The sequence below is a fragment of the Vicugna pacos genome, unplaced genomic scaffold (assembly GCF_048564905.1).
Source record: "Vicugna pacos unplaced genomic scaffold, VicPac4 scaffold_20, whole genome shotgun sequence".
NCBI lineage: Eukaryota > Metazoa > Chordata > Mammalia > Artiodactyla > Camelidae > Vicugna > Vicugna pacos.
In genome coordinates, this window is record NW_027328741.1 from 30,418,582 (window position 1) to 30,479,529 (window position 60,948).

The 60,948-nt window shown below is 39.8% G+C and overlaps 1 long non-coding RNA gene and 1 pseudogene across 1 annotated transcript; one reads left to right on the forward strand and one right to left on the reverse strand.

Moving 5' to 3' along the window:
- Positions 1-10,246: 10,246 nt before the first annotated feature.
- On the forward strand, positions 10,247-11,407 carry LOC140694085 (AN1-type zinc finger protein 5 pseudogene; annotated as a pseudogene).
- Positions 11,408-33,154: 21,747 nt separating this feature from the next.
- LOC140694199 (uncharacterized) lies at positions 33,155-60,724 on the reverse strand. The gene is made up of 5 exons (XR_012069950.1): positions 60,651-60,724; positions 55,347-55,405; positions 35,335-35,556; positions 34,437-34,610; positions 33,155-33,653 (listed from the first exon to the last, which is right to left on the reverse strand). It is a non-coding gene; the product is annotated as an uncharacterized lncRNA (long non-coding RNA).
- Positions 60,725-60,948: the final 224 nt, after the last annotated feature.

Below are 60,948 nucleotides of genomic sequence, written 5' to 3' on the forward strand. Positions count from 1 at the left end.
AATAATAGGGTGAGAGGGAAGTTTGGAGGTGATGTCTGTTTCCTGGGTGTCTATGTACCTCCAAAATCATCAAGTTGTATACATTAATTATGTACAGCTTTTTGTATGTCAAAAATAAAAATCAAACTGGCCCATCTTTCCCAAAATGGAATTCTTCACTTCTTTTTCAATTCTAGTAATAAGGAGAGTTATGGTTGCTCCAAAGATGCTGATCAGTGTGCACTTCCAGCAGCAGAAATTAGAGGGATGGGATGTGTTTCTCTAAACAGATACATGTGTGTCTCTTGCCTTGTGTTCTACTTACATGGGCCATGCATGCATTACTCTGTGGTCATCGTCTGTTAAATAATGTGCTATTAATATTTTGCTTCCAAGATTTTGGTAACTTCATAACATACCCTATTATTTCTTAAAATCTTTTAAAAATTGAAGTATAGTTGATTTATAATGTTGTGTTAGTTTCTGGTGTACAGCCTAGTGAGTCAGTTATACATGCATGTACACACATTCTTTGTCATATTCTTTTTCATTATTGGTTATTATGAGGTATTTAATACAGTTCCCTGTGGCAAATGAACTTAATTACAAAAGAGAAACAGACTCACAGACATTGAAAACAAACTTATGGTTACCAAAAGGGAAAGGGGATGGAAGAGGGATAAATTAGAAGTTTGGGATTAGCAGATATACACTGCTATATATAAGACAGATAAACAACAAGATCCTACTATATAGCATAGGGAACTATATGCAATACCCTATTATTTTTAATTATGAATTTTTAGACATGTCTTTAGACATAAAATCTTTAGAGATAAGAGTACAGAGAATAGTGTAATGAACTGCCATCTACCTATCACTGAGATTTAATACATATTTGCTTCATTTCTCAAAGTATTTGAAAGTCAATCACAGACCTATACCATTCCACTCCTAATATTTTCTTGTATGTGCATCTCTAATAGAATTTTTCTATAAAAACACTAGTGTCACCACACCTATAAAAATTAATAATTTTTATTAGTAAACATAAGTAGTAAAGTTTTTTTAACTTTATGTAACAGAGAATGTATTTTACGTGCTAAGTTTTTAAGTTTATACTCAGAATCTTCTTGAAATTTATATCATTATCAACAGACAATAGTTTTGTTTTTTATATTTGGAAGAACCTTGACAGAACATAATGGAATGAAATATTTCTGGTGTTCCATCCTAGAGGTTTTATTGAAAAGCTCGCAGAATAAATCTACATCATTTTTCTCTCACATTCTTTAACATAATGTTTTCTTTTTCAAAATATATGTGCTCTTATCATGAATAATCATTTATTCCTTTATGATTTTTTTTGGTAGGAATTGATGGCTTACTCTGAGAAGAGCTGAATCTCCCTCTCAAGCCCTACTTCTGGTGTACATGAGAACAGATGACATATTAAACTGTTTCCATTCTATGGGGTTTAAGTCACTGATATGTTGGATGGTCAGGTGTAAGAATTACCACATTAGACCAACAAAGTTCTCTCTAAGGACCTTATTAGAAACCGTGTATTTTCACAATGTCCATGGATGCTTTATAAGAACAGCTACTAAAAGGTGACCAATACAAAAGCTCATCCTGAACACTAGGAAAGAGCTCTAGAATCCCAATAAAAGTCATGTGTTGAGTTCCAGCTTGCATCTTACCTGCTGCATGAACTTGGATCAGCCAACTGACTTCTCTGAGCCTCAGTTACCTAATTTGTTAAATGGAACAAATCACAAAGTTATGGGGATTAAATGATATATTTTAAAAAAACCAATACTCCATTGATGTAAAATGATAGGGGCTGAGCTATGGACAGACTTCCAACTTCCAGAACCATGAGAACATAGGCCTCTGTTAAGACATAAAACCTGTGGTCTCTTGCCATGGTCACCCAAACTGCCTGATATAGGGTGAAAGGAAAGAATATGTCCTGTGGGTGGTGATCTCCTATTTTAGCTAAAAGATCAGGAAAGTGGGTGTACTTAGTAGTAGCAGGAAAGTAGGTGAAACATCATGTAGAGGAGGAACTCTGGCCTAGAATGACAGCTGGAACTTCTAATCTTGCCTTGGGCCTTGCCTGTCTGAGTGATCCTGGGCAAGTAATAAAAGATGAGAGCTTTTGGGATCTTAGGTTCCTAATTTCCAAAATGAAGACATTTTAACAACATATCTTTCAAGGTCTTTCTCCCTCTTAGAAGTTGGTTCAAGTTCCATGATCTTTTCTGCCTTCACCTGATGAAACAGTGAGACACTTGAGAGCTGTCTGGGAGAATTATGGAGGCATGCACCGTATAAGTGAGACTGAACCTCACCTGTCTTGAATAATACCTGCTGTTTACCTGTGAGTAAACATGCTAGTTTCTCTCTGGCATTCTCTCTGGTCACCAAGTTTTCTGGTACCTGGTCTTTGCTTTAAATAGTCTGTAGATAGAAATCATAGATTTTTTTTTAAATTGAAGTATATTTGATTTACAACATTGTGTTAGTTTCTGGTGTACAGCATAGTGGTTCAGTTATGCATATATATATACACGTTCTTTTTCATTATGGGTTATTACAAAGTACTGTATATAGTTCCCTGTGCTATGTAGTAGGACGTTGTTGTTTGTCTTTTATATATATAGTAGTTTTTATCTGCTAATCCCAAACTCCTACTTTATTCTCCCTTCCCCTTTGGTAACCATAAATTTGTTTTCTATGTCTATGAATCTGTTTCTGTTTTGTAAATAAGTTAATTTGTTTCAATTTTTAGATTTCACATATAAGTGATATCATATGACACTTGCCCTTCTCTGTCACATTTACTTCACTTTGGATGACAATCTCCAGGTCTATCCATGTTGCTGTAAATGACATTATTTCATTCTTTTTTGTGACTGAGTAGTATTCTACCATGTATATATACCACAACTTCTTTATCCAGTCATCTGTTGATGGACATTTAAGTTGCATCCATGTCTTGGCTATTGTAAATAGTGCTGCTATGAACATTGTGGTGCATGTATCTTTTTGAACTAGAGTTCCCTCCAGATATATGCCCAGGAGTTGGATGGCTTGAACATATGGTAAGTCTGTTTTTAGTTTTTAAGGTGTCTCCTTACTGTTTTCCATAATGACTGCACTAAATTTCATTCCTACCAACAGTGTAGGAGGGTCCCCTTCTCTCCACAGCCTCTCCAGCATTTCTCCTTTGTGGGCTTTCAAATGATAGTCATTCTGACCAGTGTGAGATGAAACCTCATTGTAGTTTTCATTTGCAAGAAATGATACAATTTTTAATTCAATAGACAGAAGCTGTGGTAGGGTTACTAATCCAGGTAAATGTATGTTAAACCTTACTTTATACCTTGAGAAAGTGTTTCACTTGTTTTGAGCCTGGCCTTGTCACAGCGATTTTAAATACACACACACACAGACATTAAATGGTGGCCCCTCTAAAGCTCTATCACCTCGAACCTGTGAATATGACCTTACTTAGTAAGGACCATGGTATTTGCTGTAATTCATGAAGGATCTTGCAATAACCCTGAATTTCCCAGGTGGGCCTTGAATCCAATGACAAGTGTCTTATAACAGGCAGAAGAGGAGAAGCCACAGAAGAGCAGAAGGCTGGTGGAGACAGAGGCAGAGATTTCAGTGGTGCAGCCACAAGCCAAGGAAAGGATGCCTGGACCCACCAGAAGCTGGAAGATGTGAGAAGGATTCTCCCCTGATGCCTTCAGAGGGAGCAGGGCCCTGATAACACCAATTTCAGACTTCTGGCCTCCAGAACTGTGAGAGAATAAATTTCTGTTGTTTTAAGCCTCCTAGCTAATTCATGGTGAGTTGTTGTGGCAACTCTAGGAAACTAATATACATACCTTTTTCTTGTCTACACTTTCATTTTATACCACTTCCCAATAGATCCACTAACTAGATTGAAACAATTTTGCATCTTACGGAAGACAGGCATGTTTCTGGAGTTAAGCTGTGGATGATTATGGCGCTGAAGGGTGAGTCATTATCAGCACACCAATATGCTTCTGGTTGAATATTGAGGGGGATCTTCCTGGTGATTACTGTCGGCTCAGTTCTGAAAGGCAGAAGGACAGTGGTAATGTTGAGTAAGATGAGGTTTTTAGCATGAACAGAATTTTTCAGCCTCAGTCCCAGTGATGTTTGGGGCCTGGTAATTCTTTATTGTCGGGGGCTGTTCCATGCATTGTAGGGGGTTTAACAGCATCTCTGGACTCCATGCACTAGATGCCAGTAGTCCTCCCTGCCAAGTCCCCAGCTGTGACAACTGAAATTTTCTCCACACGTTGTCAAATGTTCCCTGGGGGCAGAATCTTCACACCTCCCCCATTAAGAACTGCTGTTTTAAAAGATGACAGATGTATAGGCTCTGGGATAAGGACAACAGTACAGCAAAAATGGCAGAGGATTTTCAAAGCAGAACCGTTTTCTTAACAATCATAAATGACCCTGTAACTTAAAAGTGGATGTACATGAGAAAATATCTGCCATTGCTATGATTATCACCCTGACAGTTTTTAATGTGAAAGAGGATCATCCTGTGACAGAAGAGAGATCTTTTCTCAGAGTGGAAAGTTATATATATATGTCTTTTTATATACATATATATTATACACGTACACACGTATACATATATACACATATTTCTGTACACATACGTATGAATGTATGTATGTGTTTTATACACATATGTAGATATGTGTGTGCACACATGAGTACATGTGTATGGCATGTATATGTGCGTGCATATGTGCAAATGCTTTGTTAATGAAGAGGCCTGCAGGGGTTTCATGGTCTTCATTGTCCTGCTCAGGAATTCTGAAGATATGGAGCATAATGAGTCATTTCTAATGATGACGGAGTAAATGAAAAGCCTTTGAGAAAACTCTTCTTTCAGAGCAGGTACAGGGCACATTAGTATAAGCAGGTTGAACTGGAACAATAGTGGTGCTAGTGTTTTCCAAAAGCCCTCATGTCTCTCATGGATCTAAGACTCGTCCAACTAATATGAAAGCAGAATTTTGTTCTTTCATTGTGTTCCCTGCAAAGTGCTTGTTCCCTATTTGGAGTGTTGTAGTCCTCCCCATGCAGTGCTGTGAGCCACCCAGCTGGGAACCGCTCTGCCTGCTCACACACACAGTTGCCCAATGTGTCTCATAAGCCACATATAATTACAGTGAATACATCCTTCTAAGGATACTCTTGTGGTGAGCCCGGGTCCTTCTGGAAGAATGTTCACTTGCGGAGAAAAATGCTCCTTTGACAGTATCTAAAATCTTCTTTTAGTAGAGAAGTGTCTATTTATCTTTACCTTTAAAATACATTTCACAGGGTGCAGGTAGAGGCTGAAATGTGCTAAGGGCTGTTTCCTGGCTTGGCAGTTGGACCGAACTGGCTGATGTAATGGTTCTCTGAGATCTTGTTAGAATGACACCCCTTTCCAGAGACAACAAGAACCATGAGATAAGCTCTGGAAACAAATCAAGGATTTTGTGAGAAAACTCCTGGGGTCCCAGGGAGCAAGGAAAACTGTAGGGAGTGTCTTCTTAAAATTGACTTTTGAAATTGAGTTTCATGAGTCACAAGTGTTCCTCAGATTGTCTACAGATATTTCAGATACTCCAGATGGTAACTGAGACACAGGTAAATTAGCTTAGAAATGAAGGAGAACATCAGGCCGGCAGACAGCTATGGGGTTTTCTTGCACAGGGTTATTGGGGGCAGTTTGAGAATTCTTTTCCTGCTTGCAGCTCATTCTCATGTTTGGAATGACTAGCAGTCTACTGGTGGTGGGAGCAGTGCAGTGCCCTGAGGCTGTAGCCCAGTTTGGAGCCATGTTCCAGGTGCATGTCATCTGGGAAATAGCTTTGTGCCTGAAATAATTAGTAAGATGCCCAGTTCTGGTTATAGAACACACTAGCAGGTTTTTTTTTTCAATTGAAGTATAGTTGATTTACAATGTTGTGTTAATTTCTGGTGCACAGCATAGTGATTCAGTTATACATATGTATATGTTCTTTTTCATTATAGGTTATTACAAGCTATTGAATATAGTTCCCTATACTATATGGTAAGACCTTGTTGTTTATCTATTTTATATACAGTAGTTTCTGTCTGCTGATCCCAAACACCTAATGTATCCCTCTCCCCTCTTGCCCCTTTGGTAACCATCAGTTGGTTTTCCGTGCCTGTGTGTCTTAGAGATGATCACGCTAGCAGACTTTTGAAGAGAACGGCACCTGCTCTCAGTCTGCGGTCCCAGGCCACAGGGTGCGGCCGTTTCAGTGCCAGTGTGTCAACCGCTGTGTGGATGTCGCTGGCGTAGGCTGGGTTTTTCCACCGTTAACTGGACAAGAACTTGTTCCTTACACTTTTGTTTGTAGAAGTGCTGGCTTCTGCCCACACAAGCAACTCCAAACTCCAAACTGTAAGTCTCATTTGTGGTTACTGGTATGGGACCTGATGGAAAATTTGACCATAAAGACAAAAAAAGTCATGTGAAAAAAAAAGTCCTCTCGTACAGAAATCAGGAAAGGATTCAAATAATATATTTGTGTAACCAGCACTTGCTTCCCTAACATTCACAGCAGCCTTCCGGCTACATGAGCCGGGTGGTGACAACACTGCCACCACCAACACTTTATGATCTGAATCCCCACAGCAGGGTCACCGGTCTCTCAAAACTAGCCTTTCCCTGCCAGAGTCTGAGGGTCTCCGCCTCTCTCTTTCCCACCTTGGATGCTCTCCTGGCGCTGCTCTGCCTCAGAAGTGGGTCTCTGCAGCCTCACCTCAGCTCCAGAAGTGGAGCGCCCCTCGCACCACAGTGTTATAAGTTCTTCTGTCTCTAAAGCAGGAATGACTCGCTCCTGCCTGGTGGATGCATCGTGTTAGGCCCCGCAAAACTCTCCTGCTGCCTCCAAGATATACAGTAATAGCAGTAGCCGTCATATTTATATCTGATATAGGAAATGACTGTTTCTCTTATAGATAAGTTATAATATGACCTTACAATAAGATACTGTATCTTAATATTAAAAAAAACTGTGCATGGACTCATCTTTAGAGAACTTCACTCTTTTTATCAAACAAACAAAGTCTAAAGTAAAAACATATTTTTATTTTTTTTTAATTGAAGTATAGTCCGTTTACAATGTCATGTTAATTTCTGGTGTACAGCATAGTGATTCAGTTATACATGTATATATATATATTTCTTTTTATATTCTTTTTCATTATAGGCTATTGCAAAGTATTGAATATAGTTGCCTGTGCTATACACTAGGATCTTGTTGTTTATCTATTTTATATATTATAGTTAGTATCTGCAAATTCTGACCTCCAAGTTTATCCTTCCAGATCCCCTTCCTCCTTTGGTAACCATAAATTTGTTTTCTGTGTCTGTGAATCTATTTCTGTTTTGTAAATAAGTTTATTTGTCTCATTTTTTCAGATTCCATGTGTAAGCAATATCATATGGTATTTTTCTTTCTCTTTCTGGCTTGCTTCACTTAGTATGATAGTCTCTACATCCATCCATGTTGATGCAAATAACAGTATTCCATTCTTTTTTATGGCTGAGTCATATTCCATTGTGTATATATACCATATCTTCTTTCCAGTCATCTGTTGATGAACACTTAGGTTGTTTCCATGTCTTGGCTATTGTGAATAGTGCTGCTGTGAACGCTGAGGTGCATGTATTTTTTCAAATTAGAATTCTTTCCAGATATAGAAAGTATGTCTTTAGAATACAAACTCCACATGCCTCAACCCCCCAACCAGGAGGCTTTTCTGGAAAATCCACAACATTTTCTTTCAGGGGGCTAGGTTTGTGTTTGTGTTTTCAGCGTCCTGGAAGCCATTCTTTAAGGAACCTTGTGACTGCTTTCCTAGGACCTGGGTCATTGGACAATTAGGGTGTCCCCACCACCTCTACTCTCAATTGATCCTGGGTCTGTCACGCCAAAATTTGCTTCAAAAGTCACTCTCCATCTATGCTGCATATGCCACTGCTCTCCATTTTGAGAATAAAAGCTAGCAAAGTGTTGCTTCTCTTCTTTTTTTCTTCTTTTCTTTCATACTCTGAAATGGAAATCTCATCCATGGGAGACACAGTGGAGGCACTAAGAGGCTGTAGGGTGAAGCCACGTGGATCTTGAGTGCTGGGGGCTGACTTACTGCTTTGCAAATCTCCATGTTGCACTATAACCACCTTCCACCTGACTTTCCACTGGATCTCTGAGTCTCAGAGTGGGGAGGAATGTGTCACCTTGTGGTTATGTGGCTAAATCGTTTATTCTCATAAAACATTGAGCGCAGTCAATGTTTGACAGACAGCCCGCCATTGCACCTCACCATCATCATCTCCATGAGAGAGCTGAATTGGCTTTTTGTGCCAAGATGGATAAAGGGCTTTTTAAGTGGCTGGGGTGGGAAGAGGGGGACCAAGTCAGGAAGCTGCCTCTCTCCCATCCCAGCACATCTTCCCTCTGCTTCTCGGTCTTCCTTGAACTGGAAGGTCTTCCTGAAGTTGTCTGTCAGGGGCTAAAGTAATGGCTGTAGAGCAGAGTCAATCAGAGGAGAGCAGTTTGCTATTTATGTTTGGAACTAACAGATCCCATAAGATCCCAGAACTGCGCATTGGAGCTGCTTTCATTTTTTTTTTTCTTATTTCTAGGGATACGTGACTTTCAAAATGGAAACTTGAGGAGTTAAAAAAAAAGTCATCAAATCACTTTATAAAGACTTCTTTTTTCCTTCTAATTTCTTTTATCTCATACAAGTCTTCATGGAAATTCACAAAGCTTTAAAATATGCCTAAAAATCCCAACAAGAATTGTGTCTATTTGTCTTCTGTCTTACCCACTGCAGAATGGCTCTCTAGGGTTGGCAGTTCTCACAGTAAATTCTTCAGTTTGGGGTCTCCACAGCTATTTTTGAGTACAATTTTAATTTTTTCTCTGAATGTGATTATAATCGAGGTAGAACTATTCAAAAGACTTAGAGTCTTAACTAATTGATTTTCTTAAAACATCAGGTGAATTTTTGAGCAATAATTATAAAAATTAGTGGAAATTTGAGTGGTGGTCAGCTAACGTGCATGCCCCCAGCATGGCACCTCACCTCAACCTGGTCTCACTGGGGAATGACCCTCACGGCACTTTTAAAATTAACATTCTCATTCCTTCCATTGGATAAATGGTTAACTTCAGGAGAAAAGGAATCAGATAGCATTTACTACTAGGTACTTTATATATTCTGCCAGGGAACTTTACGTTTTAAATATTTGAACTTGGTAGACTAAAGAAGAGGAGAATGGGACAGAAAATGTCAAATATGCACCTTGTACTTTGTGCATGTGAGAAGTCACCTTGCTGTACTAGGAACCCCGCACCCCTCTCTCTCCCCCTCAAAAACCCAGTGGCTGGAATGAATCAGGGGTCATTTTTATCTCATGCAAAGGCAGGATGGAGATAGGTAGTTTGGGACCGGCATGGTGACTTCATGATTCATCAAGGATTTGGGCTTTGCCTTTGCCATCCTTGAGGAATGTGTCTCTTGTCCTCACGCTCCCAAGATGACATCTGAGCCCAAGCCAACTTGTACACATATCAGGGAGAAGAAGGGAAAGGGGAAAGGACAAAAAAAAAGTCCCACCGGCATCAGTAGCCTTTAAAGAGTTTTCAAAACCCTGTCCGGTCTCTCTGCTTATACGTCACTGTCTATAGCTTGTGACCACCCCTCGCTATAAAGGAGGCTGGAAAACACAGTCATTTATTTGGTTCTTTGTAACTGAACACTTGCAACCCTGGAAAAAATTGGGTTCTGCTGGACAAGGAGAGAATGAGTTGACTCTTGAAGAGGCGTCAGCAGCTCTGCACTCTTCTTATCATACAGCGTATAAACATCCCAGTTAGAGAAACACTTTATCGACTAGAGTCAACCCCTGAATCTTGACCAGGACTTTTTAGTTTGTCTTCTGTCTCTCCCCACTGAGGAACATGGCTCTATGGGGTTAGGAGCTCTCACAGAGAACTCTTCAGCTGTGTACATCCACAACCTGTTCTGAAGCATTTTCCACTGTTAGAGCCATTTATATTTAAACCCATTTCTACTGGTAGAACAACCCATCTAGCAACCCTGAGCATTAAACACCTTAAAACTACTCATAATTCACTGACCGAGCGGCGGGCGGAGAGAGCGCGTCAGTCCGCCGGAGCGGGGAGCTGTGTGCAACTCCGCTTGGGACTCGTCGCTCCCGGGAGCCGCGCAGCTCCCTTCGCGGTAGCAGAAGCGACAGAGAGCGCCATCCGCGGACCCTCGCGGCGCCCAGGCCTCGTTGCGCGCGCCCCGCTCGCTCTCGGAGTCGGCCCAGCCCGCCGCCGGTGGAGGCTGAGGCGACGACGGGCGACCGCCGCGAGCCGCCTTAGCCGCTGCGGCCTTCGATCCTCCCTCCGCCTCCTTCTTTGCCCCCCCCGCTTCCCTCCTCCCACTTCCCGAGCTCCAGCGTGTCCCGGCCACGCTCGGTGTCGCTGCGGGAACAAAGGAGGAACCCGCGGCGGCGACACCACCTCCGCCTGCGGCTACGACCTGCTGCCGGCCGGCCGCGGCGGCTCCAGGGCGGCCGGCTTACCTATCCCGGAGGCCTCGGCCCGGCTCTACTGCGCCGGCGTCGCGCGCGAGCCCGGCTCCTGCCCCCGCAGGGAGAACAATGGCTCAGGAGACTAACCAGACCCCAGGGCCCATGCTGTGTAGTACAGGATGTGGCTTTTATGGGAATCCTAGGACAAATGGAATGTGTTCTGTTTGCTTCAAAGAACATCTTCAGAGACAGCAGAAGAGTGGCAGAATGAGCCCAATGGGAACAGCTAGTGGTTCCAACAGTCCTACCTCAGATTCTGCATCTGTACAAAGGGCAGATACTAGTTTAAACAACTGTGAAGGTGCTGCTGTCAGCACAACTGAAAAATCAAGAAATGTGCCTGTGGCTGCCTTGCCTGTAACGCAGCAAATGACAGAAATGAGCATTTCAAGAGAAGACAAAATAACTACCCCGAAAACAGAGGTGTCAGAGCCAGTTGTCACTCAGCCCAGTCCATCAGTTTCTCAGCCCAGTACTTCTCAAAGTGAAGAAAAATCTCCTGAGTTGCCCAAACCAAAGAAGAACAGATGTTTCATGTGCAGAAAGAAAGTTGGCCTTACAGGGTTTGACTGCCAATGTGGAAATTTGTTTTGTGGACTTCACCGTTACTCTGACAAGCACAACTGTCCTTATGATTACAAAGCAGAAGCTGCAGCAAAAATCAGAAAAGAGAATCCAGTTGTTGTGGCTGAAAAAATCCAGAGAATATAAATTACTACTTGTGAAGAGACTGAAACATTGTTTTTATTTTAATGTATCGTAGGAAAACATTAAAGAGCAGATGCATGGCCATTTTTGTTTGATGTTCTCCAGAGTTTTACTTCACACTTGTCTGTCTTATAGTTGATATTTTAGGTTGTTTGGGTGTTTGTTACAGGCAGAATTGGATAGATACAGCCCTACAAAATGTATATGCCCTCCCTTGAATAAAATTGGATGAAAATCTGCACAGCAAACTGAAATACACAGATAACAGGGACAAAATTTAGTTCCCTCGTGCCAAACAATATATGTGAAATATCTGCATGTTTGCAGCATATCTGCCTTTGGGAATGTAATCAAGGTGTAATCTTTGGCTAGTGTTATGTGCCTGTATTTTTTTTTTTAAATGGTACACCAGAAAAGGACTGGCAGAAGTTTAACTTCTACCATAGTTAAACTTCACGCTGTTAATTTCTACATGTTCTTTGGAAGCAGGAAGAAAGCTATAAAGTGGATCAGACCTTTCCGTGAAACCAGTATTCGGTGCCATATGTGAGCCTAGTTAATTAGTCTTCTAAAAGCTGTCAAATAAGACATTCTGTGAGAGGTATACATCGCAACTGGTTACAAAGAGTAAACATCAAGCCAACAGGGTCTTGAGCTATCTTTGAAACTTACTGTGCTGGCCTGCACCAGAAGATATCTGCATTATTCTCATTGCTAAAAATGCATAGCACAGAACTGCACTAGGATTAACTTGTTTACAAGAAGAAATTAAAACTCTACGTTTGGTTTTCACATACAGTAGCTCTGTTGAATAACATGCATCTGAATTTTAAGTTGCAAAGGTATCTCAATAATTTTTCATGTGCATATTTTGTTGAGTGTTTTGGTTCAAGAAAGAATGTTTAAAGCTTTTTTAAAGACTTCAGTTCTTAATGTAACTGTACCCTTCTGCATGGAAAATCATAACCAAAATGGCTGCAGTAGACTTCTTAGTGGTATCCAGCACCACTTGCAGAGGGCTGCTTTATCATATTAATTGTACTTGGGTGTAGGACTCTAGTGTTCTTGGGTGTATTGCATGGGCTGCATTATCTACAGCATTGTACAATAAAAACTAGAAGAGGCAGTATACTTCACTGATGCTTGTCTGGTAATATCACTTCTGTGTTATAATGGAAGGTTTTTTGTGATGTATGAAACGTGTTTTTTTATATATAAATGAGTATAGTTAGATTAGTGTCGTGGTAATGCCTGTTTTCATCTGTAAATAGTTAAGTATGTACACGAGGCAATACTGATTTACTGCAGTGTTCAGTCTTAGTTTTTACTTTTATTCTTAAAGCATTCAGTTTTGCTTTCAATTTTCTGTATCTTAGTTTCAGTTAGATCTGCAGATTTGTACGGATAGTTCATATTTATGTATTGCACATAATCATGCTATTCAGCATTGATGCTATATTGTATTATGTAAATAATAAAAGCCATGTACAGAGGGAAACTTCCACTTGTTCATTGGGTTTTTAAGCCATAGTTAGAAATCCTAAAGGGGGATAATTAGAAAATGTTACATATTCAACTTTTTAGTTGCATATGTAGGCTTTGCATGGTTATATTGTAAACTTTTCCATTGCCATCCCTGAACATGATATATTCAAGTGAGAACCATGAGATGAGTGTTGTGAAACATCTTAAGTATGGTATGTAGTAGACAATTTAATTTTGAAGAAATGTATAGGCAACTTTTAGGATCAAAACAGTCTTAGAACTTGGGCCATATTTGTTCAGTCTTCACATCTCTTCTTTAATTTTTTTATTTCATTTTTTGCTTTATAAGTAACACTTCATGCATGACAATTTGTGTACAAAAACCGGCAAAGTTTTACCTGTTAGGGGTTTGGTTCTAATGTTGAGATGGACCCATGGGCTTGGTCTTTGCAGGTCACAGGTGTCATGTGAGATAAGAAAGAATAAGGAATAACAGTGACATGCTGACCTTGCCAATGCAGTTGCTGAAGTGAGATAGCAGAACCGTGGCTTCTCAGTGATGGAATTTGAAATGGAAATGCCTGATGCACTACCATCTGTCACAGTTCTTTGAATGCTGCTACTTTTGCTTCAGGTGGGAGGAAATATATACTGTATTTAGGATGAGCTAAAGGATAGTTATCTCCTAAAATACGAAGGATATTGAAGTCACAGTTGAGCTGAAGTTCTGGTATTTGGAAGACAAACTTAATTTTTATTCAAAGTTTCAAGATGTATTTTCCCTCTTAATGCTATCTCTGTCATCAAACATTTGATAGATTTTTAAATCTTAAGGTTTTGAAATCAGAGTAGTGGGTATACAGAAGACTTAGATGGGAAGATGATGGACCCTTCAACTTCATTGGTCTGTAATGATCTTTGAAATAAGTAGCATGAAATTGTAATAATTTCCATAATCATATCTTATGAGAAACATTAATTTAGAACATTTGGCTTTATGGATTTGATTGGTCAGGAAAATCAGTTGTGGAGAAGAATCAAATGTGTAAAGTAAGGCAGCTAGGAAGATTCAATTTCACCTAGACTCCTGTACTCAAACCTAAATTTTTCTCAGGCAGGACTATAAATGGGCTTTAACTTTGTAATGATGTACACTGAGATAGAAAACATTTCAAGAATATACCACTTTTCACCTTACAGATTCACTTCACATCCCCACTCCAAAACTGTTTTGGGAGGACAGTGATAGGAATTAGCTGTATGGCCTAGAGCTAGTCCTTTTGTCAAATCTATTCTTCAGTGGACTTCATCTGCAAAACTAGAGCCTCTGGTTTGAGCTGGTGTTTCCCACAGCATGAATTTGGAAAGGAAACAATTTTGAGTGGGATGGCATAGTGGTTAAGATTATTGTCCCTGGAGCCCTGCTTCTCTATCTGTAAATAAGTATAGTAACAATGCCCAGCACATAGTAAGTGTTCCCTGTTAAATTTTTTAAGAACTTGGGTTTTTTTAGAGCAATTTTAGGTTCACAGCAAAATTGAAAGAGGTAAGTGCAGACTTCCCATGTACCCTCTCCTGCCACACGTACACAGCTCCTCCATTACCAACACCTACCACAAGAGTGGTACATTTGTTAAAATTAATGAAAGTACATTGACACATCATAATGACCCAAAGTCCATAGTTTGTAATTCACCATTGTTTTCTATGGGTTTGGACTAATCTATAATGACATATCAATCATTATAATACAGAGTATTTTCACTGCCCTAAAAAATCTGCTCCGCCTACTCCTCCGCTCCACCCCAGCCCCTGACAACTACTGATCTTTTTACTGCCCCCATAATTTTGCCTTTTCCAGAATGTCATATGGGATCAAAAAGTATGTATGTAACCTTTTCAGATTGGCTTTAGTTAATGTTACTCATTTAAGTTTCCTCCATGTCTTTTCATGGTTTGATAACATTTCTTTTTAGTGTTGAATAATCCATTTTCCAGATGTCCCTCAGTTTATCCATATACCTACTGAAGTACAACTTGAAGCTTCAAAGTTTGGGCAATTACGAATAAAGCTGTCATCAACAGCAGTGTGCAGGTTTTGTGTGGAAAAACTTTTCAACTCCTATGAGTAAATGCCAAATGTGATTGCTGGATTGTATGGTAAGAATATATTTGATTTTGTAAGAAACCACCAAACTGGCTTCCAAAATGGTTGTACCATTTTGCATTCCTGCCAGCAGTGAATGAGAGTTTCTATTGTTCCACATCTTCACCAGTATTTAGTGGTGTCAGTGTTCTGGGGTTTTGGCCATTCTAATAGATGTGCAGTTAAATTTCATTGTTTGAATTTGTATTTCCCTGATGACATGATGTTGAGCATCTTACAGGATTCTTAATTTGCCATCTGTGTATCTTTGATGAAGTGTCTAGTAAGGTCTTTGGACCATTTTTTAGTTGAGGCTGTTTTCTTACTGAATTTTAAGAGTTCTATATTTTGGATAAGAGTTCTTTATCAGATGTGTCTTTTGCAAGTATTTTCTCCTAGTCTGTAACTTGTTCTCTTGGGGTATTGTTGATTTTAATGTCCTAGAGTAATGATTTCTAGAACTTGGAAAGAGAATTGTTTGATAACAAGATTGGTTGCAGTAAGTCTTACATAGTGAAAAGGTAAAGGTCTGTAACTTTTAAAAACTTTAATGTGATTAGAATCATTTTTTTCAGCTGCATTAAATGAAGTTATTTGCAAGAAAACTAAAAATGAGCAAATGTCTACTAAGTAATCTGATAGCAACATGTTAAGCATGCTGTTATAATTGTATTTTTTAATTGGTACTACATTCACAGGGTTCAAAAATGGATTTATTGATATACACTGAAAAATAGCTTCTCTCATCCTGTCACATGTGTCCCACTCCAAAGACACATTTTAGGTACCTGTCATAAGTTGGAAGGTTTCTCTCTTCCACATCATGTAAACATCTGACTGTGTACAGAGACTTAATTTGACTCTTGTTTGCCTAATTGTTTGCAAAGTTCTTACAGCGATTTTTGTTCATAAATTTAGCTTATAATTTTGGAGAGAATGATGGGTGTGGTTTCTGGTTGATGAGCAATAGATTATACAGCCTTAATAGAAGGGTTTCTGTGGGTAAAGTAGCACATTGTTAATGAAAGTAATTTGAAATTTGAAAAAAAAAATAAAATAAATAAAAATAAAATAAAACTACTCATATAGTTTACTCTTTAGCTTACAACGTGATTTACACCATCCTCCCAAAGAGGCAGTCAACTGAGCATAGCCACCTGTTCCCCCCAGCCTCACCCCTACCTGGCCTTTAGGTAGAAACAGCATCAGCCTCTCAACCACTGCAGGGCTTGCTTTGAAGTCACAATTTGCTAAGCTGTCCTGGTCAAAGCAGCAACAGTTAAGTCTGCCTTTTTAACTGGAATATTTGTCTGTGAATTTCTAAGTTAATGCATTTTGACACTAACCTGGTTTTTTGATCTTGATTTTCTTCAAGTCCAATTTATGTTCTTAGTGCCTCAGAACTTCCCTGAAGTAGTCTTCCACCTAAATGATGCTACTTTTTCATGTAAACCCTGGGCTGTCGTCTTTACTACCCCATTACCTGAAGAAAAAGGTACTTTACAGTGTTTTTCCTGCCACATCATCTATAAGGTAAATCACTCCTTTACTCTTACCATTGCTAAATTATCTGCCTATGGCAAGAGATCACAGAGAAACTACTAACAGGGGTCTATCCACACTGCCTGCAGTCTCACGGGTCTGGCAAGAAACTCTTTCTATTCCAGACTTCTCCCTGTTCACGGCGCTCTCTTCTTTAGCAAGTTCCCTCTCATGATGCTTGCATCCTGAATGTCTCCTTTCTCTCTGCACCCGTAACTACATCACTAGCTCTGAACCCCTTCACCCATATCATGACAGTGAAATTATCTTAAATAATGAAGTAAAAGAGAAATGATGAGCAGAGTGTGAGAATGACTTTCCAAAGAAAACCCTGGAATGTTTCTGATGTATTTTAGCCATGTACACCTTTTTTTTTTAAGCTCTTTATTCATGAATTTGTGGTAGTTCCCCAAATTATATCTTTTTTTACCAAGTAAATTTAAAGTTCACTAAATTGCCTCAGATTTGATGAAGGACCAAGCTCTGAAATGTGATTGTTTAAGTGAGGCATAGATTAGCAAAATGATTTCCTTTTCTCTACGCATGGAAAAGATTATGCCACATTTAGTGAGGACATACTGGAATTCTTGACTGCAGTTAAACCAAGTTAGTATTTTCCTTTAGGTAGATGCAGAGTGGTTGAGTCTGGTGAATGATTCCATATAGGTGAAAACTTGGCGAGGAGCCTTATAACCTCAGACTGTGAATCTGAGCTGAGCCATAATTTCCACACATCCCTCCACATCTCTTAGAATACATATGGGGACTAAGTTTTAAAGAGATACTGGAATTATTTCCATTTACTCAAGAACTGAACAGAGCTATTAGGAAGAAATCTTCAAGTCTTCTGTGGGATGAAAATAATTCTTACACTGCTGCAAGACAGTGATGGAAGTTTTGTGAGCCAAGAGGAAGGCAGCTGAAAAGGAAAAGAAATGTCATTACGAGCATTTTCCACTCCTTCAAGTCGTTAAAATTGGCTAAAACTATTGAGAATGATTTTTCATTGCAATAGCTCCTCCTACTGTAACCTGTCAAAATAATGGTTCCCTTTCTTTCTTGATTTTTAAGTGTTACACTGAAGTAAGGTAAGTTTATTCAGAATCATGACTGTGCTGATGTTTCTAGAAGCATTCACGCTCTCAGGTGTCCCTTTCTTTCTTAATGAGCATAGGTTTTTTTTAAAAAACAAATTTTTAGAGCAGTTTTAAGTTTACAATAAAATTGAGAGGGAGGTACAGAGATTAGAGTTTGGACATCCACACACAAGAATAGCCTCCTCGTTAACAGCATCACTCGCCAGTATGGTCCATTTTTTACTAACGATGAGGCTACACTGACACATCACAATCATCCAAGTCCACAGTTCACCTAAGGGCTCACTCTTGGTGTCGTATATTCAGTGGATTTAGACAAATGTGCACGATTGGTTCTTAGTAGTGATAATACTGAGTCAACAAGAAAGTATACTTTTTATTTGATAATTATTAGCAAATTTCTCTCCAAAAAGGCTGCCCCAATTTTGACTCCCCAGTAAAGGCGTCTGAGAGTGCTCAAAACTCCAAGCCCTGACCAGAGCTTGATATTTTAAAAGTTTTAACTTGGTGGCCCTCTGAGAGGTAAGATCACCTATTATATTGGCAAATCATTAGTACAGGATTTAAATCTTAAAGTCCCGGGCAGTTTCCAGGAGCCTCATTCATGAAGTGCTATCTATATTTGAAAAACATGACCTAATTTCTTCCTTCATTTGGCTTGCCTTTCTTTCCACTGTTTAATTTCCAGGTGAAAATACCCTCCTCCTCCTCCCCTCTACGTCCTTCCAGGCTTCTGCTGAGTCCTGTTTGTTAGCCCAAAGTCAAACAAACAAGGGATGATCTTGTCATCACAGTCCCTTATTGCCAGAGAAACTTCTCTAGGCTAGTCCTGTCTCAAATCAGCAGAGACTGCGATGTTCAAATTGGAGTGTGTATAAAAGTCAGAGCATTGTGAAAAAGATTTGTGGGGTCTCCTCAGTAGGGTCTCATCCTGTAGATCTAAGATGGAGCCTTTAGGCTGTAATGAGGCTTTGGGAGGGGCAGCTAAAAAGCCAATACCTGATGGCAGTTAAGAAAGGATTTTATTCACCTGGTGACCACTCAGTCACCTGTAAACAACTCCACTGAAGCTCCTTGGTGCAGCCGCATCACATGCCCTTCCAACTGCTCTCTTCACTTCATACCATCTGGACCACTGTAACCTCAATGGAATTGGCAGAACTGTCAGGGGCATCACCATAACTGCGGTATGTAATTGTGTCTTGGGAAGGGAAGGAGGGAAAGGAGGCATCCAGAAGTAGCTCTTGTTTGTCTCAGAGTTTTTCAGCTCTCTCATCAAGTTTGTAGATGTTGCTATTAATTGGTTCAGCTGGCCTGGCTCTGCTGGCTTCTGATTCCTTTTGCTGGCTTGATCTGCACTTAGCAGGGTTCCCAGCTCATGTATGTAGTCAATACATGTTTATTGAAGGTTCATATGTGCCTGCAGCAGATGTCTTTGGAGAGTCTGACTCTGGGTGGGCATTTGGGTCCTAGAGGTATGAAGGCAACCAAGGTGGATGTGGTCCTTGCCCCAGGAGGGTTCACATTCTAATTGTCAAGTCCACTGCAAACTGTAGTTCTATCAAGTGCTACAAAGAAGAACATACAAGCTATTGTGGGAATGAGTAATCTAACTGGGGGATCAAGCTCAGAAAAGTGTTCCTTTGGAGCATTCAAGACCAAAAAGAAATAAAGTGAATCTTTAAGTCAATATTATCTGTTTTGGAGTACTTTAAGTCATTCTAATGGAGAGCTTCACAGGACTGATGGGTTTGTCTTCTAGAGTAGATGTATAATGTATAGGGCTTCTTAGTCTGGCTCCCTGGTTCATTCTTAAAGTAGGCATCTTTTGCCTCTTTTTGCCCAATATCCAGGCATGTGCTAAGTTCCCTGTGATCTTTCAAATATCAGAGCTAATTTTAGGCCCCAGATGTGGCTTCCAGCCAGAGCGGTCATGTGACCAGCTCCTGATGTGCTCCTGGAAGCACAATGACTACTCTCTGGAATGCTGATCAGACTTCTCTGAGCAGTGTGTTTTGTAGACAGATGACCCCATGGATGGATGAATGGTGAACAGCTTGAACATCCTTATGCACTTGTTTTTCAGATATCTCTTCATCACTGTATATAGGGACATCTGCCATTGGGATTCTGTGAAATAAATTAACTTATTATGATTTGACCAGTCTGCACAGATGACCTGGATACTCTGGTTTTCTTTGCTCCTACTATGCAAATAAGTAGTTACTAATACCTATTAAAGTAATCCAAAAAAAGTATGTGCTGTGGACACAGTGACATAATTAAGAATGCTCTCTGATCCACAGGGAGAAAGCTTTTAATGTGCTTATCACTGATACCATTGTAAGCACGTGAATCCAGAAGTGGCTGTGGAGTTGCAGAGTGAAACCTCTCTGAGCTAATTTCATATAGAATCTGAAACTCCAGCAGTACTCAAATTTGAGAATGCATAAACATTAGAGTGTCTGTAAGGGATTGATGCCCTCTGGCATCATAAGATGAAATATTAAGAAGCAATGGTTTGTGCTTATCAAAATCTGATGATACCCGTTTACCCTTCTGGAGAGTGACCTTGGACTGACTTAGAATTCCTGAAGTGACTCAGCGATTGTCCAGGTCAACTCGACATAACTGATTAAAGACCTAAACTGTTCCAGGGACACTGTGCTGGATGCTGGGAGGTGATAAGAATGAACAAAGTAAGGTTTCCACCCTCAATATTCAATTAACCCCAGGGAATTTGTGGTATAGAAATCACAGTGCAGTTGACCAATATCAAGACAGTTTACTGTAATACCCCTTGTAACATAGGACAAGGTGCAGTAGGTGTGGTTAGTGACCAGGGGGTGAATAACACAGTAACGCCAGCCTTGATGGAGTGACCAGAGAGCATCTCATTTTTACATCTTTCCTAAAATTTTCACATCTAATATAACAGAGCAGTTCCAAACTAAATGAAATCTCTCTGGAAATTATTTTATTGGTCTACTGTTCACTTTTTAACATTTAGTGCAGTTGTTGCCTCTCTTGTGTGGCCACCCTGCCTGCCCTCTCACTTTGATTCACACTATGCCCTCTATCTTCCCACGGCTGAGGCGGCTCAAGCCGCAATGAACACTGCCTTCTGAGAATCAGAACTTTGGAGTATTAGAGAACAACTAAAAAAATCAATCAACTAAAAAACAAATTCTCTGCATAGCCCATTTGGATCCAGTCAGCTATTGCACTCATTCCGTTAAAAACAGGAATGTACTTTTTGCACCAGGGAAAGGTGGGTGGGGGAGGGGAGTAGGAAGCAGGCATCTCAGTCTTAAATAAGCTGTCCTGGCAGGAGTTCTACCAGTGGAGGTTGCTGACACCGTGTCGGTCTGCACTGAAGGCCCATGCTGAAGTGGAATGAGGGTGACTTCTTGCAGGGAAGGAGACAGAGCAGCCTGAACCTGTACTCCTACAAGTGTCAAAACCATTGCTCTGGCTGAACTGTAGCTCTTGACAAACTTATCCCAGAAGGCTGTCAATGGTACTCCTGCAGATGCCCAAACACAGCCATGTCCGGAAGGGAGGAAGGCAGGAGGGGTGATTGAGCTCCTCCGCTGAGAAGTTGATGGAGTTAGAATGTTGGGATGGACAAAGATGGAAGGTTGTTCCAAGTGCTTTTTTGGTGCACTTGGAGAGTTAATAAAGGGTTCTGTGATTTGAGCTGGGCCTGCCTGGGACTTCAAATTCCTACTCCCTACATTACATAGCCGGCTAGCATTTGGGGGCTTCTCTGCCTAGAAACCATCATGATCATTCAGTGTCAGGTAGTATGAATGCTTACATTTTCTGGTTTTAATGAATGAGTATCATAGTTTCTCAAGATGACTTTTCCTGTTTTAGAGTCTGTATTTCATAAAGGGAGTTTGATGTAATGTAAAGGGTGTGGGCTTTGGGGTCAAGTGGACTCCAAAGTGGGATTTGTCTTCAAATCCTGGCTAGGGCCTCTGGTAGTGCTATGACTCTGGGGCAAGTTACTGAAACTCCCTGAGCCTTAGTTTCCTCATCTATCGGGTTGTGAGGAAAATGCTCACCTTGTAGGATATAGTGATTAGCAGTGATGTATATAAGGCATTTAACATAATATCTGGCCAAGAGTAGGTGCTGAATAAATTACTGAATCATTTATTTCCTTGAATCTGCCAGCAGGGCTTTGGTATAATCTTCTATAGTCATGGTCAGGGCTCAGCTGTCTAAAATGAGTTATGTATGTGGCAAAGAGTACCTTTCTCTTATTTCCATGATCCTCTGGGTGAGCCTGGGCAGAATGGATTTCAGAAGTTGCTCTCTTTAGAATCTCCCAAATGGGGGGGGGCAGGGTAGAGAGTGGGAAGGGATAGACTGGGATTTCAAAATTGTAGAACAGATAAACAAGATTACACTGTATAGCACAGGGAAATATACACAAAATGTTATGATAAATCACAGAGAAAAAAATGTGACAATGAGTGTGTATATGTCCATGAATGATTGAAAAATTGTGCTGAACACTGGAATTTGACACAACACTGTAAAATGATTATGAATCAATAAAAATGTAAAAAAAAAAAAAAGAATCTCCCAAACAGGGCTGCATCTGGTTGCCTTAGAGGCAGAAAATCACTCTAAGGTTGTGGTCCTATCTGTGAAATGTCAGTCTCCAAACTGTGCCTGAGGATGGTGAAAAGACTTCCTTCCATAACTGTGCAAGCTGGTCAGATATCTTGGCACCACATGAAGCATGGTTTTATGGGAGCTCACTACTGTACATGTTTTGGCTGTAGAGATGGGAACTCTAGATCTTTTTGTTCAGGATTATCTATTTTGTTTTTGGAAAAACAGGCAGAAAAGTTATTGGAGTTTGACTGGCAGCAAGTATTAGCACACTGCTTGTCTACCCCTGAGATGCTATTTCCTGTGCGAGATGGCCCCAATTCCGGAGTAAAGGGCACACCCAGTTGCCTGCAAATTATATTGATGCTGAACTCATGCTGGCTGCTTGATTCCTTTCTTCATCTTGTCACCTCGGTATGGATTGGTTACAAATGGGCCAGATGCTGCAGGGGAGGCAGAGGTGACCACAGGCTCCTCACCTGTGTACGCAGCTTCTGTGGGAGGGCACAAGGGGCATACACCCCAAGTGTGGAAAGAACTACTGTACAAAGTACTGGATGAGAAATGTCTTAGGAGGTGTAACAGCCGAGTGCCATGGAGATTCCAAGGAAGGCAATGCTAAATCCAGGGGTGGAGAGTTGGGACATTTTTGGAGAGGAAAACTCCTTCCTTGTGGTTAGAATATCACGTGTTGGGTAGCAGTAAACCAGGTAAGAGGCAAGTAGGTCTTAAATAAAACCATGCTCTGTTATTGAAAAAGCAGCATTGGACTAATATGACTCTTGGTCACTTTAACATATAAGAACAGAAAAGGGAACCACTAGTGAACTAGGGCTCCCCAAGACACACACTGCAGACTCTTCCAGGAGACAAAAATGGGATTTCTTTTTAGTGCAAGAGATTATAGCTTATTAATTGAAGCTTAAATACATAAACCTAAATAGAATGAGTGCACAGATTTCTGAAGGCCAGTATCTCTCTGGAGGGTAAGTAAATTTTTTTTAGAAATGTTACCAGTGTTAACAGTGTCAAGGATCCATAAATCCACCATTCTGTGTTTAGTTCATAACACCTTCAATCCTAAAATAAAGCAAGCCTGGGTGTATGACATATTGATAGGGTCTTAACTGGCTTAAAATGAATAAAATTTTTTTTCTTTAAGAAAAGGTCTACTTTTTCTTTCTCAAAACATTGATGGCAGAAACATGGAGAGATGTACCAAATTAAAGGGGGACCCACGTCCCCATTTTATCTGAGTTTTATTGTGGGCCTGGAGTGGCCTTTGTATTTCTCCTCAGGGCTTTGTGTTCTTCTGGCAGGGATGGGATTTTATAATTGAAGATTTTTCCATCTGACTTTGGCCCTTCAAGTAAATACTGTATAAGCTTTTCATTTTAAATCATGCTGAGTTTGAAGGGAGTCAAAGCAGATGTGCAGTTCCTGTCTCCACCAGGAGACTCCCCTGCAAGCAATCTCAGCTGCTCCTGGTCTTTATCTGCAGGGGATGAAGATAGACAAAAAAGGGATTTTGTGACTGTGCCATTCAGTGCCTTTTCATGCTGCCCCAGTTACTCACCGTCCACCAGGAACATCCCCCAAAGGATCAGTGCTTAACGCACCTTTCAGCATAAACCCCGAACGGCCCCAGCTCCACGCCTCCCTGCTTTCTCCTCTCTCCTGTGCTGTCTTTGTGCTCTGTCTCCTCCCCACTCCTCCCCACCATCCTCTCTGAAACCTGAGTTGTTGCTCACTTGCTGCCTGGGACGCCCTTTATCCCACTCTCCATGGTAATTTTCCAATTGTCTTCCATTCCACAGCCCCATTAAACACCTCTTTTCTCTCTTGTATCCACAACCTTTCCCTCCCCACTGGCTTATCTTTTCCTTCTGCTCATAAACATCTTGTTTTTTTCATGTCTTAACAAACAAAGATTAAAAACAAAGAAACAGCAACAATGAAAAACCTTCCTAGACACGTAATGGTCATTTCTGATTTCTTTGATATCCAGACTTCTGATGAGACGAGGCTGTATTTCTAAGCTGTTACTTATTCCACTAAATGTTGCTTTCCTCTCCAAGCTCTTCAGACAAACTGCTCTTCCGAAGGTTACCTGAGGCTCCCTGAGATCAGATGCATTGCAGTCTCTCCACGCCCATGTGAGCTGACTTTGTACAAACTCTGACATTGTCAACCCTTCCTCCAGCCCCCTCATCCTCCATCCTTTAGATCTTCTCCACTGCTGGCTCCTTGTCTCCCATCTGTTCCTCAGAGGCATGTGTTTCCCAGGGTTCCGTGCTGACCTCCTGTTTGCCAGGCTACGTTTTCCCCCAACTTGTCTCATTTAGGCCCAAAGCTTTGACTGTCATGTCAACACAGATGACTCCTAAATCTGGCTTTCTAACCCCAATTTCTCTCCTAATTACAATTCTTTCCTGAGACTGTTGAAAAAATCTGTGGATATGCATCCAGGCTTTTTAAACTCAAAGCATATACGTCCAGTTCATCTCCAGTTTATTTTCCCATCTAACCCTGCTTCTCCCCTGGCAGCCCTCATCTTTGGTAGTAGTGTCCATCTCAAAGACAGGCAGGCTGGGCCCCTTTGACCTGGTTGACATGTTCTCCACCTTCACTCTTGTTGTCTGGTCAATCCAAAGTACCCCCAGTCCAGTAGTGGTGGGGTCAGAGAGTTCTGTGTCACTAAAGGGGGCTGGGGTCTGAGGAATATATTTTGGACATCAGACTGTACGTTTTCCCAGAGAAATGTACAATGAGCAGAGATTGCGGGCACCACGATCCACAGAGGGGCTGTGGGAAAGGGACTCAGATCAGGTTCGGGAGGTGCTTGGAAGACAGTGATTCTCTGATGCCCTCACATGGACTTCTAGAACAGTCTCAGAAAGGCTCTATCCCCTTTCTTATTGTGGTCATTCATTCACCTGCTTGTGCTTTACTTAGGATGACCTGTAATTCTATTAGAAATCTATTTGGCCCTGAGAAGTGACTTTGCATTTTCATTGGTAAATAATTTTTTTTAATTAAAATTATCTAGTACAGGCTACTTTCAAGCTGTGATCAGCGCAGTGTTCTTTCAGTGAATGGAGGTGATTCCCATTCTGTAATGTGTGCCCTTCAGTGTTTAATAAAGCTTGTAATAAAAGATGTTTCTAACATCAGCAACAAAAAGTCCTCAAGTGCTAGGGAAGCTATAATTTTTCTGCCTTGTGATATATTGAAAAGCATCCAACATCTGCAGGTTAGTGGTCTTCAGGGTATGTTAGAAGGAAATGTAAAAGATTGTGGTGATTCTGAGTTCATTTGGGAAGTCTTTAACTGTTGGTGAGTTAAAAAATAGACCAAAGAAACAAATGAAATGCTCAAAAGATTATTTTATCCTCAAACTCTTTGAACATCCTAGGTACTAGATTTCTCACGAGATTTTAAAAGTCTGGTAAGATTTGAAATTTTACAAGGGTACAAATTTGAATTAGATATATGATTGAAAAGTTTTAACTTAAAAACACTAAAAATCTTTGTTTCTATGATTTATAAATTCAAATCAATTTATAAAATAATTCCTTTTCAATTTTGTCTTAGTAGAACAACAATGTTTTCCAAACTAAAGAAATTAAATATAGGATGTTGGGAAGTCATAGGATGAATTAAGAATGGGTTAAAATTCAAAATTCTATGACTAACTGAATCAAATCAATGACTACTCTAAATATGGATCATAATTTTATATCTCTATATAAATATGGATGAGAATTTTAAAATAATTTTAACATGTACCATATATAAAATCTGAATGGTAAATTCTTTCTTTATAAGAACAAATTCAAGTTTTTGTTTTCATGATGGCATGTGGCTAGAAGCTTGGTCTCTGGGACCATACTGCTAGAATTCAAATTCTAGATCTGCTGCTCACTAGCTGTGTGGCCTTTGCAAGTTTCTGAACTTCTCAGCCTCAGTTTAGCTATCTTTAAAACAGGGATAATCATAATAGTTATCATCTTTTGAGCATTTTAATGTCTATCAGCACTATTTCAAACGTTTTACATATATTATAGTAATTAATTTTCATTAATATTCCTATTTTGTTGATGAAAGATACAAAAACACAGAGAGGTTAAGTAACTTGCTTAAGGTCATGCAGCTAGTTAAGGGTGTAACCAGCACCAGCCCTATCTCACTCCAGTATCCATGCTATGCTCTTAAATGCTTAACTACTAGGCTAAACTCTCTGGAAATACATCTTAGGGAATCTGCTTGTTGGATTTATTATTATAATTAAATACAAAGTCCATATAAATGGAATTGTCTCGTTAAGTTAGATGAGCACTTTTGTGTTCAGTTAATGTTAGCAGATGAATTATTATTATTATCATCACCATTATCATTAATTGGCTTTTCACTTGGTTGCTGAGATACATTTACCATAAATGGACTCCCAGTTGTCTTTCACATTAACTATCATCATAAGATCTATTCAAAAGTATGCAGCTGTTTCTAAAATAAAAATTTCTGGCATTTCCAACCACAGTGTTTTGCAGTAACAGGTATTTTGAGGTATATAGTTTCTAAGCTGTGTCAGCAGAAAGCCATTCTGGTCAATTTTTTAACATTTGACATCTAGCACGATTTGTTTTTCCATCTTGCAAGGTCCAAAAATGTATTAGGAATGACCAGATCTTAAGAAGCTATGAATTCAGTTTTTAAAATTAATTTGAAGTAGTGTTGATAATAAAAATGTGCATAAATGTAATAGTGTATAAAAGTCTTGTATCCACCGTAAAGACTGACACATTGAAATTTTTATGTCAATGCTGAATCCTTATTCGGCAACAGCAGTGTCTCATTTAATACATCAGGAACATGAAACTCCACAGGGGGTGAATGTTCCGATACTTTATGTTGTCTCCTCTGCATATCTTTTTCATGTTAGCCCCATGCTGCATAGCAGCCTCCTGTTCAATCTGTCTTAAGAGCCTCAGTTGCTTAAATCAAGATCTCCATTCACATAAACTTGATTTTGCCTTATCACATGCTTTACTAAGACCTTTGCTTGTGAGATTTTGGTAGACTGAGCTTCCCTGTAATACGAAAAACAGCTTTCAAGTTTGGCTGTTTTCCTGTTTCCAAATCAGCTCCATTCTGAAATATGAGTTTCTTCCTTAGAAAAGCTTTTATTTTTCTTCTTTACAGCTGACTTTCTCTTTTCCACTATCACCACACCTGTGTCATATTATCCTGTAAATGCATATTGAGTGCAAATGTATTTTTCTCTTTGAGGGATATAAAGTAACATGTATTCAGAAATATGAATCCATTTCTACAGAGTATATGCAATCAATCATTGCATGAATGAATGAAACTTTGGTACTAATCTGGTACTTTCAAATAGCTTCTTAATAATTTTAGATATTGATAAATTAGTGTGCCATTAACTTGTATGTATATGGCTCCCTTTTGTAACAAGGATGTGTTTTAGGAATAGTTTTTCCCCAAAAGATTTTAAATGCAATTAGAGAATGAAGTAGGTATGAGTGGATAAATAAATAGCTTAGAATAGATGGCTACTATGAATAAAAATCAGAAGTGAATTCTTCAACTGATAAATATGTTTCCTAAAAGCTGTTCATTCTAGGGACTTAAGAATTTGCCTTCCAAAAATGAACCAGCTGTTTCTCACCTCGATGAGCAACTAGAAGCATATGGTGAAACTTAATAACTTTAGTATATAGCACCTTTCACTCAGGCATCTCCAAATACTTAATAGATACTAAGCTTCTGCTAGACACCAACTCAATGGCACTTTTCAGAAAACAAGCCATTCTCTCAACCAACTAAAACTGAAGTAAGATTTTGGTGGTGATAGGTCTGCCAAGGTAGTCATGGCAATTCCTCATTAGCTATTGTCTAGGGAGGAAGGAGGGTGGGAATGAGCTAAATGCTGCACAAACAGGATCTGGAGGACTGCTACAACATCCCTCAATGTTAGGGGCATGTATATCCCATAGTCAGTTCACTATTGGAAAACCAAAATCCTCTGTCTACATCTGGGCTTAAAAAATTGAGTCATAACCCCACACTCCAAATTCCACCTTAGTTTCCCATTTAAACATAATTAGAGCTTTTTCTGTTTTGTTTTGTTTTTTTTCCTTAACTGGCTAAACAGTGCTGCTCCCTGCTATTGAAACCCTTTCTCCCTATTCCTGTTTGCAAGCTATTGTTTAACCACAATTGCTCATTCTCCTCTTGGGAAGTCTACACTGTGCAATTTTTCCACACTTTTTCTATATTTCTCAGCTACCAAAGACTCAATAGTGCCCATTTCTCAAGGACTTCAGCACCTTCCTTCATTTAATAAATATTTATTGTCTGCCTACCATAACAGAGCCAGAGAAAAGCTGGTAATTTTGTTCCCTGCTCTATTGAAGTGTAGATTGGCAGGCTTGATTGTTCACTCATCCATATCTGTGTTTCTCACGGATTCAGCTGGATATAAATTTCACATGCTCACCCAGCCTATGTACAGGCAACTGTTCCATGTATCATTAAAAAATGAATTTAATTTATAAATGTTGACAGGTCTTGAGTGTTAATAAGAATTGCTTTGGATTTTTAAGTCTGTAACAGGGGCACACATTCAAGAATCTGCTTTTACCTTCTGAAAAGCTATATTAGGTGTCGGCAGCCTTGAGTGAGTAGGCCGTGGGGCCCAGGCCAAAGTTCACAATAGCTTGCACCTGGTAACAGGTAAATGTATGCGTGTGCTAGTAGCATGAGTCAGCATTATGAATAATATGCATGTGCCAGTGCATGAGTCAGCGTTATGAACACTACACATGTGCCACTAGCATTATAAAAGTATAAGTGCGTGCACCTGAGGCATGCATGCCACCTGCTTGTACTGCAATAAAGTGCTGTTTTGCTCCATGTCGGCTCCTTGCGCCTTCTTCCAGCTGGGCAGCTCACCTCCTCGAATCCCTCTTCAGCCACCCTCGGCTGACATTAGGTTAATGATTTGTTGCTCTTTCAGTCTTTGGACTTTGAAGGATAGTGTTTCAAAAGACATTGCTAATCATGTATTCAATAACGTATAGAAATAAACTAGATGTGTGACTACTTTATTAACTACAAAGATCTTCCAGGGTTGTGTGTGCATTTGTGTGTTTGTCACTGAAAGCATGTCAATAAGTGTTTTCCTGCAAACATCAAGGGCTGTCAAGGAAAACCTCAGGGATCAAGAACATGTGCAGGACACCTGACCTAGCCTGAGGATCAGCCCTGGTCCCTGTGGGAGGGAGACTGTAATGGAGATTGGATGGATCTTGATTAGCAGGTCAGATGCAAGCAAGAGTGATTCCGCTGGAGGGAGCAGCACGTCAAGGGGACAGAGGTTGTACTGCAAGAAGGTCAGTGAGAGGTGGCTTCAGAGACCAAGATGGATGGTTTGAGATGAGTCTGAAGAGGTGGGCAGGAGTAGGGTCATCAGGCCTTTAGAGCCACCTTAAGGATTTTGGCCTTTATCATATTGGGTCACCATTTTCCACTCTCTACCATCTCCCACCATTACTCGTCAGAACCTCAACCTCTCTTTTGTTGATTGTTCTCAATCACTGGCCTCATGATTCCTCAGCACCTCTCACTATTCCTTCACAGCTGGTGTAGGTATACCAGATAGCACAAAAATTGTTAACCTCAGTGCTGGGTGGAGAGTACTAAGGAAGGGACCAACAAGGAAAGGCTCACAGAAAATATGATGTTTGATCATCAGCATTTCTACAGGTAAACATGGGCATTAAAAATCACACCCGGATGCTGCTGTCATTCTGTGAAGACTTAGCATTCAGAGGCTTTAACGCAGGGTGAGGGTGTGATCAGTTTGATCTCTTAGGAAGATACCTCTTAGGGGTAATTTGGAGAAAGGACAGAGCAGGCAGGGACCAGAGACAGCTTCCAGTTAGGAATAGGTCTTGATAGTTTAAATCAGACATAAGGAGGACGCAAAACTCAGGAACTATTTTGGCAAAAAGAGTGCTAGATGAAAGAGATTTTCAAAGAGAAAGATCTATAGGATTTGAGGACCAAGGAAAGCCAAGATTGACTTACAAGAGTTCTTTCTTTTGGCTAAGAATATGAATAATGAAGGCAATATAAGAAGTGGTAATGACAGAGGGTAGGATATATTTGGTGGTGAAAAAGGATAACTGAATGGGGATGAGGAGGAAGAAAGAATGGGGTGATATTTGAGATAGGTTGGGTTCAGCATCTGTGATTAATAGGAATTTCAGACTATCTTTACTTTCCCAACTTCCATCTCCCCCTCTAATATCTCACCAGTGACTCATGTCAGTTAATTCAAGGACTTCAGTTGGCAAGGCTTCCAGATTCACATTTCTCATTTCAGCCTCTCTTCTGAGCTCCAGGTATGCATGTCTAGGTTCCTGGCACAAATCTATGCCAGATCTGGTGCTCTCAGGGACCTCAGATTCAACATATTTAATTGGCTCTCCACGGCTCTTTCAAAGACCCCTGTCTCAGTTAAAGTGAGATGATGCTTTGAGGCATTATTTTCAATACCTCCTCTATCATGCCTACATCCAAAATCATTGCCAAGTTCAGATGATTACATGTCTCAGACTTGCTAAATCTTGTTTCCCTTCTTCCCTATTTACACTATCCTTGTCTTAGTTTGTGCCTTCAATATGACTCAGCTGTCCTCTCCACCACATGTCTCTCCTACTTCTGTTCCATCCTGCACGTGGACGCCCAACTCATTCTCTCAAAGCTCAGATCATCTAATCATGTTTTTTCTAGGCAAGCAATAACAACACCAACCAACTGACCAAAGACAACAACAAAACCACACACACACAACTTTGATAATTCTCCTTTGCCTAACAAAATGTCCATTTTATTTTCAAAGAAGATGTGTTCTTCATGCTTTGTTTCCAGCCTACTTTTTTCCATTTCCTTCCAGCAGGCAGTTTCCTGCACCCAATGCTCTATTCAATGTAATCCACTTGCTGTTTTTCTCCCTAATTAAACCGCTCACCTCTGTAACCTTTGCAGTGACTGAAACACTGCTCAGAGCATGGCAGGTACTCAACAGATGCATTTGTATTTGGAAATGAGGTAATGATAACTGTGTCTGAGTGAAGGGAGGATTCCTGTATTTTAGGGGATGGAGCAAAACAGTAACAAAAAAGGTATAAGATTTACTTCCTTTTAAAGATTCATTAACATTTAAAAATAAGTTAAAAAGATACTATTATACATGTGTCCCTCATCAGAGTGAAGGAATGTTTTTACCCTGAAACTTGGGTTGAAGTAAAGTAGAGCCCTCAGGTTCTAGACTTCTTCTTGGTTTATAAATAGTTTTATAGATTTGTGCACTTTGTTTGTAGGGGTGATATAGGCAGCTGATGGAATGTATCACTCTGGAATTTACTGTTTGTTAGTCCATTCTTTTTTTTTTAATTGAAGTACAGTCAATTATAATGTGTCAATTTCTTGTGTACAGCACAATGTCCCAGTAGTTTTTTTCTTCTTCTCCCCTCTTCCTTCTTCCTTCTCCCTCTCCCTGCCTCCTCTCCCCCTCCTCTCTGCCTCCCTTCTTTTTCTTCTTCTTCCTACATTATGTAGCAATTCATTCCTTTTCTTTCCTGAGAAAGTTAAAATTGTTAATTAGATTATGCCCAATATGTGCTTTGATCACTTCAGAAATGCCATAATTACAATTAAATTTTAAATGTCCCCAAATACACAAGGTAATGATACAGATAAGTGGAGTACTAAATCCCCAAGCCCTATTTTAGGACATTTAGCTTCAACATTCCCCCATACTAAACCTTTCAGGAGTTCTGTTATAAACAGTGGAATGATATGCTTTATGTCTTAAACCCTTCTTTCCTTAGTGTCAGGAAAATATGTAACTATAAAAGAAACTAGAAACAATACCCACAAGAAAAGCCATCAGTGTTCTAAAAACTGGAAATTCAGATACTGATCAAGTTGACTATAAGTACTAGATTATGTAGAAAAGATGTTCAGACTAATTTTCCTAATTTCCATTGAGCAACACCTGTTTAGAATCCAGGAATATTTAGGGGTCTTCATTTCATGGCTGCAAGAGTGACCCAAAAAATAGGGTGATTTGTCTAAAACCCCATGGTTACCTGGTGGCTTTGGTGGGGTATCATGTGGGCGAGCAGTAATTTCTAGCTTACAGTTGGGGTGACCATTTCTACGACATTTCCTGGAATGTGGAGGAAGCTCATCAAAGGTCACAATGTGTATAATAATGCTGCATAATTGAGATTGCCCTGAAGGCCACGTTTGTACTTTCTTCTCTGGGCCGAGGAGCTGGTGATGGGGGCAAGGATGGTAACAATGGCCATCAGAACTCACTCTCTCCCTGAACTTTCAGAGAACCACTTTTCATATGTTATATGTTTCAGATTATATTTGAAAACTGAAGTTGGCTGAATATATAAATAGAAGTCTAGGGAGCGTTTGTCTTTTTCTGTCTTCTTAGTGTGGTCAGGTCTTCTCAGTGATCTTATGAACAATAAATAGTTTAATTTTTTTCTTTTTCTAAGAGTCAGTCTGAGGTGTAGATGAACTTCTCATGTGGCTAAAGCTTGTATATCATTGTAATAAGAGACTGTCATTAAAAACTTTCTAGAAACAAGTTCTTACTGTATACTTGCTGAGGAAAGTAAATTAATCATACATGCCAGCTATTTAATATTGTAATTGGGTGTATTTATAGATGCATCATCGATGTGACACCAACAATTATTGGCAATGGATACATCATTAATGATCATTTATACTCTGAGGATCTTGCTTCAGTCTTATTAATGCTTTATTGTGGAAAGGTGGCAAGTTCATTAGACCGTATGTATATGCATGTGTGTATATAAAATATATGTATTTTTAGGCTAAGATAAATGTTTCTACATTTTCTTTCTTAGCTGTTTTCACAACATAAAATGATGCTCTTTTAGAGCTTTAGAGAGAATAAAGGATGCCATTGGGGAAGAAGTGCATTGTAAGAAGGGAGATGGGGGTCATGTGAGGGAAAGGGGCAGAGGGACAGTGAGAAGGAGAGATCAGCGGAGCTGTGTGTGAGAGACCTGAGTGTGACCTGAGGGGCGTTTGAGGCCCTTGCCTCACCAGTTACCTCTGATCGCTTCTTCGGTATCACTACACAAAGTTCAAAATTAAGTAGAAGCCAAGGTCAGACAGGACTAGCAGGAGGCTGTTTTCTTTCCATTACAGTAAGATCTTCTTTCTTCATTCAGCCCTTTATTGCTTTGTTTCATCTTTCCACTGCTTGAAGCTGTTGCTGTGTTATCTGTGGAGTAGAAACAGTATCTCTGATTTTAGAACTAGAACCCTGGTCATATACGAATGAGCACAAAGGTGGTGCTATCCATGCTTTCAAGGGCAATTCATCTATTAGGCTAACACCCATGGACTCATCTTTCCAAAGAAGCAAAGGAAAAAAAAAACACATTCTCTACCATTCTGTAACTCCAGGGTTATTTTACTAACTAGATAAAGCTCTTTAAAATTAGACTTTAAATAAATCTTATTTCATTCCGATTAATTTGAAGAAAAAGCACTGGTTTCTACAGAACTTCTTTCTCCAATAGATTATTTGTGTGCAAAATTTAGAAGAACATATTAAGTTATTTAGGAGCGTGAGTACTTGGTGGGGGATGGGCAGTGTAGCTTCTATTTTGTTATGCTGTTTAGTTTTAATGCCAAATTGTTTTATGAAAATCACATTGTCATGAATCACTCATGCAGAATCTATTTGGTTGTAGGCCATGTAGGTTTACATTAATATTATTTTCATTATTGAATAAATCAGGATTTTTCAGAGGTTTAATAGTCTGTTTTAAAGAAGCTTTTTTCCCAAACATGTCTCAAAGGGCTCATAGGACTGTTTTTTTCATGTGTGATAAATTTATTTGTGTTGGTTTGCATGGATATAGCAATGATGCGCATGGGGAAATGAGGAGATGTGTTAAAGCAGCCATCTCTGTTAAGCATGGTAATAAATGTTTTCTTAGATATTTTCCCCCTTAGTTAACATAGATTCTTAACAAAAAACTCAGTGGCTAGTCATTACCTTAAATTCTGGGTATGATAATTTCCTGCCATTTTTTTCTCCAAAATCTGTCTGACTGTTAAATTCTCTTCTTCCCAAATTATTCTTATAGAGAGAATCTTCTTGAATATATAAAGGCAAATATAAGATGTCTTTTCTTTGAAGCATAAGGGTAAAGCAGCCCAAATAAGGAATCTGTAAGAATAGAAAATGAATCTTTAAAATTATCTAGGAACAGGAGATAGATCAAATGTTTCCAATTTATCCTGGAATTTGGCATATGGCCTATTTAAAATAAAAGATAATTGGGGTCAAACCCAATGGCCTTGGGGATTCTTTTGACCACCCACCTCACCTCATGATGTGTGTGTGTGAGGGGATAGATGTAATTATATATCTTCTGATCTTACTGGAACTACTACTGGCTATGAAGGCAAGAAGAAGTCCCATAGTGATTTGAGGCTGATTAACTTTAGCCCATTTGTTCACATGTTTTGCCCTTGAACCAGCCTCAGTGTGTACACTTCTGTTCATCTATATTTAGCTCTGAGAATCGTTGGCTTTGTCATTTTCTAGACACAGGGCTTTTTTTTTTTCCTGAGCTTTGGGGGAATTTATTGAGAGCAGCTTTCTTGTACCAAGACGATGCTGAGCTTTTCCCCATCACTGGCAAGTGTCAAAGCAGGTGGCCTCTTGATTGCCACTAGTGTGGGGTGTGAAGATTTCAAGTGAATTAGTTTTGAATAAAGAATCTGAAAGAACAGATCTGATATGATCACAAAGTATCTCATGATTTTGTAAGCTAGTTGCTTTTCCTTTATATTTCAAAGTTTATTGATTCCATGCCTAATAATGAACTTACACGCAGTGTGATTTTTATCAAATGTGGATAAAGATGAAACTCAATGGGAAAATTTACCTGATGTCATTCTTTTCTCCTGTGTACATTTTTATTCATTTAACAAGTATGAAATGAATGTCTGCAAGTGAGATGGAAAAATAGGTGGCATGCATGCTGTACTTTCTCCTCTTGAGCTCAGAGCAGACATCACTAATCAATCATCTGCAGTCTTGCTTGGTGTAGTCTAGTCATGAATTCACAATCTTTCTCTGTGTACTTCTCCCTAGACAGACACTGCCACTAAAGTGGAAATGGGAAATAAGACATTTGTTATTCCTACTTTATTTACTCAGCTCCATTCTAGGCATTGCAGGGAAACATAAGTGTGAGACCTAAATCTTTAAAGAGCTTATAGTCTATTTAAAGAAAAACAAAAACAAATAAAACAATTAGAGAGCAGCATAAGGCTTTAAATTTCAATTTAAAATGAATTGTAATTAGAAGAGGGAAATATTTCAATCATCTGTCATATATTTAATCAACACAGCAATAATGTTTCATTTATTCTGATCCAGTCATTTGAAATTTTATCTGTTCATTTCTTCGATTTATCAATAATTCATGAACTTTGAATAGCTCTTGAAGAACATCTCTGTGTCCTTGAACACAATTTCCTAGATATTTTGAAGACGATTTTGTTTCCTTTGTTCCTCTGTTTTAGCTTCATTTCAGGATTAACTTGGCTAAAGATCAGAAGATAGACAGCCTAGTCAAAAGTTACAATGTATTAATAAATTTCAAGGGCTTCCAATGTTTATGTTCAGAGATGTCTGTGAAGAGCTAATGAAAATCTGAACTTAAAATAAAATATCCTTAAATTGGATTAATTTGGAACTTATGATAATCTGGTCAGGGCCTGGGTAGATGGTGACCAGTCTGTTAAGTATTTGAAAGGACTTAGAAAATGTTAATGCTGCAAATAAAGTTATAAGACAAAGTCCTTAATGATGTTAGAGTATTGTTTTTAACAACTTTAGAAGCATCTGCTTTAGTTTTTACAGTATAAGTGCATGTAATCAGAGGTTTGCCTTTTGAATTCTATTTTGATACAGTAATTATAAAGCCTACTAAATTATGACCTTTTCTAGGCATTGTTTCTTGACCTCGTTCAAATTCCATTGTGTACTTAGAATTAATCATAACATTTCATTAAAGAATTTATAATTCAGAAATTAAGCAAATGTATTGACTTCCCCTTATGTAGTATGAGACACTATCTTGATACTGGTGGTCTTCTTTACCTTATTTCATTCAAAAAAAATTATTTCCCCAATCATATTTTAAACTCCAAAAAGAGGCATTGGATCTTAAAGGTCCTGGAAACCAGATGGCTTAAAATTAGATGTCTAGATGGCATTAGGGTCCTAGCTCCACCTCCTTCAGGAGTGAGGGAGGCAGTAGAAAAACTAAGAACTTTGATGTCCATCAGACCCAAGGCCAGGTCTCAGGTTGGCCTTGCTCTCTAGGTGTGTAAATGCAGGAACTAAACTCATTTCTTCATTTATGAAATGAGGATAATTCCTGTCATCAAGGGGCTAGTCAGTCATGATTTAGTATAATAATTTTTGTAGAGAATTTGGCATAGGACCTGTATGTTAGATAATATACTTTTGGTTATAAGAAAAGTAAACCGATTGCAGCTAACTTCACATAAAATCAACTTATTACAGTTTCTCTCTCTCTGTCTCTCTGTTTCTCTCAAATCTAAAGTTATTGCTACGTCTTGGGCAGAGGACATATCAGGGCAGTTTTGGGGTTCTCAGCAGTAGGATTGCATGATTATTTTCTACAAGGGTTTATGTTAATAAAGCTCAGGTTTAGCCAGCCTCTGTTTACATTTCAGAGGGAGAGAATCCCATGAGCTCATCTAGGTCTGATATAGATCAATCAGCTATGGCTGGGAAGTGTGGAAACACTGATGACATAGCTCCTGGGGCCCCACTCTGTGTAAAGTGTGCCTCCCTCAGAGGGGGAGTCAGGCAGCGAACCGTTTACTGTGTTCCACCACATAGCTCCTGATGCTCCTGCTCTTGCTCGTGCATTTGTATTCACACAAGCCCACCCTACTTTCTCCTATTTTCAGATATAAACTGCTATTTGGTTAGAATTAAACTGATTAATCTAACTTCCCTCTGAAATCTTCCATGGAGTCCAAGCAGAACCTAACTGCTCAAAGGAAAGGAAAACTGGTGGGCCAGCCAGAATCATAGATTAAATTTGAGTCTTAGAACTGATTTTCTGGACCTTCCCATTCAGTTAGTAATCTGGAGTCTGGCCTCTGTAGTGGTACAGTGGAGATTTCTGAATTCCTTTATCTACCTTTAGTCTATCAACAGTGTGGCCACCTCTGAGTGATAGACTTTCTTCTGTAACATAGAGCAAAAGCCCAAGAGAGTTGGAGGATTTAACTCAAGTCCACCCTTTCAGGCCACAGGTATTGTGAGGAGACAGACACTTTTAAGGGAAGCTTGGAATGGAACACAAGTTGCCCAATTTCTCTCTCAGACCGAAGTTCAGAATAAAGGAGACCATCATTTCAGTTGATGGGAATTTGAGGGTAGAGTGGATTTTATCATGTTCATATCTGGGAGTCTAGGAAGAAGTGGCCCTAAGCAGTGGTTCTCAAAGTGTGGTCCCAGGATTACCAGTAATCAGTATCACCTGGGAACTTGGTGGAAATGAAGATTATCATGCCCAACTCTAGACCTACTGAATCTGAAACTCTGTGATGAGGCTCGGCAGTCTGTGTTTTAACAACCCCTACAGATGTTCTGATGATTGCCTAAGTCTGAGAACTACAACCCCTCTCCTCCTTCCCTGCCCCATCTCTGCTGCCCCTATTTAGGGAAGAGGAGACTGGAACCAGAGACAAGTTTGTTCCCCAAAGGCCCTTGAGATTCTGCATGTAAAAGATAATTGTGGTCTTCTGACTCTTTACTGCTAGCATCACAGTACACAGAGGTGCCGTATGGAGGCTCCTCAGGTTTCAACTGTATTCCTCTTACATCCTGTGGGGAAGTAGCAACCATATTTTCCCCATGCTATGAGAAATACTCTAGCAAAACAAAGATCTGTGCCCCCCCTTACCCACAACTCTTGAAACGGCATATGGAAGAATTGCCTTCTAATGCAGTGAAATCATTATTTGTCCCTAGGAAGAAAAATTCCTCTTTTGGGCACTAAAGTCTTCAATCAATAGAGTTTAAAATCTTGGCCATGAAGCAGTTACTTTGCAAATGAATCATTAGGTATGTTGATGAGAAACACCAGCTCCACCTACCCAGACAGCTCCCCAGATTTCTTATATTCTGACCATTAAAGAAATGGCAATATATTTGGGCTGTAGGCCTACAGTATACATTGCATCCCTCAAGACAGTATCCCAGAATCATCACTATATCTGAGTCATAAGGTCAGTGTCATCTTTCTAAAAAGTCATCTACCTCTGGATGACACTGAAAGTAAGAGGACTATAAATGTCATAGGGATGAGCCCATTACCACACTATGTAAGAAGTCAAAGCAGTGTGTAAGGGATTCAGTAAATCCATGTGCAGAAATGATGGTGGTTTATCAGCCACGCAGCCTACAGCATTCTGTTATAGCAGCCTAAGACAGTAAATAACAAGCAGTGAACCGAGGGGTACAAGTTGGGGACACCAGGGATGACTGTGGAGGAATTCCTCAACCACAAGGCTTCTTATAAGTAAATGGGGGGTTAAGAGGGTCAGTATTATCAGGTGTGGCATTCTCTGGCTTGGGGACCTGGTACCAGACATCAGCAAGAATGTAGAACTGAACTCTACTTTGAATAGCATGAACCTAGAAAACCAAAATTATTTGTCCAAGGTTACACAAGTGACTACTGTCAGATTGAGAGCTAGTATTCCTCTCAAACTAGCCATTCATTAGGACATATTCAGCACAGGGAAATATAACCATTATTTTGTAATGGTTTTAAGGGGATATAATCTATAAAAATATTGAATCACTATGCTGTACACCTAAAACTGACATAATATTATAAATCAAGTATGTTTCAATTTTAAAAAAAATAGGCAGCTGGTTTTCACTGATGACCAACATGTTCACAAAAGTCATTCCAAGGAGCAACACAAAAGCAGTGATATCAGCATATAGCAAAATGAAATTCTTTCTGGGATAATTAATTACAGAAATTGTAGTCACACAATGGCTCAAACTTCAGTGATCCCAAAATCTAATTTTCATAATCTCATCAGCAATATCACTTTACATTTCCAGTGACCAGTTTAATAGTAAGGAAAGATAGTCAACTATAAAATTACCAAGATTTCATTGCTTTTACAAAAAGCAGTAGAAAGCAGTTCCTGGCATGTTACAAAATATCATAATTAAAATATGTCTACTTATTACAATAGCAGGATAGTGATGCCATAGCCTAGTTCTTTATTTCCTTTAGTAACAGTCATTTGTAAAATTCAATAACTTCCAGAAGTTACCTGTTATTAGTACATAATGGAATAACATATATGATTAATGACAAAAGAGAAAATGGGGCAATGACTATATATTTTACTGAAAGACAAAAATTAAAGTTTTCATTTGGGAAAAAACAATTCAGAAATGAATCAATATTTTGCTAGCACTCAGTTGAAGTTTTGGAGACAATTACTGAAGTTCTACTTATGAGTAAATTACAGTTATATTCAACATCGAAATGTTGGTTGAATCTGTCTCTATTATTGAAAATATCAATATGAAATTCAAACATCAAAATTCAAAAACCATCTCACTTGTTTTAATAGTAGTAGCTTCATTTGAGCAGAGAACATGTAATCCAACCTCGACAAACTGTGTACCAAGAAACTATGATGAATTTGCAGATTATTTTTCCCAACTATGGACAATATCCAGCACTAGATTTTTTTTTTTTAAAGATCACTTGATTTTGGAATTGAATTTGGAATCAGCTTTCCTGGGTTCTTCAGGGTGGTGAAAGAGTTAATGGCACCTTACTGTTTTTCATTATCTCCTGATGGGAGTGTCTTCCAACAACTAATTGCTCCTATTTTGCCTTCTCCAAGCCACCTAATTTTTATCCATGTCCTTAATTGCTTCGGCCATTGCCACCATATGTGTCAGCCCACAAGTAACAATCTCAGTATCATTTGCTGCAAGATGATCCTCGTTCCAGGTGGTTTCATAGCAAGATGAACAAAGGTGAATGAGAAAGTAATTTATTTTTTAAAAACCAGAATGCCAGTTTACTAATGGACAGTTAGAATTGTAACTGTCACACAGACTAAAATATGCATCAGTAAGAGTTGGGCTGATAGGAATATTCTGGTCTGTGTGACAGTCATGAATTTTATTGTAGCTTACACATTTGTTAGCATGTAGGCTGGTGTATAAGGAAAGCCAACTTTCATCCAAAGAGTGAGTAAAGGAAAATTTTCTATTTGAACATTAGTAGTACCAGGCTGATAAAACCTGGGGCCATAGCCATTTCCAAATGGGGTGAGCCTATTATAATTTTAGAATAGAGTCCTATTGTGCACCTGAAAGTTAAGAGATTGTTATTTAATCACATTATGTCAAAAATAATCCAAATTTTACATGTAGGGGACTATAGCAATAATATTTTGGCATATCTAATTATTTTTTCAAGGATGTAGTTCCTGAAACATAGGATCATTAAAGATTAAAATTAATACCTTGAATCTTGGAAAAGAATAGTCAGCCAACATAGTGTGCAAAGCACTGAATAATCTCAATTCAAGTCATATTTGATGATACATCTCAGAATAAAGAATTTATATTTCACTTATGTGTTGAAAGCAGATATTAGCACTTTGGCATGACAATTGTAGTGCATCCATTTTTGTTTTATTATTTTAATTAACTCAGCAAATTCTTATTTATTTTATAACAAAATCCAGTCTAAACAAATAGTATTTATTAAAATTAACCCAGTATTTACATTAACATTTTATTGTGTACCTGAAAGACCACATGCAAACATATATTAGTAATTTGAATCCATTTGTGAAAATGATTTATATGTTTGACTATATCTAAATAGCCAGCATTTTATCTATGATATTGGTAATGTCTTATTTTCCTAGGTGTTGTGCAACATTCATAAGTGCTGAGAAGTTTGAGGTTACATTTTGAACATGGATGTAATTTTTTGGGAAGCTGATAGAAAGTATTATTGCCCTCCTGTAAAAAACACACACAGACACAGATAAATACACGTAGTTTTTCTGACCATTTTTAAAGACACAGAGAAAGAGTTGATGAGTAAACAAGATGGTAAAATGATTTTGAGTGATACCATGTCCTTTAAAACAAATCACATAAGTTGTGTTAACAAGCAGGAAGTTAGTCCAGTTGACCCTTAAACAACACGGGGGAGGTTAAAGGGGCTGACCCTCTGCATGGTGGAAAATCTGCATATAACTTTTATCGCCCCTCCTTACCTGTGATTCCACATCTGCAGATTAAACCGACCAGCAGATCCTATAGTACTATGATATTTACTACTGAAAAAAATCCATGTATTAGGGGACCTGTGCAGTTTAAATCTGTGTTGTTCAGGGGTCAACTGTGTATTGAAAAAGCAGTGCAACTGACTTCAGATCATCTATCTTAATTCATCCATTTGTTCATGCCTCCACTCATCTACCAACATACCCTTTCAGGGTCCGTTCAGAGAAAATGAAAATTGGTCCTTTCTGTTGACAAGTGCACAGTCAAGACAGGAAGATTATTTAATCCTTTAAGCAGTGAATATTACTTTAGGTCATTGGTCTTAGCTTGTTCTTATATTATTGTGTAGTGTGATCCTTCCCCCTTTCAACTTAGGTTTCTATTCACTATAGCTCTAATTTTTTGTTTTAATGCTTTGCCTTCCTTCGCTGCATTCATCACTTCTCACTGAATTTCTCTGGATACATTTTCTGATAGGTAATCTGCCCTCTTCTTGGTTTTACTCTTTGATGCTTGTTAATTGTTCTCTTCTGGACCTCATGGCCATCCATTGCTTGGTTACCCACCCTCTCCTAAACTTTCTGCCTCTGATGGGTCTGGCTTCTGTTTTACTGGAAGGTAAACCATGAACCAGAAGGATAGGGACCTGGGTCCAGATAAAGATGGTGACCATGGTTGCAATAACCATCACCATAGGCTGATGTTTCCCTTAGGGGAAGGGCTTTCAGAAGTCATAGTTTTAAAAGATGAGTGGATTAGTTAGTCCCTGCCAAAAACTGTCAAAATGCAGAAAGAGAGGGAGAGGGGTTTGGAGGAGATTGAGATTACTTTGGCAGTTTTCCAGAATGTAACTTTAGGATAAAAATGCTTATAAATTTTCTAAATTTAGTTTTCCTGTATACGATGAGATGTAACATTTTCCTCAGTAAAACTTAAGGCATTCCAGTAGTCTCTGGGACTTTGGAGTTGGTTTTGTTTGGATGGAGCAATGTACTGAGACCAGCCTTAAAGAGAGAAAAGGAGTCTGGTTGTATTCAGGATGACTGTACTGTGGTGCCATCCTGGTCAACTTCAACTTACTCCCTGACGCTGTTCCTGACATGATAAATCATAGTTGCTATTAATAGTTCAAGGAATGACACATTTTTTTCTTGAACATTGGGATCCTTCAGGGTAGATGTTGCTAAACTTCTGATCATGATGTTTAGCAGGGACTTGAAACTGGTGCGCATCACAATTATCTACACACCTTTAACAAGATACAGCCTCTAGACAGGGCCACAGACCAGACCCACACAGTCAGCTTCTGCCAGAGGGACCTGCATGTGTGCATTTTCAATAAGTTTCTTAAGTATTTCTGAAGTTCAGGATGGTTTGAAAGCTTTCATGCCTTCCTTTGTCATGACCTCAGGGGCAAGGAATTCTGACCATGTGCTCTGCTTTTGAAAGTAGGAAAAGTGGATGTGGAACTTAGAAGCCTGGTTGTATAAGGTGTTGAGGTCATTTTGCTGAGGGTGCAATAGAAAAGGAAAGAAAAGGAAAGCCTAGGAGGAAGTGCTGAAGAGTGCATTTAGTGGAGGACCTTGGAGGAGGAGTTTTGTTGGGGAAGAAGACAAAGGCAGACCGTCAAAGATGTCAAGAGCTCCGTCTTACTTGAGGAGGGTGGAATTATTCATCAGGGCTGATGCTCCAGGACGGTGAGAATGCCGCAAAGGCAGGTGGACTTGGTGATCCAGAGGTTTTCAGGGATGTTCAAGGGAGAAAATAGTGTTGGAGGTAGAAATCAGGTCGCAAAAGTTGAAGGCTAGTCCTATCAATCCTGACTGTGCCTCATAATCACTTGTGAAGAATTAAAACCAAAAGAATTTCCGATTTCTAGCCCAGATGTGCTAAACTGGGATTTCCAGATGAGAGGCCTGAACATTTGTTATCTGGATTTTCAGAAAGCTACACAGGGCATTTGGTACAGAAGCTGAGCCCAGGGGCTGGGGAGGAAGTGGAACATAAGGAGGGCAGCAGGAATATAGACCACTCTCTGAAAACAGAGGCAGGGAGGAAGAAAAAGCAGATTGCAGAGAATGAGAGGTAGGTAGAGCAGGTGGAAGGAAACTTCTATGCTTTTGTATTTTCTCTGGAAGGAAATGAACGTTTGAAGGGAAAGAATGGTTGAGACCAAGAGGTTACAACAGCAACTAAGAAAGAGTAGTTGAAGTAAAGTCCTTGAGAAAATTGCATTAAAACCTACCTTGGTGTAAGGGGAAGGTTAGGTCAACAATCAGCTCTCATTTCATTGTTAAAATAGCTGAAGGTCACCCTGAAGAGCCAGAAAAGTAATTGGTTCTTATCTGTAGCTACTGAGGGTTCACCTGTTTGAATGTTGCTTTTCAGTGTAAACCCTTCAACCCACTTCCCAGCTTTGACAATGAGGGGCCAATGTCAGGCTTGAACAAGCTAGAATGGACCTGTGGGGGTGATCCTGAAGAAGTTCAGGAAGGCCTGAGAAAGGTGGCTGAATGCTAGGTGTTTCCATAGGTTTATGGAAATGGTAATTAGGCAGAGTTTAAGCTTCTGTAGACTTTCAGGTATATTAACCTGTAACTTGTCTATTAACAAGTTATAAATCTTCTGTATTTCTCCACAAAGATAGCCATTGATTCCGAACAATGATTTTTTCATCACATTTGAGTGCTGAGCAGCACTTATTTCTGCTCTCAAAGAAAGTTACCTTTTGCTCTAAGATGATTGATTTTTTATTTTAGGGGACTTCCTTTCTCCTGCCTTAAACTGTAGGAAATGTGGGGGCGATGGGTATTCAGCACGTATTGCAAGTAAATCATTAGAACTCTTGCAAACACACCTTATAGCTGTCAGCCAGCTTATTCTCAGTGAATGGCTCTTTGGCAAAATGTGTTTAAGCTGGTGACAATGAATACAAAACACGGGGTCGAATTTTAACACATGTCATGCCCAGGCAATAGCTTAGTTCACCCAGCTACTACTTATTTTCCTTTTCTAGGTGCAGCAAACAAAATTTCAAAGAAAATAACCTAACTATTAAATTGTTTTCAATAAAGTCTAGGGCAATGTAGCTGCTGCTTGTCATTGTGTTTATCTATTCCCTTACTTGTTGTGGGGGACAGTCATGCCTACCTCCCCTTTTATTGTATCATGCCCTCTGTTTAAGGATTAAGAAATGCAGGTGAGCTTATTTAAGCTAATGATTTCAGAGTTAGACCTAAGCAGTAAATTTTGTTAGATTCTCTTTTTCATTCAGCTGTTGCATTTTGTAAGATAAAGTTAAAATCCACTGGGCCCTTGAAAAATATGTCAAAGGGATGCATAATCTACTTGTTAACTTTACAGTCTTTTTGAAGCAAGGGCCCAGGATTGAGAACTCACAGAATTTCTCCTGGGTGTTTATATTGCCTGGTGAGAAAGAGGTGAGACTTGTTCCTGGGGCCTCTTGGAGGAGGATTTTCTGTCTAAAGTCTAGTAGATGCATATGTTCTATAGTAATGCCACGTGGACCATTTGTGGTTATTTTAGATGTTACTCTAGTAAGAAATTACTTTTCCCCCAAATTTTGAAGACTTTATTGCTAAATTCTAAATAATTTTTACAAGATCATTTATTTATTCTGCCAGCAAATGGAGTACCTTCTGCTGTGTGCTAGGCACTGAGAGTGGTGTTGAAGTCACAGAAATGAATAAAATGGATCCTGAATGCAAGAAAATCACAATCTGATAGAGCACGCTGGCTTGTCTGTTACTAATGGTTAGTACTTTAGAAATATTTTAATATTATGCATATTTGAATGAAAACCTGTACTTTCCATGCTGGTGTGACCATTTAAGAGTGGATTGCTAATCCCCGAGAATCAATTAGGAAGCCTGGAATAGTCTTTGAAAGGAAATGCCTTCACCTGCGAAGCAATTGAAAGCCCCACCTCCCCCTCGCCCAAACCAGAGGGCAACCAGGAGGTGCAAGAACGTCAGTCCTCCTTAAGAAGTTACCTCGCCTTACTTGACCATCACTTCAGTTCTCTCCCTGTGATAAATCACTTCAGTTTAAATGGAAGAGGATTTCTGTTGTCAAAAGCCCATGGTAGGATGAGTTCCTTCGGTGAAAATCCAAGCCCCACCAATATTGAAAGTGAAAAGGAAATATACTAAGAGGAGAAATCTATCCAAAGATTGATTTTGTTTCCTTCAACAGCCAAAGTGGGTTTTGAAGATCAATAAGTCCTTTGCAGTGCTGCCAAAAGCCAGCAAACGTGCCAAGTCATAAGCTGTCCGAGGAGTAACTACAGGAAGGCTGCCGGGTCTGAGGCAGCTGCTTCACCGTCTGGCTGCCACTGGCCTCGCCACGGCATGGAGCCGGAGCTGGAGCCGTAAATCTTCACCTTGTCGCCGCCGCGGGGTGACTTAGGCTTACGGGCAGCACGTGGATGTGAGTACTTCAGATCTGGGGAGCCTCTCTGACCTGGTGACTGAGTTCACACACTCATGTAAGAACCTAAATATGAGGAAAAGCAAGTCCTATTCTTCCTTTTAATCTCATTTCCCCAGGAAGAGATGGGCCCCAAACTGTGCCATCCTTTCCAGAAATGCTGGAGCTGGTGTGATGGCTTTTCGGGGTTTTGGAGCATGTACGAGGGGTCCTGGCTAACTGGCAGAGATGTCAAATCCATGGGAGTGATTTGAAGCTTATTTTGCAAGTAGCTCAATATGGGCTTCTATGAAGCAAATGCCATTATTAAAATAAGTTTTCCATGGGTGTTCAGGTGGAGAGGAGAGAAACAAGTGGCTCTCCTGAAAAGACAGACAACTGTTTCAGTTGTCAGAATGTTCTCTCAAGAAACCAGGATTATTTGCTGGATTTTGATAGAAATCTTAGGAAAGTAGTGGATAACTTATGTTGAAGTAACTGAAACAAATTTTAAAATTGGTTAAGTAACTTCTATGAACAACCACAAAGAACTATTTTGCAACCAAAAAGGTTGTGTGATGCATGAGTGAAGTGTCTCTGAAACGACATCACTAGATGTGCAGTCGCTGTTCTCGGTTGCATCGCTGCTGGACTAAGGGGAAGTGGTGCAGAATGTGGCAGAACGTGACTTGGGCCCATCTCTCAGCTCTGTTAAATGAACCTTATGGATTGGCACATCAGTGAAATAGATGGGGTCTCCGATTTGCATGATAAAGAATTTGTTTCACTTGCTATGTATTTATTTATTTATTCATTCATTTATACAGTACCTAATTAACTCACCCAGCAAGGGGCTGGGTGAATAAGTCACCATGAAAAATATCGCAGTCTACAACCTTAAGGCACGTAGCACCGAGTTAGTGGGAGAGAGACCTGCAGGTGCCGTTAATGAGGAAGCCAAGCAGAACAAAACTGAAAGCTTACATTTTGTCAGAAGTTATTTACTGAAAGTGAGGTGGAAATGGTTGGCCATTTAAGCAGTGCTGGAAAGATTTGGAAAGGCTAGCAGGTAGCACTAATTTGCCTTGATGAAGCTGAACCATCCTCAAAAGTTGCCCTGTGGCAGATAATGAGGACCAGGAACACATAAGAAAGTCCTGCGGGCTGGAGGCCACTGAGGGTGGTTGTCTCAAAACAGGACACTTCTGTCTTCTTAAGAGATGATAACTCAGGAAGCATGGAGTGGGAAATAATTTCCAGCCTTGCCAAAGGCACATAAGAGGGAAAGGTTAACAGGCAAAAAGTCACTAGTAATGAGTCAACATCATGGGGATCGGGGTGAGAACACAATCTTGCAGTGCACCACTGAGGCGGTGGGGTGTAGCAGAATTACTGTGGCTTTTTGTAACTCTGTTTAACCTTTAGAGGAGCTGCCGAAATGTTTCCAAAGTGACTGTTATCCCATTTGATATTTCCACAAGCAATGTATGAGGGATCAAATTTTACCTCATTCTCGTCAACCCTTTTTAATTCTAGCCATTCCAGTGGGTAGGGAGTGGTGTTTTATTGTGCTTTCGATTTGCATTTCCATTACGGCTACTGATGTTGAGCATCTTTTCGTGTTGTTGTTAGCCATTTGTATGTTTTCTTTGAAGAAATGTCTGGATACTCTACCTGGCTTGTCTTTTACTATTGAGCTGTTAGGTGTTCTTTAAGTGGTCTAGGACAGTTGCACATCAGGTAAATGCTTTGCAAATATTTCCTCCCATTCTCAGGTGTTTTTTTTTTTTCATTTTCGTGCTTTCCTTTGAAGCACAGATTTAAAATTTTTGATTAGATCCACTTTATTTTTTTTATTATTTGTTTTTGCTTTTGTATCTAAGAAATCCTTGTCTAACCCAAGGTCATGTAAATACTCCTATAGTATGACTTTTGAAATAGGAACTCTTGGATATGGATAGCTGAAATGTGATACATCCAAACAGTGGAATATTAATCTTAAACATAAAGGAATAAAGTACTAATACATGCTACAAACTGGTTGAACTTGGAAAACAGTATTTTAAGGGCAAGTAGCCAGCCACAAAACAGCAAGTGTTATACAAGTCTATTTACATGAAAGGTCCAGCACAGGCAAATCTATAGAGACAGAAAGTAGGTTAGTGGTTGCCTATGGTTGCAAGGTTGGGGATGGGAGGGTGGGGGATGGAAAGGATTGTGGGGAAAAAAGGAGTAATTGCTAATGGAGACAGATTTTTTTTTGTTTTTGGTGAAGATCTAAAATTTACTGATGGTTGCATAAGTTTGAATATACGAATATACTAAAGGACATGAATTTTATACCTTAAGGGGGGTAAATTGTATGGTATGTGAATTAGCTCAGTCAAATTGTTATGTGTATTCTTAAAAAAAAAAGATTCTGTGAGCAAGACCTCTGCCAAGTCTTTCATATTAATTATATTGTTTAATGATTACAGCAGCCCTGTTAGGGGGGATTATTATTACCATTTTACAGATGAAAAAACTGAGGCTTAGAGAGGTTAAGTAACTTGTCCCAGGTCATATACTTTGTAAATAACAGATTAAGGCAGGCAATGTGTTTGCAAAGCCCAAAGCTAACCACGGACCTCTTCTAGCTAAGGAGACTTTTTATTTCAGCTCAGCTGACCTCTGCGGGTCATTTTTTCCATCGTTGGTCATACTTTTTGTATCAGTATAGGGAAAGAAAAATGGAGGCTAAAAGCTATCTAAATAATGTGAGTAGCCTTATAAATTTGTACCTACTAAAGAAGAAGCAGAATGATGGATGCCAGCTACTTAAGATGACAGCTCAAATCTCCATGTGTTTTTTTCTGCATAGACACATTCTTCAAGAGAATTTATGTCTATGAACATTTTTTAAAAAGACTGTTGGAGAGAATGGCTTGTTTATAACACTGATTTGTGCTGCAATGAATTAAGGCAGGGGCATAAGGCTCTATTTTGCTCTTTTAAAACTCTTTTGCCATCTTGTTCTCAGCGTCCCCTCAACATAGTTTTCAGGCTGTGAAATTCTGTACATCTTTGTGAAGCCCAAGACTTGACCTTTGAGAGGGAGAAGTCTTAATTTATTATGCTGACACAACACAGCATAACTCTTATTTTGCTTGGAGATCTCATTCAGTGTCATCACCAACATGTGCAACAAGAGATATGTCATGTTTATCGCTAGAATATTCCTTTTATTTCCAGTTACAGTTTTCCCATAAAATTTCTACTGAAAATAATCTCCATGCAGTCATTGAATATTATTGCTTGGAACAGAAATGCTAAAACAATTTGCTTATTTAGGATCCTGAGTATTTCCCAACATTTTGAAGCATCTCAATCCTCCACAAAATATCTTTCCAGCCAGAGCAGTAGTAATATAAGTCTGTGGCTTTTCTTGTCGTGTATTTTATGGGACTATTACCTCTCACGTGTATTTTGTATTCCTCCCACGTGTATTGGAGAACAACGGGGAAATAATTCTATTTGGACTCTTCTAGATATTTTATAGCTATGATTGACATTCTCTCAAGAATTGTTCATTAAAAAATAAAATTTCCCAATGAGATTCTTGGATGGTGAAAGGCAGAGTCTGCACATCATACTGAAATACATCTTCAAAGTTAGACCTTGTTTTCTCCCTATCTTTTTCTATATGTACAAGTTCCCTCTTGACCTGGGTAAGCAAGCTGGGAGGGTGACCTTGCCCCAGGAGGCCAAGGGCAAGAGAAGCAGGGTCCCTGGAGAACCCTGAAGGTCAAGTTCTGGGAACAAAATTCAAAGGGTTGATGAGGGGGGAAGGTTGCATTGGAAGAAGCTGAAAACAAAGGTCAGAGAGGAAGAGCCTGGCAGAACTAGCAGGACACGGGCAGAGGAAGCAGTGATTTGGGTGATTTCCATAAATGGAGGCGAATGTGTAAAACTTGGTACTTGTGATCTGATGCAGTGAAATGACTGTGGTTTTGGAGTTGGATCTGAGTTCAAATCTTGCTTAGTAAACTAGCTCCAAGAAGTGATATTCCCCTCTGCACCTGACCTTATCTATTTGATGAGCGTCTTCATCATCACATCAACATCATTACAATAGCTGTCACTTTTCAAATACCCGTTATATGCTAGTTATATGCTACATAGAAAATTGTGTTTAACCACTCATACAATCCAATGAGGTATTTCTTTTTTATCCTCACTTTGCAGATGGGGGAAATCAAAGCTCAGGGAAATTTTAATTTGCTCAAGGTCCTTTCCAACAGCTGAAAAGTAATAGAACCAGGATTTTAACCCAAGTCTGTTGGACTCTGTAGTCCACTGGACCACTGGCTCAGAATGATCTGGAATACATGTTACCAGAGGCTCCAAGACTCCCCCATGAAACTTCTGTGCTTGCATGTCTGTGGTGGGTCCCAGAAGTGTGCATTTGAACTCAGCTCTCAGGTGACTCTTATGCTCTACATAAAAGTACTTGCTCCTCAAGGTGGGGTCTGTGGTCTAGGGGCAGCAGCCTCAGCACCCACTGGGAGCTTGTTAAAAATGTAAATTCTCAGCCCCTACCCCAGTCCTGCTGAATTAGAGTCTGCATTAGAGCTAACCAGGTCCCAAGGTGATTCATGTGCCCTTAAGTTTTAGGGAGACCTGTTCTACAGCGCTGTTGTGAGGATGAGAGTTACCAAATGTAAAGTATCTACCATACCAAAAGTACTCTTTGTTACCATTCCCTTTTTGATCAAGTAGAAAACGGTGTTCTGGGAGAGCCCACAAGCATAGAGTTAAGGGTAAACACCTGTTCTGCTCTCCCCTTCCTCTGGGATCTATGTCAAGTGCTGTTTTGGGATTTCCCAGTGTATGCCACACCCCCTTCCTTTCCTGAAGGCAGGTTGTGATGTCCTTCCTCCACCAGCGCTGGAGTCAGAAGATATGGCTTTGACTCTTGGCTTGGCTAATTATTGTCTGTGTCTTTGGGAAAATTAATTAGCATTTTAATGGCCCTCAGGTTTATCAATTATAGAGAGAAAATGATGATGAAAGTAATACATTTTATCACACTAAAACTGAGTTAGTCCTCTCTGCCTATAGCATTCTTGGGGGTATCAATTGGAGAAGTAAGCAAGAAACAGAAAAGTCTTAGAATGTCTTTTCTAAATTTTTAACACTTCAGTCCTTTGAATACACTTATTTAAAACAAAGGCCATAAAGAAGGACATTTTATAATGATTAAAGGAGTGATACAAGATGAGGATATTACACTCATTAATATCTATGCATCCAATATAGGAGCACCTAAGTACATAAAACAATTACTAACACAGATAAAGGGGGACATTGATGGGAATACAATCATAGCTGGAGATTTTAACACCACATTAACATCACTAGACAGATCTTCCAGACAGAAAAGAAATAATGCAACAGAGAAGTAATACAATAGGAAAATTAGATTTGGTGAATATTTTCAGAGCATTATACATTCTTTTCAAGTGCACATGGAACATTTTCCAGGACTGATCATGTACTTGGGCACAAAAGAAACCTCAGAAATTTTAAGAAGATAGAAAAAATCTCAAGCATCTTTACTGACCACAATGCCATGAAACTACAAATCAACAACAGAGAAACAAAGGAGAACAAAAGGAAAGCATGGAGATTAAACAATATGTTATTAAGAAACCAATGGGTCAATGAAGAAATCAAAGCTGAAATTAAAAAATACCTTGAGACAAATGCAAATGAAAGCACAACCACAAAATTTATGGGACACAGCAAAGGCAGTGCTAAGAGGGAAGTTTATAGTGATACAGGCCTTTCTCAAAAAAGAAGAACAATCTCAAACAATTTAACCCACCAGCTGAATGAACTAGAAAAAGAAGAGCAAAACAACCACAAAAGGCAGCAGAAGGAAGGAAATTATAAAGATCAGGGAGGAAATAAATAAAATACAGATTAAAAAGACCATAGAAAAAATAAATTAAACCAAAAGCTGTTTTTTTGAAAAAGTAAATAAAATTGACAAACCTCTGGCCAAACTCACAAAGAAGAAAAAGGAGGGAGCACAAATAAGCAAAATAAGAAAGGATAATGGAGAAATTACAACAAATAAAATAGAAATACAGAAAATCATACAAGAATATTATGAAAAACTATATGGAACCAAACTAGACAATGTAGAGGAGACAGACAAGTTTCTGGAAACATACTGTCCACCAAGACTGAATCAAGAAGAAACTGGCCACTTGAACAAACTGATCACTAGAGATGAAATAGAAATAGCAATAAAAAACCTCCCCACAAATAAAAGTCCTGGACCAGATGGCTTCACTGGGGAATTCTACAAAATGTACAAAGAAGAACTCATACCAGTCCTTCTCAAACTCTTCCAGAAGATTGAAAAGGAGGGAATACTCCCAAACTCATTCTATGAAGCTACCATCACCCTGATACCAAAACCAGGCAAAGACATTACCAAAAAGAATTATAGGCCAATATCACTGATGAACATAGACGCCAAAATCCTCACCAAAATATTAGCAAATAGAATCCAACAACACATAAAAAAGATTATACATCATGATCAGGTGGGGTTCATCCCAGGACACAAGGGTGGTTCAACATATGCAAATCAATCAATGTAATACGTCACATCAACAAGAGAAAGGACAAAAAACACATGATCATATCAATAGATGCAGAAAAAGCACTTGATAAAATTCAACACCCATTTATGATAAAAACTCTTGACAAAGTGGGTATAGAGGGGACGTATCTCAATATCATAAAAGCTATATATGACAAGCCTACAGCCAAAATAGCACTCAACGGTGAAAAACTCAGAAGCTTCCCACTAAAATCTGGGACAAGACAAGGATGCCCACTATCATCACTGCTATTCAACATAGTCCTGGAAGTCCTAGCCACAGCAATCAGGCAATAGAGAGAAATAAAAGGGATCCAAATTGGAAAAGAAGAGGTGAAAGTGTCACCATATGCCAATGACATGTTACTATATCTAGAAAGCCCTAAAAGGTCCACACAAAAACTACTAGAGCTGATTGAAGAATTCAGCAAGGTAGCACATTACAAGATTAACGTTCAAAAATCAGTGGCATTTCTTTACACTAACAATGAATCAACAGAAGAAGAAAGTAAAGAAACAATCCCCTTTAAAATAGCACCCAAAGTAATAAAATACCTAGGAATAAATCTAACCAAGGAGGTGAAAGAATTATACACGCAAAACTATAAACCACTGATGAGAGAAATTAAAGAAGACTTTTAAAAAATGAAAAGATATCCCATGCTCTTGGATTGGAAGAATCAATATTGTTAAAATGGTCACACTGCCCACGGCAATCTACTGATTTAATGCAATCCCTATCAAATTACCCAGGCTATATTTTACAAAACTAAAACAAATCATAATGAAATTTATATGGAACCATCAAAGACCTAGAATTGCCAAAACATTAGTGAAGAAAAAGAAAGAGCCTGGGGGAATAACTCTCCCAGACTTCAGGAAATACTATAGACCTACAGTCATCAGGACAGCATGGTGTTGGTACAAAAACAGACATATAGACCAATGGAACAAAATAGAGAGCCCAGAAATGAACGCACAAATTTTTACTCAACTAATCTTCGACAAAGGAGGCAAGAATATACAATGGAAAAAAGACAGTCTCTTCAGCAAATGGTGTTGGAAAACTGGACAGCAGCATGTAAAGCAATGAAGCTAGAACACTCCCTTACACCATACACAAAAAATAAACTCAAAATGGATCAAAGACTTAAACACAAGACAAGATACAATAAACCTCCTAGAGGAAATTATAGGCAAAACATCATCTGACATACATCTCAAAAATGTTCTCCTAGAATAGTCTACTCAAACAATAGAAATAAAAGCAAGAATAAACAAATGGGATGTAATGAAACTTAACAAGCTTCTGTACAGCAAAGGAAACCATAAATAAAACAAAAAGACAACCTACGGAATGGGAAAAAAAATTTTTGCAAATGAAACTGACAAAGGCTTGATCTCCATAATATATAAGCAGCTCATACAACTTAATAAGAAACAACCAAACAACCCAATCCAAAAATGGGCAAAAGACCTAAACAAGCAATTCTCCAAGGAAGGCATACCAATGATCAATAGGCACATGAAAAAATGCTCAGTATCACTAATTATCAGAGAAATGCAAATCAAAACTACAATGAGGTATCACCTCACACCAGTCAGAATGGCCGTCATTCAAAAATCCACAAATGACAAATGCTGGAGAGGCTGTGGAGAAAGGGGAACCCTCCTACACTGCTAGTGGGAATGCAGTTTGGTGCAGCCACTATGGAAAACAGTATGGAGATTCCACAAAAGAGTAGGAATAGACTTACTGTATGACCCAGGAATCCCGCTCCTGGGCTTATATCCAGAGGGAACCCTACTTCAGGATGACACCTGCACCCCAATGTTCACAGGAGTACTATTTACAACAGCCAAGACATGGAAACAGCCTAAATGTCCATCAATGGATGACTGGATAAAGAAATGGTATATTTATACAATGGAATATTATTCAGCCATAAAAACTGACAACGTAATGCCATTTGCAGCATCCTGGATGTTCCTGGAGAATGTCATTCTTAGTGAAGTAAGCCAGAAAGAGAAAGAAAAATATCGTATGAGATTGTTCATATGTGGAATCTAAAAACAAAAACAAAAACAAACAAAGCATAAATACAAAACAGAAATAGACTCATAGACAGAATACAAACTTGTGTTTGCCATGGGGGCGAAGGGTGGGAAGGGATAGATGGGATTTCAGAATTGTAGAATAGATAAACAAGATTATACTGTATAGCACAGAGAAATATACACAAGATCTTATGGTAGCTCACAGAAAAAATGTGACAATGAATATATATATGTTCATGTATAACTGAAAAATTATGTTCTACATTGCAATTTGACACATTTTTAGATGATTACAAATCAATAAAAAATTTTTAAAAAAGAAAAGCCCAAAGTTAACAGAACAGAAATTTCATCTTAGTTAGCTGAGCAATTAAACCATAACATGGAAACCATCCCTTCATGGTCAATGGGCTCACCTTGGGTCCTGTCCATTGTCATCTGAGGAGACATCATCTATATGAACTTGGTCACATTCCTAAAATGGAATTAAAATGATACATGTTAATTTTCAAAAAGCATCTACATTTTGGGGGGAAAAAACAAAAAACAAGAAACCACACACATAGCTATTTTTTACTACAACTGGAGTGTTTTCCAACCATGTCAATCAGTAGGTGGCAGTCTTGTTAAATTCACATTTTTACCTACTTTAGGTCCTTTTTCACTATTAGAAACTAGCATGTCATTAAGAACTACTGTTACTCAGCTTCAGAAAACACAGTTTTGTGCTTAGAAGGGAAAGTGACTGAAAACAATCAGCATATGTATTCCATGAACCTCAGGTACCTGAAGACATTGCGCTGGTCAGAGAGCTGATTCAGTCAGTGCCGAAGCATAACTGAAACCAGACATTTTGGTAAACCTAACATGGTAGAAAAACTAAACCTGCTGCTAACTGCCAATGAAATTATGACCTTTGATTGCTGTCAAGCCACACACCAACACAGCCCGAGGCCAGTGTGCGGAGGAGCCCAGACCAGAAAATCTGTTACTGGTTTGCCATTGATTTGAGAGATGCAGGTTTTATTCTTTGTATGTGAGCATGTGCGTGTGTGTGTAGGAAAAAAGCATGGAAGATGACTTCACAACCTAAATAAAAATAATCAAACATATTTTATTTATTTTTTACCATTTTTAAAACTTTTTTACTCTTTTTTTCCTACTGTTTCACTATTATTACACATTCATTTAAAATACTGGATTTCTGAGTTGATTAGACAATAATGTGATTTGAACAGACCTGGTTTTTAAATCCCAAACTGCGGGTAAACTATTTAGAATAGAAGGTGTGATTGTGGGCTGAAGCCCCACTGGACAGTTTCATGGTTATGAACATGCGGACACAGAAGCTCCCCATGTCTTACTGGTGTGTCCCAAGCCCTGAGCATCTTTATGGGAAGAGCAGACACTCTATAAATACTCGTTGAACAGACGAATGCATACTAATATGGAGACAAGGTCTCCAGTCCAGAAACAAGTAGCACGCACTTGGCATGCGTGAATATTTTAGTCATGATCCTTCTTTAGGCAGTCAGCCTCCAGACACCACAGAGGGCTTTATGACAGTTACTTCCATGAAAAGTTTTAGTTAAAAAATATTCGAAGAAATTTGCAAGCCTGCAACCTGTATTGTAAAAGGTTCTTCTGACTAAAGCTCTGGTCATCTTTACTGTGTAGTTCATTTTATAAAATCTAACCTATCCCTTGAGTGCTTTACATGCAACTTGTAACAAAGATAACACAGGTAAAGCACCGCCATAATAAAAGGTGTATTTTTATTTTGTCGGTACCTTCTGAACAAATTATTTTCTCTCCATGGATTTGCGAGGAAGGGAGCAGGAAATAGAAGTGGAAAGAAACTCAAACCAGCTGTTGCTTTAACAGAATTAAAATTGTGACCCCCCCAACCTCTTCTCTAAAGCATCTATTTTCCAGTCAACACTCTCCCAGCAAGCAGCAAGTTCCAAGGAGGAAAAGACTTGGAACTTGAAACCCTCTCCTGCTCTCCTGAGGTCCATAACCCCAGATAAGAAAAAAGGAATAGAAGTCCAGGAGGCCTCACAGGCATTTAAAATACAGGTCATTCCTGGAAAACATGTTTGGGAATTTCTCAGTTATTAATTTAATCATAATTTGGAAGATGAATGATAGCTGTGTCTTTTCAACAATGTACTTCTGGGTTTAAAAAGTTAGTAAATTCCAAGTTTCTACTATAAGCCATTTAACCAGCCAGAAATACAAAAATGGTGCTGTTGGTAAAAGGCTCTTTCAGAGTGCAGGGCTAGTGTACAATGCAAACAAATGCAAAAAAGCGTACCCCCTTCAAAGAAACGAAGCCATAGCACCGTAGTGGAGGAGTTTCCTCTCTTGGGAGAAAGAATAGAGGGGAGGAGGAAGCTGAGGAGTTAGAAAAGATACTTTAAAAAGAATTTAATTCAAGGAATCAGAGCTGACTTAAAGTTATGTGGTTAATTCTTGGGGTGGGAAGAATTCTTTGGAAAAGCAGGCTTTTCTTAAGCTGATGCAGTCGATAATTTCCATCACTAATAGAGCAGCCTTATCTTCTCAGGGCTGGGGATGACTCCAGTCTTCCTATTGTTGGGCCACATCCTTTATTTGTTTTCTCCTGCCAGCTTTAGTCAAGACTTTTTGTTCCCAGGCTGATGTCCTCATTTGAAGTATTGTTCAGAAGCGTCATTCGCTCTAATTAAGTAAGGGTCAACAGTTTCTAGCTTTTACCTGCAGATACCAAACTCACTTCACAGTGATCTGATTAAAGCGAAGTTTGGTGTGATGGCCACAAGGAAATCCTCCCTCCCTCTTTTCAGCAGAATTTTTGTAGAACAATTTATTTAAAATTTTTTTTAAAATTATTTGTAGGTTTATTTTTTGGGGGGTAATTAGGGGTGTGTGTGTGTGTGTATTTTAATGGAGGTACTGGGGATTGAACCCAGGACCTCGTGCATGCTAAGCACACACTACCACTCAGCTATACCCTCCTCTGCATAGAAACATTTTAATCAAAATAGATTAAAAAATCAAGAGCATTTTAACACTGGAATTTGACACAACATTGTAAAGGGCCTGAGTAGTGCTTTTAGGAATTAAAAAAATCAATCATTAAAATGTCTATGGAAAATGTACTTTTGGAGTTGGTGTTCACCCAACAATAGACAAGTATTCTGTTGCACAGACTTTGACAAGATACATCCTAAAGCCTCATCACCACTAAGTCTTTGTATGAGTTTACAAATAATGGCAAAAATGTCTTGGGAAATAAGTTGTGTATTTTTTTAAAAAATTAATGAAAAACTAGGATATCACGATTTTGATGATGACCTATTAAAAACTTTAATTCCTCAAAGAATGGAGAATATTAAGATACCAAAATACCATTTCCTGTCCCAGAAGAGCCGTGTGTTGTGTGCACCTGTACTAAATGCATCTGCGCCCATGTTAGAATTGGTGGGTCTCTGCATTCTGACTTCCTGGAATTGTTCCCACTGTGGGGCTGAGACCCCCCCCACCCCCACCTTCTCCTACTTTTCAGAAGCCATCTAGCTTTTTGTTTGTCTTCCTAAGAGCCTCATTTTAGGTTTTCATTTTTGCTTTCTATAGTTGGTTGTTTTTAGTTTCTGCATTCGTTACAAACCCAGAACTTGAGGGAGGGGGAGCAGAAGGGGCCCCAGACCCATCAGGACAACAGCAGCAGCAAAAGTTCAAAGCCCCAGTGGAAGAATCGAGATACTCAGAGGACAAAAATGAAAGCTTTCTACGGTCTCAAGTGCCAAATATATTCCTAAAAACCCTAGTCAGGTGCTTCATGCACAGAGTGCGGAACATACAGGAGTCCACGAGAAAATAAGTTTTTATTTCAGAAAGACTGAATGTGTTGAAAATGTACTTTTGACAAAAACTTCCAAAAAGTATGTGGTAGGGTTTTAAAGAGTTCAAGTCGTCACCGAATCCAAGTCTCAGCAGAGCACTCACACAGGGGCCACCGCTGCCAGTTCAGCCAGTTCAGCATATTTTATGCAGTAATCTGTCCCGTTGAACCTTGAAATGCCCAAAGGACCCCTAACCCGTTTGGGTGTCAGACTTGGGGCAGAAAGTACTCCTGGTAGATTCTGCACTCAACACCCATCTAAGCTGTTTGATGGGTGCCTTTGCTTAGAAAGGTACTCATTCATGTGTCTGATTATTTACTAAGGGGCAGCCGTGATCTGGGTACTGTTCTAGATGCTAAGGACACACCATGAACACAAAAATCCTTACCATCTTTGAATTCACATTCTAGTTGGGAGAGATACCCAAGCAAGAGAATATGCAAAATGTACAATCTGTTAGATAGGGGTAAGTGCGAAAGAGAAAAAGACAGCAGGTGAGGGGAATATGCAGGCTGTGAAGGTGTCTGGGAAAGAGCTCTGCAGGCCAAGGGAAGAGCAAGTTCATAGGCCCTTAGGCAGGAGGGGAGGAATCATGTGGGCCAGCAGGTGACAGTGAGGAGCTGGCTTTGCCTTGAAAGTAGCATCAAGTGATGGTTCCCTGCCCTTAAGACACTTACAGCTTTGCAGGAAAGACAGAAGCTAATTAACTAACCACATGTGTGAGAAATTAATTGCAGTTGTGGGAAATGCCGCAGTCCCTTCCTGGAGCCCAAAGGAATATCCTCTTGCTAAGTAGTGGAAATCTGTTTAGTCCAAGAGGGTTGCAGAGGTCTGGAAAACTGAAATGATAGTTTGCTAGATCAGGAGGGACAGCCCAGCCCACTGTTCATCTTGCTGCCTTTGTGATGAAAGGACTCTAATAGAGATATGCAGTGGAGGACGAGAGATGGTGTACATTCACCGAAGCTGTGGTAATGGAAGCAAAGCATAGCTCTTTGATCCTAGACTCTCAATGCTGGTCCTCTACTTCTGAATGGCTGTGGGTGGGAATGGGGGAAGGTGGTACTTTCTGGGCAAGCCAAACTTCTCTCTAGGAAATACCCGGGCCTTAGAGATGCAAAGGGACTCTGCTCCGTGGCACCACGGGCCACGTCAGCCGGACGCGCACACGAGAGGCGGCGCGCAGGCCCAGGCAGGCGGCTCAATTGTCAGAAGCAGAGTCTGCTATCAGGCCAGGGCCCACGCAGAGGAAAGCCCAGAGCCCTGCAGGCGGCCGGCGACCGGAAACCCTTGGTGACAGGCACCGAGGAAGACCGTGTCAGCACCTATCTGCTAGGATCTGCGTCTCAGGGGTCAAAGCCGCTTCTCGCTGCACCTGCCCAGCCTCTCTGGCAGCAGGCACTGACCAGGGAACTTCTTACCACCCATGCCTGACCCAGGGCCTCCCCCAATCCTCTCCGCTCCCTCTCTGGCTGCAGACTGGCCCCTCAGGGCCCCTCTCCATCCACACCTGAGGAGTCCTCTGGCTCCGCGCGGGGCGAGCTCACTTCCCCCTCCCTCCCCTGCAGGCTGTCCGGCGAGCCCGCCCTCCGCCAGCGCCGTGGGGTTGGCAAGGGCCCCGCGGGGGTCTCGGGCTCCCAGCCCACTGCCCGCCCTCCCTGCCACCCACTAGGCATCGGCCGGGGACGCCCATCTCCAAGAGGGGCTTCCGCTGAGAAAGGACGCCCCTCGCCGAGAGAGACCCTCAATCCGAAGTCACCAGGCCCTCCGCACCCTCCTCGCCGTGCCATGCAACTCCGCCCCCGAGCCGCCCTTCCTATCTCCGTGCAGCACCCCTCGCCCCTCGCTGGGAAGAACGCAGTGATTCCAGCAGCCGTGGTGGCTCTTTGAGCCCAAGGAGCGGGCGGGGCAGCCATTGGCGGAGGCCGCTGCCTCCGGCTGTCAATCCCGGAGCCCGGCCCCGCCCCACCAGCGGAGCTTAGCAGGACGCAGGGCCGCGGGGGCTGTCGGGACGGCTCCAAGATGGCCGGGCGCTTGGATTCCGCATCTGCTGGCGGCCCCGAGCCCCATTCACTGCCGCCGCTGCTGAGCGGAGCCGCCAGTCGGCCCAGCGACTCCTGGGGCTGTCCCT